The sequence below is a fragment of the Astyanax mexicanus genome, chromosome 7 (genome assembly GCF_023375975.1).
Source record: "Astyanax mexicanus isolate ESR-SI-001 chromosome 7, AstMex3_surface, whole genome shotgun sequence".
Lineage (NCBI taxonomy): Eukaryota > Metazoa > Chordata > Actinopteri > Characiformes > Acestrorhamphidae > Astyanax > Astyanax mexicanus.
The window spans coordinates 36,991,692-37,063,780 of NC_064414.1; positions in this window are offsets into that span (position 1 = coordinate 36,991,692).

Here is a 72,089-nt window from a genome sequence, read left to right on the forward strand (position 1 = left end):
ATAAATACTACTACCCCCACCCTATAATACTTGTAAATGTATCTTTAAATGTAACAAAAAATGTTATATATTGGTATAATATTAAGAGGTTATTGTTCAGTCATTGCACAATAGGTTAATGCTCAAAAAGCTGAAAACATGACTGATTATTCGAGAGATGATTGGCTAAACACAGAGCTAATGCTGAATAGAAATATGTTTATAAACAAGAGATGATATTATAGAAAATGTGATTGAGTTAAAAGAACAGAAAAAAGAATTGCCAGTTCTCATATGGTGGAAAAAAAATCAAACAATGTCATTGGTTACTAAAGAGCAAGTGATCATTTGAAATGGCGTTGGTTTAAAATAGCTAGTAAGCAAATTAGATTAGATTGGTTAAAAAAGTTAGTAATCTGTTGAAAAATTGTAAAGGCTGGTGCCCGATTGAGGCATCCTCCGGGGCGCGCCAGGCCAGCGCTGAGGGTTAATTTGGCTAATTACTAACACCTGTTATCAACACTTTTTAAGCAAGGCCAACCAGCCACTCTGTGCTGGATCATTGGAGCGAATCAATGCCGGCTTTTCCTCTGAACTCCGGCTCTCTTTTCCTCCCTGCTCTATCCACAGCAAAGTGCCGTTTTCCTGCCTGTGTTTGGAGCAAGTCTGGACGGCATAGCTGACTTTCTCCTCCTTTCTTAAGTTTCCACCTCTCTCTCTCTCTCTCTCTCTCTCTCTTTCATTCTCTCTCTCTCTCTCCAGTCTGTGGGAGCCAGGGCTGAGCGTCTCTCTGCTCTGCTCCCCCCTCCCTCGTGCCCCCTTGCTCTATCTAACCTGCAGGCGTGTGTGTGTGTGTGTGTGTGTGTGAGCAGCGCGAGGTTCGCAGCCGTTCTCCTTTTTTTACCTTTAGTTTGTCGACCCCGGTTCCTCCTTTTCTCCCGGCGGAACCACAGTCCAGTCCACAACCACCTTAAACACTCCCCTTTCAGTTCTGGAAAGCTATTTGTTTCATTTTCGCTCTCTTCTCCGTTTTATGAGGGGCGGCCAAGCTTCTCTGGCCAGCTTTATTTACTCTGCCTCTTGCTCGCACTCGGCACAAGTTTTGCGCCTCTTCTCGGGTCTTCTACCGCTTTCAGAATTTAGTTTTCCGCCCGTTTTCGAGTCTTTGTTTTTAGCCCATTTTCAGGTTTTTGTTTTCCATCTGTGTTAAGGGGTTTAATTGTTATTATTATTATTATTATTATTATTATTATTATTATTATTATTATTATTATTATTATTATTATTATACTGCACATAATAATATTATTAGCATTATTATTATTATTTCCCTTTTATGTCGGGTTTATCTGCTTTGAGATCTACTGATCTGGGTTCAACAACTCTCTGGGCTGGAGGGCAACCTATCTGTAGCACTCCAACCTATTTAAAATATTATTACATAGTAGAGCTAATCATCAATTGTTGTGATTGATTGGTTAAATAAAGATAAATATTTCTTAATTTATTTAAAAAAGAGGGAATACCCAGTCAACAGTGTCATTGTCAGAAAGGCTGAATAAAAGCCTAATTACTCATGAACATGAAAATGGACATTGGTGTTTTTATTCTACAAAATACGGACATTTCTCCCAAATTCCAAATAAAAATATTGTTATTTAGAGCATTTATTTGCAGAAAATGAGAAATGACTAAAATAACAAAAAAGATGCAGAGCTTTCAGACCAAGACAAGTTCATATTCAATTTTAAGTGAAGTTTTAAGAGTTCAGAAATCAATATTTGGTGGGATAACCCTGTTTTTTAATCACAGTTTTTTATGCATCTTGGCATGTTCTCCTCCACCAGTCTTACACACTGCTTTTGGATAACTTTATGACACTCCTGGTGCATAAATTCAAACAATTCAGCTTAGTTTGATGGCTTGTGATCACCCATCTTCCTCTTGATTGTATTCCAGATGTTTTCAATTTGGTAAAATCAAAGAAACTCATCATTTTTAAATAGTTTTTTTTTTTCCAGAGCTGTATTGTTGTAGGTTGTAAACGTCTACATCCAGTTTAGGACATGTACATCAGTGCTAGCTCAAATTTATTCCAGATTACATTACAGGACCTCTTCTGGTAGCAAACCCAACTCGACTGGTGCTATTAAACTGTATGTTTAATGATTCGGGGGTTGGCTTTAAACTCAGTGGGAGTCATATTTCATAATTTAGCTGACCTACGCATTGTTTAAGGTCGACTCAAGATCTTAGAGCCCAGAACTTTCATTTTCTGTCTTCTCTGACTATGTGGTCACTTTATTTGCCATTTTTTAATGTCGTGTGACCATTTAACTGCCTTCTACATTAAACACGTCCTCCGTCTCCATATTGACACGTCTGAAATCGGTCGTGTGAAGCTGCATGCACTCGGTCCTGGTGTACATTTGGCTCATTGATACATAATTAACACTCCCTGCAACTGCTCCAGCAAACACACAGATGTCTCCCCTGTGGGGTTGCTGTGCAAGTGTGTGCATGCGTGTGTGTGTGTGTGTGTGTGTGTGTGTGTGTGTGTGTGTGTGTGTGTGTGTGTGTGTGTGTGTGCATCACCAGAGTGGGTCGCTCTGCTGGGCTAGTGGCCTAACCGTGTACAATGCTGGCCACATCTTGCATTGCCTTCAGCAACAGCGGGGCCTTCTACCTGACTGACCCACAGGCCTGCTGTGAAGTCCTGCAGAGCAACGATAATGAAGCCAAATGAACAGCAGAACCTGTGCAGTGCTTCTTAGGCTAATTCAAGGACAAAATCATGGTAGCAGTAGCAAGGAAAATATGAATAGTAGGGACTCATTAGATCACACAGTCTCTATATGGAATTAAAGTGGTGCATGAACAGTTTTGTATTGTAGTCATGTTTTTTTTGTGATGTCCCAATTGAGAATGCTTCTACACTCACTGAAAAAAAAAAAAATAAATACAGCTCTGTAAAAAAAAAAAAAGAGACCACTCCAGATCCTGAATTAGTTTCTCTGATTTTGCTCTTTATAGGTATATGTTTGAGTAAAATGTAAAATTGTTGTTTTATTCTATAAACTACAGACAACATTTCTCCTAAATTCAAAATAAAAATTGGAAATGGCTGAAAAGAAAATTGGAAATGGCTGAAATAACAAAAAAGATGCAGAACATTCAGACCTCAAATAATGCAAAGAAAATAAGTTCATATTTACATAGTTTTAGGAGTTCAGAATTTAATAATTGGTGGAATAACCCTGTTTTTTAATCCCAGTTTTCATGCATCTTGGCATGTTCTCCTCCACCAGTCTTACACACTGCTTTTGGATAACTTTAATGTCACTCCTGGTGCAGAAATTTAAGGAGCTCAGCTTGGTTTGATGACTTGTGATCATCAGTCTTCCTCTTGATTATATTCCAGAGATTTTCAATTTGGTAAAATCAAAGAAACTCATCATTTTTAAGTGGTTTCTTATTTTTTTAGAAAAAAAAAAACAAACAAACTGACCTTTACTTACAAATGCTTTAACATGGTCAAGGTCACACATTTACTTTTAAACTGGAATTTTGACTTAGAAATTGTGCAGATTAAAACAAAAAAAAATGTAAATACATTTATGCAAAAAGAAAAAACTGATGAATGGTAGAGCGAGAGCAGAAGAATGCAGGCTAAATTTCAGTAAACTTTGGTTTCTCCTCCTTCGGCTGGCCTCGCAGAGAGAGAACACCGTGTCCAGAGGGGAGCTGTCCAACGGTGCGGCAGCAGCTCCAGCTGGACCACCAACAGGCAGGCCAATTAGTGGCCATTGTCTAGGGCAGCGGTGTGCTCTCAGCACAGAGACCACCAAGATGGACCCTCCAACCTGCCCACCGTCCTCAGCCCCCCTCCTCACATCTGCTCGGCTTTCCGTGCCCACGCTGCTCGCTCCCACTCCAGCCTTCCTCCTCCTCCTCCTCCTCCCACTGCTCTTCCTCCTTCGGTTCAGTGCTTCTAAAGACCTGCCTCTAAAGACTACCTAGAGCAGGGGTGGGCCGTTCTGGTCCTGGAGGGCCGGATAAATGCACAGTTTTTTGTGCTTTTCCAGCTCAGGCACACCTGATTCAGCTCACCTGTTAACTGCCAGGTTTAGAAGACCAGTCTGTTATTGGAGGGATATCATTAAACTGTGTAGTAGATCTTTTTGTCTAGAGTTTCTAAATGAAAAAAAAAAAACATATTACGTATAATTAAGTGCAACAGTTTTTTTTATTAATGTTTATTTATGTCAATTAAGTTTTTTTTATGTAGGTAATTTTGGACTTGGGTATATGGTATATATCTTGTCTCAGTGTCTCAGCTCTGGTCCTAGAGGCACTTTGTCTTTTTGAACTTCAAACATATGGATTATTGAGAAATTGAACTTATATACAGCTATGGAGAAAATAGAGACCATTTAATTTTCTGAATCAGTTTCTCTTATTTTGCTTTTTAAATGTATATGTTTGAGTAAAATGAACATTGTTGTTTTATTCTATAAACTACAGACAACATTTCTCTCAAATTCCAAATACAAATATTGTCATTTAGAGCATTTATTTGCAGAAAATAAGAAATAGCTGAAAAAAAGATGCAGAGCTTTCAGACCTCAAATAATGTAAGAAAAACTGAAGGAAACGCAATGAAAAGTTCATATTCAAAAAGTTTTAGAAGTTCAGAAATCAATATTTGGTGGAATAACCCTGGTTTTTACTCACAGTTTTCATGCATCTTGGCATGTTCTCCTCCACCAGTCTTACACACTGCTTTTGGATAACTTTATGCCACTCCTGGTGCAAAGCAGTTTTAAACAGTTCAGCTTGGTTTGATGGCTTGTGATCATCCATCTTTCTCTTGATTATATTCCAGAGGTTTTCAATTTGGTAAAATCAAAGAGACTCATCATTTTTAAGTGGTCTCTTATTCATTTCCAGAGCTATTGTTAACAAAAATAAGAAAATTAAGAAAATACCAGGGAATGAATAAAGCTTGCCCGAGAACACCTTGACAGAAACCAGGACTTGTGGAACAGTGTTCCTTTGGAAAGATTAATCCAAAGCTCACTTTTTCTGGGCACAATAACAGAAGATATGTTTGGTTTAAACTAAACGCAGCTTTTGACCACTAGAATCCATGTCCACTGAGAAGCATGGAGGTAAATATGGTTGTGGTTTGGGCCTGCTTTGCTACATGGGGGCCTGGCAAAGCTCTCCATTATAGAGTCTCTCCACTAGATAATCTTCACTGTAGATGTGGGGGGGGGTTATAACAGTTAATAAAGTGCAGTTTTACCCTGGTTTGACAACATTTACCCTCTTTTTTTCTTTATTAAGGGGATTGTGAAAAGATCCCAGGAGTCCTTGGGGTTTTAGAGCACATGTGCTAGCCTACTGTTATTACTAGTAGCACATTAGTAAGTAATAGTTTGGTGTTACTATGAGTGAATGAGATACTGAGGTCTGAGTTTCCTCTTCTGAAGTCTCCATTGCTCCACCAGCTGCTTGCATTCAGTATAACTAAGCCGGACCTTCTTTTAGAGGCTGTATGTGTACATGACGAATGTATATAAAGACGTGTGACGTGGGCAGAAGAACTCCCACGAAAAGCGACCAGACACCCCAGTTTTAGAATGAATATATTAGGCTTAGCAGGGATGGTGGTTCCAACAAACTGGTACCATTAAACACAATATTTTGTCTCTTCTCCACTCAGAAATGCTTCTGCTTTCAGTTTTTAATTAATTTCATTTTTAAGTAATATGGAATGCCACTGTAACAAACAGTACTCTCTTATTTAAAATGCATACACTCCTTTACTACTTATACTACCAGGGTGCAGCCCTATCCTGTCTTCAGATTAGCAAGTTATACTTTTCTTTATACCCTAAATGAGATTTCTCTGTAATCTCTGGAATCACAGCTCTATCCTGTGCTGCAGGGGTGAGCGATATGACCCTAAAAATAATATCACGATATTTTAGAATTTTTTTTGCAATAACAATATCTTTGGTGATTTGACAAAACATTTTTTTTTCGAAATAAATTTATAAAATATAGTACTCCAACAAAATAAATAATTTTAGTAAATATATGTTTTAGAATAAACGTAGCCGTTTCATAAATGATTCAACAGAAACACCTTTCTCTGTTTTATTGTCTACTAAACAGTAACTCACCAATACCCTGATTTCGTAAAAAAATAATAATAGTGTAATAAAATATAAAAAACAAAATAAAATAAGTAACAAAATTAAAATCATGTGACAACAAAAATCTACCACAAAATTTAAGTGCAGCATATAAAATCCAAACAAATTATTAAAAGTAAATACAATAAATTACAAAAAAACAAATATGAAATGGACTTCTTTCAAGAATATCCCGAATATCACAAGTTATTTTTTTCTTTTTTTTTATTTTTTATTGTGTAACATTTTTTGCCCATATTATTGAGTACGATATGATATGGCACATCCCTCCTGTGCTGCTCAGGTGACTACGGTTTGGACGAAATCTGCTATGTCATGAGATGTGGGCTGGTGTGGGTGCAGTAAAAAAAATTGGCCATTCTGCTGTGGACCCCTTTTTAATGCAGTGGACCCCTTCCATGCTCTGCTCCAATGGGAAGAGTGGAGGGACAGGAACATTATATCAGCTCTAAAACCATTGTATTCAAACACACACACATGCGCGCACACACACACACACTTTCTCTCTCTTTCTCTCTCTCTCTACTTCACTGTCCCTGTACTATTTTTTAGAGTTGTTTTGCTATCTCAGCATTTTTTCTCCCCCTTCCACTTTACCCCCCCCTCCCTCCCTGTAACACACACACACCGACACACACACACACACACACAAAGCCACCACTTTCTCCACTCCCCCCTGTCCTGCTCCTTTTTTTTTTCTGTGCCTGCTCCTGTGTGTCCTGTTCTTCTTTCGGCCTCTTCTCTTTCTTTCTCTTTCCTCCATCCTTTTCCAGGTTAAGAGCCCAGTGGCTTAGAGGCACAGTAGATTAGTGGCCTTTCATTCTCTGCTTGTAGTTGCCAAGAGAACCGCAAACACACACAAACATGCACCTGCTCAAACCGTCCACCGTCCATTGTTTCAGTCCAACAGATGTCTCTGTTAGAGATGTGTTTTTTTTCTTTACTCTTCTACTTGTCAGCAGTGAAATGATGAGCATTTCATTCGTTTTGATGACCTGGACGCTGCACTGTTCAGCGGCAAAGGTCGCGGTGGCTTTCAGTGGTGGTCACCAGCAGCCCTCTGATCCATTTATATCTTTTGGTCAGCCTTTTTTTTTTTCCTCCCTCCTTCTCCCTCCACCTCCATATCCAGGGCCATTAGAGGGAGAGGGTCTGCAAAGTGCACGCCATCCGTTGCGTGCTACGCGAGACACTGGCCTGGCGAGTGAAAATAAATGTTCAAAAGGTTGTACTTTATATTTAGCCAAGGAGGTGACCTCGAAGTGGCTTAAAAGGGCTCACATACTTAAAGGTGCATTACAGGTCTTACACTAATTCACTGTGATAGCTAAAGTGCTCGGCACCGGCCGCGGGAGAGAGCGGGCCCTGGAGGATCCGGCCGAGGCCAGGATGTGGCCAGTTCACATTATTCAGCATAAATGTTGTATTCAGCGCAGCCCTTAAGTCGAATCATGTGAGACGGGGGGTAGACCATTTGCATACCATATTAATCAAGGCTTCAGAAAGACAGCAGGAAGACCCGGCTCTGGAGTCGCACATTGCATGTACATTGCATGTTCTTTACTATTCCTGCCTCACTATTTTTACTATTATTATGGTCTGGAGACCCCCGAGCAAACAAGAGAGGCACTGGAGAGGCATCTTCTTAAAAAAAAAAAAGAAATAAAATAAAATAAAAGAAGAAGAATAATATAAAGAAGCTGTTTGTGTACATATCCTCCCTGCGCTGGAGCAGCGGCAGAGGTCTCGAGCCTGGTTTGGTGGAGACCTATTTTAATTCTTAACTAGACTCAGCATGATTTATTAATTCACATTTGAAATAACAATTACAGTGTCAGGAGGGATCAAGCCCAAACCTTAATTGCAACGGAAAACACACTTAATATGGGACTCGACCCCAACCAAAGCATGCCGAGAGCCTCGTGCTTCCTGCAGGCCAGAGGAGCATCAGGGGGCAGCAGCTGAACTCAAACCGCCTCCATCCAGCTCATCTTTAATGCTCCTCTATATCCACTAGACTGAAGCAGGAGAGGCACTCACACTGGGCGAGGAAACCTGCAGATTCTTCATCTCTTCCTCTTCCTTTTCCTCTTCCTCTAGCTCTGCTTCACCCTCTTTCTTTCCTAAAAAACGAATCATGTGAGGCTTTCCAGGACTGGGATTCCTAATTGATGCTTTCTCAAGTTCTGGAAAAGCATGAACAGATTGTATATCATTCTGGCATGTCAAAAGTCATGGGACATGGATGTAATATGGAACTCGATTGTCACAATCATGTCACAATTCATTATCGCCAATTACTGTGCTGTCCACTGTGGGTGGTAATGATTTGACTGCTATAACACTCCGGGTTGAGGAATGTTTCATCCAAATCCACTATTTAATTACAGCCACTTTTAGGACTCTGATAATTACACTACCTGTCAAAAGTTTTAGAACACCCCTATGTTTTAGTTTTTTTAGTCTATTAGCAGGGCTGTTGGACCTAGACATGTTTTTTTGTGTGTGTGTCTTTTATCTTAGCAGTGACTTTGTTACTATGCTTCTCCTGTCTCTTCACTGCTGAAACTGAGACTTAGCTCAAAGTTAAGCTAAACTAAAGACATTGCCATGTGGGTCAGCCAGACGTTTCCCTGTAACAGATTTCTCCAGGTTCTAAGAGTCTATTGAAGGTGTAGAAAACTGTACTCACTGCTGTCTGGCTTAATTTCTCTGTAATTAAAATTTTTTTTTTCACTTTTAATACTGTTACTTTTAATAGTTAAAGAGTTCTCTATGTTTCTGTGTCTTTTATTATGATGAAAATGTGAATGTGCTGTTTAAATGCTGCAATCTGTTCCAGCACTGCTTTAGCACAGTCTAAAGCTTTGTAAATTGTAATTTCTTTGGATCCATTTTCAAATCTGACTTGTATACTTTTTGACTTCTTATTTTTTATCTTTTTTTTTTCGTCAAAAGATCTGACCAGCTCTTGGGATTAGCCGAGTTTTAGCCGATACCCAGCTGATCGATCCTTCAGTCTCTTCAATTTTCTTTTTGGTTTTAAATCAGTTGGAGAATGTATGTGAACTTGAGCCTATTACAAAATGTGCTTCACAAATTGTTAAAAAAAAAATATTTAATAGACTTACTTACATATATGGCTGCTGACCCAGACATACTGTTACCTGTTCAACTGCACAAACCACACAGCTCAGACAAAAAAGAGCTGTATAGTAAAAAGCTTAAAACCTGAATTTTATTTTTAGCTTTTGTTCATTTTTAGGAACCCTGACTTTAAACGATCAAACTATCTGATTGTCGTCCATTTTTACTTTAGTGGCCTTGATTTGTGAGGTGCATCTAGCTCAGAGTTTTAGTTTTACTTTTTCTTGACTTCTCCAAGTTTATTATCTTTCCCTTCAGTGTTCTACAGTATATAGTGTGCAGAGCTCGAGTGGAAATAACACTGTTAGCTTAGACTGAGGAGATGAGATGCATGGGAAATATGGGAAATGTGCAAGGGCTCATATATCACGTTCATGATTTTTTATTCTTCTGTTTCTCGCTGAAAAGTTATAGAAATGAGATGCATGATTTCCAATGTGTGTGTCTCTTTCTTTCTCTCTCTCACACACTATGTCCCCTCTCTCTCTCTCTGACACACACACACACACACACATACTCATAACAACACTCTCCCTCTCATAATTCCCTCTACATTGAACATCTGAGAGAATTCTCCATATTCCTAATTCCCTCCCTGGTTCTTTTATATTGAGGCTAGCTCCTCTCATATTTCATGTCAAAGGCTTACTCTTTTATTGAACATCAAATCCTCAGTGTCTCAGCTGATGCTCTTTTCTTTTTCCAGAGCATACATATTCAGGAGCCGGGTGGCTATATGGCTTCCCACACCAAATCCATGCTTGTGCGCATTAGCGTTGCAATAACACTACATGAATGGAGCTCACTCTCTATATTTAGGAGTTAAGTCGACTGTGCGAGCCCTCAGACGCAGGCGGCCGGGGAAGCGCTCTTTTTTTCCTCTCTCTCTCTCTCTCTCTCTCTGGATCTTGGCACTCTGACCATCTGCTGCGGCCAAAACTTGCGCGGGGCCGAGGAAGAATAGCACGCCGTGACACTCCACACGCTGCCTTCAGCTTTACAGCACATACACAGCATTTCAACAGCTAAACGCACAACACACCGCACTTCAGCTGCTGACTGTACGCCTGAGCCACACTGACACACTTACAGCACAGAGAGAAAACATATACACCCTATCTCTCTCTCTCTCTCTCTCTCTCTCTCTCTCTCACACACACATACTCTATCTATCTATCTATCTATCTATCTATCTATCTATCTATCTATCTATCTATCTATCTATCTATCTATCTATCTATCTATCTATCTATCTATCTGTCTTCCTGTCTGTCTGTCCCAAATAGAATCTAGAACACTTTCACCCCTTTTTTCTTGTCTCTCTCTTCTTTCTTTTCATCTTTTGTTTCTTCTGTTTACACTTTCTATCTATCTATCTATCTATCTATCTATCTATCTATCTATCTATCTATCTATCTATCTATCTATCTATCTATCTATCTATCTATCTATCTATCTATCTACACAAATCTAATAAATAGAATCTCTCTTACCATATTTCTCTTTCCCTCCCTCTCTCTCATTCTCTCTCTCTTTTTTCTCTCTATTAAACACTTAAAGCCTCTCTCCTCATTTTCCTGTCTCTTGTCTATCTCTCTTCCTTTCACCCACTTCCTTACTGTCACACACATGAAACCTTTTACCTTTTTTGTGTTTATTTTGTTTATTCTTTTTCGCTATCTATCTATCTATCTATCTATCTATCTATCTATCTATCTATCTATCTATCTATCTATCTATCTATCTATCTATCTATCTATCTATCTATCTATCTATCTATCTATCTATCTATCTATCTATCTATCTATCTATCTACACAAATCCCACAAATAGAATCTCTCTTACCATATTTCTTTATTATCTATCTATCCCACAAATAAAATATCACTTACCATATTTCTCTCTCATTCTCTCGCTCTGTTTCTCTTTAAACACTTTAGACTCTTTCCCTATTTTTCTCATGTCTCTTTCTTTTCATTCCCTCTTTTTCTCACCCTCTTTCTATCTTTTACACATATGAAACCTTTCACACATCTTTTGTTTTTCTCTTTTCCACTTTTTTTCCTGTCTCTCCCTCTTTCTCTATTTCTCTCTCTCTCTCTCTCTCTCTCTCTCTCTCTCTCTCTCTCTCTCTCTCTCTCTCTCTCACGCTCCCCAATTCTATGACTGTAGCTTGTCAAAATATTGTTCCAGTATATCCACACTGTTTCTGGCCTGAAGTCAACTTCCATCTCTTCTAATGAAAAATGCAGAGTGTTCAGGAGGGATTAACTGGGAAGGCTTCTGCAAAAAGGATGAGGGAAGGCGTGGGGCTGCTTTATGGCAACACAAGTCAATCATTTAGTACCTCCAGCTGACCGTTTGACCTGCTGCTTAGAGTTTTATTTCTCCCAAATAGCAGGGCAGGGGGAGAGGGAAGTGCTTGAGTTTGCGTTTTTCCTCTCGTCCTGATAAATATCTCCTGCACCTCAGCATGTGTTCCCATTTATCTGAGTGGGAGCCCACGCTGTAGATACATTATTAAGTGTGATTAAACACATGCACAGGAACCTGCGAACACGGAAACACTTCTGGCGCGTGCCGTCGTTTTTCATCCCCAACCTCTACCACTGAATGCACAAGTTCCTGTACACTCACACGTGCATACACACACACATGCGTGTCCACATAGGCAGCGTGCAAAAGTGTGCGTGTGCTGAACATCCATTAAGTGTCACTTAGACTGGCATCAGAGAGGAAAAGAGTAGATATGGGCAACAGAGAAGATGAAATATGTAGAAATATGATTTGTAAAATGTACTGGCAACATTCTGCAAATACCAGCTTACATCCAAATTATTGTTAAACATTTATATTTGACCTTTTATCATAACATTCTTAAACAATGTAAAGAAAATCTGCTAGTTTTAATACTAGAAATGAATGATCAATGTGTTTTGGGTCATTAGCAGTCTTTGTTATCACTGCTGTGTTCTGATACTCTCGAGAGGGTTATCTGGTTAGTGGTGTTAACAATCTTTACTCTGCTTCCTCAACAGTGTGCTTTACTTTTTCAAATATTCTGCACATATTACACAGATGTATGAGAAATGCATAAAAACCTTAAATATTAGAAATATATCTGTTTGAGTCATATATGGTAAAAAAAAAAATCAAACAAAACTGCTGACACTTTATCAACACATAAAGCAAAATTTAGCACCAGCTTTAACGGCATTCTGCAGCTATGATCGAGGGCCATATTGCCCTCTAGATGCTAAATGAGGAACTACAGGAGCTTCTGTGATTGGGATGCTTTGTACAATGCTGCAGAAACTCATAAAATATGGAACATATGATCTGACTTGCTCTCAGGATTGGCTAGAAACATTGGCCAATCGGCAGTTACTAATACATAGAGGAGGGATCTTTTCATCTCTAAAATTTACAGCTCTGGAAAAAATGAAGAGACCACTTCAGTGTCTGAATCAGTTCCTCTGATTTTGCTCTTTATAGGTATAAGTTTGAGTAAAATGAACATTGTTGTTTTATTCCATAAACTACAGGCAACATTTTATTTAGAGCATTAAGAGTCATTATGAGTTCAGAAATATATATTCACAGTTTTCATGCATCTTGGCATGTTCTCCTCCACCAGTCTTACACACTGCTTTTGGATAACCTTATTTCACCCCTGGTGCAACAAGTCAAGCATTTTTTTTTCTTTTTACACATTTTGGAGCAAATCTATTGATCCTTTAATCACAGACTTTTGACATAATGCAAAGTCTGAAATGCAAAACTGAAATATAACAAAACAACAACCATATGAATAGTCATCTCACAATGTACTGTGATTTCTTTATAAAAATAGATGCATTGTTCTAGTCATTTTTTCTGATTTTGTGACTTCAGTTTTGTAAAACAGCATTTCTTTTTAATTTCCCTCAATAAATAATGCACACGGAGCAGTGTATAATTTATGTAAGTGGACATGAAATCAGTTCAAATGGAAGTGCATGAGGGGAGGTCAGCCTAAGTGCCACACGTGTGTGTGTGTGTGTGTGTGTGTGTGTGTGTGTTTGGCGTGCGTGTATTTGCGCTGGAACAGGAATGAAAGGGACGGAGGGAAGGCAGGTCAGGGTGCCAGTAGCCCCGCCTCCTCCACTCCTGCTGCCTCCTCTCCTAAACGCACTGGTTGCTGGTACTTTAGCTCAGGTTTAGCCCACGTGGCTCAGCAGCGACTGAGACGCACAAAAGCAGGAGGCATTAAGACATCAATAATTAATTAAACCAACAGGCTCTCATAGATACCTATAGAGGAGGACATCTGGCTGAAAGCACAGTCAGTCTCATTAAAACTGGGCTCCAAACGGGAGCTGATTAATCCTTTCCAAATGTTAATTGGCGGGGTGAAGTCTGGACGCCTGTCAGCGGAGACGCTGAGCCTTCGCTGGGCCGCGGCGCAGAGCAGTGCTGATGGAACAGGCCTGGATCAGGGCTCAGGCTGCTCTCCTGCTGCGCTGGCCCAGGAACAGCTCAGCCGCTCTGCTATCAGCCTGCAGTGGCTATCGTTCGCTGTAGGGCATTCCTCTTAACCAGTGGCTTCCAGACCTGATCCTCTATAGTACTTTTGGTACTGTGCTTTGAAGTACTTTTTGGGTGTAGTTAAACCGTAGCGGCAGCCTTTAAATCTCTTTTTTCTGTATAAATTCAGATGGAATTAGTTTTATGCGTGGAGCTGTAATAGTTAAGCGATAATCTAGATGTGTTATAAATGCGTAGCTGCTAATTTTCAGACTAAATGTCATTATTACATTATTACTATAAGTGGGCTGGGTTGTTAATCTGGTTATCGTCACGTTTTTAGAGATGACAGCAGTGTGCAAATCAAGTAGCCAATTCCATCTCAGTTATGTTTTGTATTGTTTTTTTTTTTGTTTTTTTTCCCAGTGCAAAAATATATATAAAAAAAATCACTTTGTGAATTTAATATCAAAGACATTAAAGCTTTGCAGCAACGCATGCAGAATTATTCCATATGTTTTTGTCAGTCCTGGCATTGTCTGTCTGCCTGCCACAGACTCTAGTTCACTCACTAAAGACTCCACGTCCCAGGATGCACCTGCATCTAACCTCCCGGACATGTCTAATCACGTGACGTTTCGGCGTTCTAACTCACCGGCCTTCTAATCATTTTCACCTGGTTCTCCTTGTACAAATAGCCCTCTGTTTCTGTTCCTAGTTGACTGGTATTGTATCTAATTTCTTAGCCCTTCTACCCCGCGTTTCCTTTGCTTTTGTCTTTTTGTTTGTATATTTGCTACTTGTCGACCTATTTCATATTTTTTACTATCCTTTTCTCTTGCCCTACTACTCTTATTTCAATATCCTGTGTATGACCTCCTTCCCTGCTTACACTGGTATGTTGCTTGTCTCTGTTGCTCTTTTGTTACTGGCCCTGCCTGTCCCTGACCATTCCTGCAAGTTTAGCCCTGTCTTTACTTTAGATTCTTATAAGTTTCCACATTTAGCTTTGAGGGCAGATCTGCACACTTTTGGTATTTTAATCTGTGTCTTCATGAGGGAGAGTCACCTGCAATAGTTTTCTCAGCGTCTTGAAGGAAGGAGTTCCTGGAGGTTCTGAACAATAGTTGCTGCTTTTCCTTAAAGCTGTGAAGCTCCAGCTCATCCCAAATCAACATCTCAGTTGATCAGGTTTAGGTCAGGGACCTGTGGAGGACAAACACTGTTTTTACTGTTTACTAGATAATTTTATTTGTGTCACTTAATTGTTTTAATGCCTTTTATAATAATATACGTTGGAAATTAAATAAAGAAAAAAAAGCATTGGGTGAGAAGGTCTTAAGCCTTTAAATACGAGACTTCTAGTAGAAATACGACATTACTTCACCTCCCCAGGTATAACTAGTCTAAACTGAATATTGCACCAAGCTTTACACACAAATTCTTCGTGTTAATAAACAAAGTAAAAGGAAACCCCAAAAAAGGCACACTGTTTCCTATGTAGTGTATTATGTAAGTCATAAAATAATTTTTATGGGATTCTAAGTCATAACAAGTGCGAAAGCATAACTGATGATTTGTTACAGAACAGTGTTTGTGTTTATTTCTATGTTGAAGTCTGAAATCTGCTGCTGTCTGAGCATGTAGTGGACAGTGTAGTTTTATGATTTACTGTATTTAGGTCACTATTTTTATAGTGAGTAAAGAATCATTTGAAATTGATCCAGAAAAATGCAGTTTCATTATAAAGCTTACATTTCTCCATGCACACAGCAATGCTGAAAACTGAAATCCTGACTTTCCTCCACCTTGAAACCTTTTATTTCTTTTTTGTAAGTGATCAAAAAAGTTAAATTTGTATGGACAGTGGGCCTAAATGTGGAAAAAAGTCTGATAGATCCATATGCTATGTGTGGATGTGGCCTAAATTGTGCAGGCTGCTCCCAAACCAGAACCATTGCTCTACGCTCAGCATGGTTTTTCCCAGAACTAGGTTGGAGATGTAGTAAATTATGTTAGGCTGAGTTTGACTGATTTATGTCTGCTCTGTCTGGATGGAATAGTTTTTATTGCTATTGGTACCAATAACATAATCATAGCCATCCTTCATAACAGAGGACAGCAGTGGTTACCGAGTGCACGCGCTCAGACGTCTGTGGCACTGGTCCAGTCCCAGGCGTGACGCGTGAGTGCGAGGGCTTCCTCTGGAGCTGTGGAGTCACAGCGCTGTCCACCAGCTCAGTCCATTAACTGACAAACTCTCCTGCTTGTCATACGAGGCACTGACCTAAAACACAGCAGAGTTCACTGTTTACTGCTCTCTTTCTCTCTCTCTCTTTTTTTTTCTCTCTCTCTCCCTTATACACACAAGCACACTCACACACACACAATACTCTTCCACTCTAAATCACTTCTTATTGCAAAGAAACTAGAAAACAAAAGAAAAAAAACAACAACATAAGCAAAGATTTATGGCATGTTGCATTTACACATGCATGCTTTTGTGTTTTATATATACTGCACACACACACACATAATTTATCTTTTCCAAGGTGTATCACAAAAACACACCTTGATAAATGTAATATATGCATTAACACTGCATAACACTGTGTGCAGTCACATGCATTATTGCAGGGCATAATGATGCATTTATGCATAACTGAGAAATGCACTCATTTACAGGAACCAGGGGTGGCTCATTCATTTAAGCCACGTAAGCAGTGCAGCATATTAATAATAATAATAATAATAATAATAATAATAATAATAATAATAATAATAATAATCTAGGTATTAAATTAGTTATTCTGTTTTATTTATTTATTTTTGCTTTTTTACTTATTTTAGATGGATCATCACAATATCACAACTCCTGTATTAAACTGGTATTTCACAGGTTGTGTGTGTGTGTGTGTGTGTTTAATCCAAATAAAAAAGTGGACCAAAAAACTAAAAAAAACATCGAAAACTGATAGATCTGTCTAACCAGTTCCAAATAAGAAGAATCTTCTCATTCAATTTTTCCTGATTTCTTTATATTATTTATTTTCTACATTGTAGATTAATATTAAAGACATAAAAAACAATTTAATAAGGGACACATATGGAGTTATGTAGTAAAACAATAATAAAATAAAAAAAAAATATATATATATATATATGTGTGTTTTTTGGTTCCATGTGCTTCCTAGCCATGTGCTTTTTGAGCATGTAGCCCTGTTTTCTTGTTGTCTTGTCTCCGCCCCAGCCCCACCCTGTCATCATTGTTCCCACCTGTCTCATTTGTAACCCCACCCACTCGTTACTTCCCCAGGTGTTCCTTGTCTGTGTATATATACCCCATGTGTTCCTTTGTTCCCTGATCTGCTTTTTTGTTTGCCTCTCTTGTGTTACCCTTCTTATATGTTAACTGCTGTTAGTTTGAGTCTCAGTTCTGCCATGTTGGTGTTAGTTTCTGGTTAGTTTTTCTTTTAGTTTTCTTATTTTTGCTCGTTTGTTTACTAGTCTTTGTTTATTTATTCATACCGTTTGTTTTACTGCTTTAGTTTCTGTTCTTTGCTGCTGTTTTTTTTTTCTCCAACATGTTACAAAAAAGTGTTTGTCCTCCACAATCTTCTGACCTAAACCCAACAGAGATTAGTGATTCACATCGAATGAGAAGAAGTGTGTCCAAACTTTTGACTGGTACTGTACATACACACATGTACACATGCTCTTATATTGTGTATAGGTAAATTGGTATACCTTTAAAATAAGGCTCCTTTTTTTTAGAGGGTTTATAAATAGTTTATAAAGGAGTTCATAAATGTTGTGTTATTAATTAGGTTGTAAATACTTTATAAACCTTTAATAAACAGTTACAACACATCAATAGGAAGGACAACAGTGGCCTGTTTGCCAAATAGGGATTCCACATTTATTTATACTGATAAACCTCAGATTGTTCTGAAAGTTTATGTTACTTTGCCTGTCTGTCTTTCAGTCAGCATTAATATATCTGTTAATAACATGTAATGTGGCATATATATTCACAGAAAATAACATTAAAAAACTAAACTGACTTTTTATAGTATTTTATTAGATATGTAAGTGCTGATAAACAAAGTAGGATACGTTTTATGTGTTGTAACTACTTATTAATGGTTTATAAAGTATTTACAACCTAATTATTAACTATTTATAAACTCCTTCATAGCCTTTTTATAAACCCTTTATAAAGGAGCCTCATTTTAAAGTGGTACCGGCAATTTGCAAGAATATGAGTATACTAACATTAAAATATACAGTATGTACATACAAAAATGTTATATTCATGCCACAATTTAAAACCACAGTTTAGAAAATGCCTCATGTCTTTTAATATATAGTATACAGGGCACCCTGCATCACCATGCATAATGTGTCATAATTTGCACGTATCGTACAGTCGTACAGTGTGCATTGTTCGGCACGGTTTCTATTTATAGCGTATATGAAGCGCTCTCCAGCTGAAGACCTGTGAGGGTGTGCAGGGATCAGGAGGTTATGATGTTTAGCTCGTGTGGTCCTATGTGTGTTCCTAAAGTCAAAATGTCGTTTTATTTAAAGCCTGGCCCAGGGCCTGTGCTCAGAGCCGTGCCTCTGCAGCCTCCTACTACTAATCTTCTCCCGTCCGCAGTGACCGGCTCCGTACATCGCATTATAGAATAAATACTGCATGTTTGAGTGTGTGTGTGTATGTACAGTGCATGTGCAGTGCATATGTATGTGCGAGAGTGTAATAGTTCACGTGCGTGGGAGTGGGGTTACGACTCGTGTACACAAGGCCACGGTTTTGCACAAACAGCCTGCTTAATTACCGTGAAGAGAAATACATGAGAGGACATCATTAACTAAGCACACGTATGAAACAATGCTTCTAAAGATAACACGTAATTGAGAGTGCGAGAGTGAGCTGTTGCACGGTGGTGTCAGCCACGTTGGCTGTTGGCACCCCCCGCGAGCCTCCATAACGTCCACCTCCCCCGCCGTGCCCTCTCGCCCGCGGCGCGGCGCACAGGTGTGCGCCGGCAAAAACCGGCACTCCACAATCTGCACTCCAGCAACACATGGTGAAAACACGCAAGCAGGAATGTGTCTGCGACACCTTTACCTGTGAAACTTTAGCTACTGTTCTAATATAACCTGCTACATTTCATAACTGCCCTACATGGAGAGAGGTGTGTAGAAAGAAGCTGCTACTGAAGAAGCTCCTCGGAACAATGCCTCGAGTTTATAAAAGAAAAAATCACTATAAATATATATTAGTGATTAATCACGAATAATCAAACTTTTTAATCCTTAAGACTTTTGGTAAGGCTTTGGATAATGGGTATTAAAAGATTGAAAGATTTGTTCAAGCTGCCGGCGCTCAGAGGGAGCACAATTGTCAATTCTCCCTCTGGGTGGGTAGATGGCGCTCTCTCCCCACATCACCCCTAGGGTGATGTCCACAGCACAGGGCGTCTGTGAGCTGATGTATCGGAACCGAGTCGCTGCACTTTCCTCCAAGCACGCTGTGATGCTACTCAGCAATGCTACATCAGCAGCAGCTCGAAAAGAAGCGGTGGCTGACTTCACACGTATCAGAGGAAGCATGTGTTAGTCTTCACCCTCCTGGTGTGTTGGGGCATTACTAGTAATAGGGGGAGTCCTAGTGAGTGGGTTGGGTAATTGGCTGTGCTAAATTGGGGAGAAAATAGGAAGAAATTAGAAATAAAATTATATAAAAGATAGATTTGTGTTATTTGTGCCAGCCCCTTTAAAAAGAATTGGGTAGCAGTTTTCATGAAATTATTTACCATGAACAAGGTAACATAAGGTAATACATTAACAATGCTTAGGTAATGTTAATTAAACATGGAACGACAGCATTAATTAATGTTCTTTCACAAGAAATTTGCTAACATTACAAATTAAGCATATGTTAAGATGAATAATAAATCATACACTTCATTAATTAACTAATGTTAACTAATGTTAGGTAAACAACTACAGTAACAACTGCATTAGTTAATCTTCTTTTCATTTGCATATGAACTGCAGTTATGCATACGATAATTATTAAATATTTATTGACTAAATATTAGTTACAAATATAATTGGCTGGGATAACATTTGCGCAGTAGTAGTGGTAGGTTTTTTTTTTTTTTACATTTTTACTTGTATTATTTATTATTCTTTTTTTAAGTTAATGTAGCAAGATTTTATTTGAAGCAATTGTGCATAATTTCTACTGACTATACTCTTCTATTTTTAAACTGTGTATACAATATATACATACATATATAATACATATTTACTTGTATTAATAAATGTATTAATCACATCAATTTTCTGTGACTACTTAGTGGATAAAATAAGGCTATTTTTTTAATTCTGGTATTTCACTTCATTTTTGGAAAGGGGAAGAGAGAGCATAAATAAAATTGGTGGAATGTGTTTTTACATATTAATTAGCTTTTTTAATAGTGTTTATTGTGCTTATTTATTTTTTTTATTTTTTATTTTTTGGGGGGGGGGGTCATAAACAAATTATATTGATCCGATTGAAATGGATTCACCAAATACTAAAACAAACACAATATATCTTAAAAAATACATCTTAAAAAAAAAAAACCTTTTCCCACTGAGAAACGTAATACCCATTCATTATGACACTGCCACACTGCCATTTATTTCATTGTCAACTGAGGAATGGACAGTATTAGGTATTTTATTCTTGGGTTTAATCCCCACAGTGCACACAGGGTTAATCACTTATGCAAACTTATACACAATTTTTTTGTCAGAGAATATTTTTTTAAAAATAAAAAAGGCATCACTTTAAAAGTTACCTTCTCCACATCATTTATCATATAGTAGCTGTGTATATATGATACAGCTTGTGGGGTTCAGTAAAAATATATCTCATCAACAGCAGCAGTCAGTGTGTGGTAAGTCTCTGCACTGCCATTCGAGCTCATCAAATAGCAGGTCTGTTGAAAGTGAGTGACGCTCCTCTGTGTTCCGTATAGAGCCTCACTTGGGGGTCCGCCTGAGTCTCTAAACCCCCATACCTCGTGCTCAAACTCATTATACGCACACCCTGGGACATGCTTTTAATACATCAAAAATCTCAATTACAGCCTCTAATTGATATCCTTATTTGCTTAATTGGTCAATTTCCTTTTTTCTTCTTTCAATTTCTTCTCGAAAAAGGAATGCTGGAGCTGGAGTGAGTGAAGACCCACCGTACGCTTTTCTGCTTCAGCTCCGGCACTTTGACAGAACGCTGAACGGTTCTCTCGGATTCGGTTCTTTAGTCGCGGGGTTATTTTCGTGCAGATTGAAAAAGATAATAAATACATTCTCTTCAAGTTAGTTTCAGACTGACTGTGAAATTAAACCAATCAGCAAAGCAATTACAGCAGATAGGAAAGGGCCCGATCGATAGCAGCCCATTATGAATAGCTGATAAAGAGGCTGAGAACACCCAGGGTTCGGGGATTCCCTGAGCACATGATTGGGTGGTTTCTACGAATGTGATTTTGCTCTAATATGGGAAGCCGGGATGACATCTTTAAAATAATATGATGCACAGTGTATGATGTAAGTAGATTTCAGCTAAAATGTAATATAATGGAGGCATTTATCAGAGACACATATCAGTTTCATGGTGTTTTCTTGTAAGTTGGACTGTAAGATGCTTATTTGTGGTAAATATTGGTATCGTTTTAGCTTTTTTTCCAAGTACAATTAGCACAGTTTGCACAATTTGGACAATTTGTTGCATGTTTGCATCTTTATGTTGTCTGTATTGTACTATATTATTCCATGTTGCATCATGGTTACAGAGGAACGTGATTTTATTGCACTTTGTACGTGTACTTCAATGGTATGACAATAAAAGCCTCTTGCCTTGATCATTCATAACAATTACATGGTTATAACCCTTACCGTTCTATATGATGACTTGACAGTTTCCTAAAAGCTCCTATAAGTGTCTTTATCAAACATTTACTGTATCCAACAACATAAAATGAAACACAGTAACAACAGAAAAGTCACCAGTAATAGGTGTTCTTTACATGCCTGGTCTCAATCCTCCAAGTCTACATCTAAGACTGCATTATTGGATGAAAGACTATTGAATAAAACAAAAAATTGACTGGATTTATGTAAAACAAAGAATATAAACAATTTAGAGTGAGATTATCTACTGTAAAGACTCCCACAGATCTACATAACATAGCCTAACTAAAAGGAGAGAGCCAGAAGGTAACATAGACATGAAGGCACCTTGATACACTGGAATCCACCGACACCGACCATCCATCCACAAAACATGTGACCACCTGCAGTGGGAAAAAACAACTGCACCAGCATCTCAGTTTACCCACAATTCCCTATGTCCATGAACCCCTGAAACCTCTGCAGCCTTATCTAAAGAGAAAAAAACCCCATTAATTCCTAAAACAAAAAGCTAAACTAAACAAAAAGCTAAAGTTTTTAGTCTAGACATGAGACTTTAAGTCCAGAACACAGAGTTCACACTAGTGAATACACTCTTATCTGACTGACAGCTGTTCTAACCAATCAAAGCTTTTTAAAATGGTTTCTGCCCCCTTGTGTCTGCTCGTGGACCCTTCTACTGATTTTGTGAAGGGTGTAGTAACGAGTCTGTTAGCAAAGTCATAGGACAATCTAACCAATCAGATTCATGATTTTCACTCCGGGGGCGGGGCCATGGCTGTGTAACCCCTTCTCAGCGCTGAGCTGAAGGAGCTACTCGTCGATTAGTCGTAAAACAGTGCGCATTGCTGGATTAATACAGTAGTTAGCTAACTATCACGGAACTGCTACTGCGAATAAGACAGATATTGTGTCACATCATATTAAAAAGCCCTTTTAAAGGCTGTCCTTCAATGTAAAACTAATTCACAATAATAGGCTGCCTGACTGCTGAGTTTTTTGTGTACTTAATGGTTTGGTTGCCCTGGCGTACTGTCGTCATACAAATTAGTGATCTTTGGTAATAGGCTGTACTTGTAGTCAAATTAATCACTGATTTTTGGGTCTATTGTATACTTTTGTAGATTACATTACGTTACATTAAATTTGGCAGACACTTTTGTCCAAAGCGACTTACAATAGTCAAGTACAGAAGTAAAAAAAGTTAAAGGTAAAACATCTTTGGATAGGGATTAAAGGAGGTTGAAGGGAAATAATGGGATAGAGGAGTGAAGGAGGGGAAGAAGGAAATGGGGTTAGAAGTAGTTAGTGTGTTAGAGGTGTTAGGAGAGTAAGTGCTCTTTGAAGAGCTCTGTCTTCAGGAGTTTATTAAAGATAGTGAGAGATTCTCCTGATCTGGTAGTAGAAGGTAGTGTGTTAGAGGTGTTAGGAGAGTAAGTGCTCCTTGAAGAGCTCTGTCTTCAGGAGTTTCTTAAAGATAGCGAGAGATTCTCCTGATCTGGTAGTAGAAGGTAGTTTGTTCCACCATTGGGGAACTCTGTATGAGAACAGTCTGGATTGCTTTGTGTGAATGTTTGTTTGGTAAAGCGAGGCAACGTTTATTGGAGGAGCGCAGCGGCCGGGAGGTAGCGAAAGCCTTCAGGAGTGAGTGCAGGTAGGAAGGAGCTGTTCTGTTCTGTCATCACCTTGTAGGCGATTGTAAGAGCTTTGAATTTGATGCGAGCATCAACTGGTAGCCAGTGGAGCTCAATGAGCAGTGGGGTGACATGTGCCCGTTTAGGTTGGTTGAAGACCAGACGTGCTGCTGCATTCTGGATCATTTGGAGTGGTTTTACTACACAGGCCGGGAGGCCAGTTAGCAGGGCATTGCAGTAGTCGAGGCATGAGATGACGACCGCTTGTACCAGGAGTTGGGTGGCCTGTTGCGTCAGGAACGGTCTAATTTTTCGGATGTTATAGAGCGCAAAGCGGCAGGATCGAGCAACTGAGCCATAACACCCAGGTTCCTAGCAACCTTTGTCGGTGAGATTGTAGCTGTTGTATTTGTGGGCTGTTTGTGGGCTGTTTATAACTCAGTTAAGACAGAGAATATGTAGTTATTGTGATTTTTATCAACGTGTCGCTTGGCGAGGGGGGGTCGGTGTGGTGGGGGGGTTGTTGCACAAGGGGTACCCACTATATTCACTGCACGCCACTGCATTACACTATAGTCGTCTTCGTCTCAACGCGGTTGATTTAGCATCACGGTCTAAAGTGGGACGGGCATGGTCCAAAAATATATTCGGGATTTGCGTTAATAATTCATGCATGAAGGGGTTAAGTGATGTACAGTTTGCCATGAAGTGTTACAGAATAACCTGAGCATCCCTTTTCCTCTGCAGCGAGAGCCGGCAAACAATGGCCCAGGCCAAGGCCCTCTCCACAGCCTTTCATCTCCTCTGTGTAGATTCACCCACCACTATTGATTTCTTATTGACCTGAGATGTCCTCGGCTTCAATGTGCTCTCTCTTTGCTCGCCACAAACCCTCGAACTGAATGTAAGAAAGACGAGTCTGCGGCATTGATTTTCTTCTCTCTCTCTCTCTCTCTCTCTCTCTCTCTCTCTCTCTCTCTCTCTCTTTCTTTTCCCTCTCACTCTCTCTCTCTCTCTCTCACTCTCTTTTTCTTTCTCTCTCTCGCTCCCTTTCCTCTTCTGTCTTCTCTCTCTCTCTCTCTCTCGAGATGAAGATTTAAAAAAAAAAATGCATTATTTGTCTTCAATTATTTCCCGCTCATTAAATGAATGCAGAGGCTGTTTTGAATACCGGATTCTTTTCATCGGAGGAGAGTATAATTTTACCTTGGATCTCGGTGAGCGCCGATAAATGTGGGCCGCACAAAGAGGGAGTAAAGTGTGCGGAGAGAGAGGTTGAGTTGTCTTAGCCTCTGCAGTTGAGCTTTCAATGCAGGGCGGCACATTCCTCGGAAACGCGTTCTTAAAAAAGTCTCTCTTGTTTATGCACAGGTATCAAACCGAGCAAAGCGCGTGCGTTCTGACGCTATTTTTTTATTTATTTTTTTTGTCTCTTGAAAATGCAGATTGATTTAATGCTTCATTGAAGAAAGCCCGGCGCAGATTGCTTTGCCACTCCGTGTCCCAGCACTTTGGATAAGTAGCTACGGCAAGACCTTCAGGATTCAATCTGAGCCTTATTTGCGCTTGAGATCCAAACATTCCGTGTACAGTTATAATTCTCGCTTTTAATATTCATACGTTTAGAGAAACCCGGAGGGTTAGTTGTGTTTGGGTCAGCGGAGCTCTGAAATGACGAGAGCAGGTGGCTAGCTCTGCTTTCCATGCTTCATTACAGTGTGTGTGGTGTGTGTATGTATATGTGTGTGTGTGTGTGCGTACGTGATCTATGGGCCGCGAAGGTGCAGCGAAGGAAAAACAAAAGCGTCGGGCTTCCTGGGATTAAGTGCAAACGGAGGCCTCTTATAACACACACACACACACACCGGCTTGGGCAATTGAAATAAGATGATTATTCATCCCTCTCAGCTAATTAGCCCCTCCCTCCCCCCCACCTTAAACCCAACAGAAGAGCAGAAGAGCCGAGCGAGAGAGAAACAGCTTCTGCCTGAGAACTCTTTAATTGAATCTGCCCTGTTGAGTTAAAAGACACGAAGAGAAGGAAAAAGGCAGAGGAAAAGGAAAAGGAAAATAGGAATAGGAAGCTCTCTTACGATCATTGAGCCTTCCTTGTGTTTGTACTCTTGTACTCTTTATTTACTTCTTTAAAAAAAAAAAAATCTGTTCGTTTGTTTGTTGCTTTATCTGGTCGTTTCATTACGATTCTCTCGCTTTTTTTCTTTTTTTTTCAAGATCCAATATTGTTTGAAATGGTTTTAACCATCCCGTTTTGATCTCATTTGAATGAAGAATTAATAATAATAATCAAAGAATCCTTTCAAGGAAACCTTGAAGTTTGCTCAATAACAATGCTTTTCTTTTTTTTTTTCTTACTGTGAAGTTGGATTCTAGCTATTGGTTCTTCTCCACTGCATGTTAGTCTACGTGACTGTATTTGCGGTTTGATACCTGATTAATTTTCCTTGACTACAGCTCCGAATAGAGTTAATGAAGTCACAGATCACACTAGCTTTTTTTACTTCCATTCCCTTTAAGAGCCAGACACTCTCTGACTTGGGTGCATTGCTATTACAATGGTGCAGCTACCAGGCTATGTTCAACGGGCAATACAGTGGCTTAAAGGTTAGCACTGGGGTCTTGGGTTAAATATATGGGTTATATATATAAGTATATATATATAAGTGTATATGTTTTCCCTGTGTCTGCATGGGTTTCCTCAACATAGGACCCCATGTTTTTGCTACTGTATGTTGCAGATTTTTAGAAAATGGCTGGGCTGTGGTTGTATGGAGTCATAATTCTCTCTGGCCAATTAGTCTACATGTCACATTTTAGTGCCTAGTCTGCTTACTTGTGACCACAATCAAACAGGTACTGAAAAATAACACCTAGTTGTTGGTACCAAATACCACATTTTTGTAATAGAAAAGCATAATTCCATGTAATTGTGTCAAGAATTGTTGGTGCCATGTAGTGGACAAACACCATGTGACTGCATATGACTAGAAAGTAGTTTTGTAGTACTTTAGTCTGTTCTTGGTATTGAGACTTGGTTTATTTTTGGCTATATAGTATTTAATGTAATGGTTTCCACAGATACAGATATAGGATTGAATGTAATAAAATGATAAACAAAAAAAATCACATTTATCCCAGCCTTATGTTGACCTTACACCAAATGATTTTTAAGCGATTTCACTGTTGCAGACAAATCTCCAGCGTAGGGATAAAATCATTAAAAAAAGTCTTGCTAAAGTGGAGTTGCAGTCGCATCATCTCGATCGTTCAGTGTAAAGTGATTAGGATTGAAAATTTAAGTCAGTATTTTTCACGTCGTGCATTCAGATAAAATCAACCAGGTTTAATATTATTCTAAGTCCTGAGACTTGGCTCACGCAAATAGTGACATGAACAATGCCAACAACCAATTGGAGAGCTATAGGAAGCCGCAAGGCAGGCGCAGGAGCGTTCGCGGAACTCCACCAAAAGCATGATGGGAAATAATCTCATGATGGGAAATAATCAGAGATGGAAAGTAATAAATTACATTTACTCAAGTTACTGTAATTGAGTAGATTTTATGAGTAATTTGTAATTTTTAAAGTAGTTTTTAAAATAGGTAATTTTACTTTTACTCAAGTACATTTTGACACAAGTAATTTACTTTGCTACATTGAAAAACTCCCCATTACTGAGTAAAAAATTACATGCTGGAAAAAAAAAAACAATTGTCTGAATTAAAGAAAAAAATGGCACCATATGCTTACGCGTGGAATAACGAGACAATAACGTCCCCATGCAATGCAAAATGTGCCCCGCCGGACAGAGCTGTCAGCTTTCAAAACTTCCACATCAAACCTGAGAAAGCATGTGGTCTAAGTACTTTTATCATTAAACAATCTGCTTAAATGTTAAAAAATAATAATGAACTGTAAAACTATAAAATTATAGTTTATAGTCACCTATATTACTATAACTTTTTAATAGTAAAGAAAAAAATGGATCATAGAAACCTATGCCACTTGTTTTATGGGGTGTTCTGAACAAATACTGCCTGAAAGGTCCAAATTATTATGTGGAATAATAGTTCATTAAAAAACAATTGAATTTCTGATTTGTTTTTACTTTTTTACATCAAATAATTAAAAGTAACTATGTAACTTTTACTCAAAGTACAATTGAGTACTTTTTACTTTTACTTGAGTAGATTTTTAGATGGGTACTTTTACTTTTACTTGAGTAGAATTTTAGCAAAGTAAAGGTACTTTTACTTAATTAAAATTTTTCAGTACTTTTTCCACCTCTGGAAATAATCTAGTAAAGACTTGCAAATAGGGACCCTGCAAGGTCCCTGCAGACTTCAAATACTAAAAAAATCTTGGTGTTGACTCAAACTTAATGTGTCCTAGTCTTGGTCTTGACTAGGAATGACTCTTGTGATCTTGAACACAACAGTAGTAGAAGTAGAAGTGAGGGAATCGTTCACTTCTGCTTGTTCTACTGTTGTCCTCTTATTTATGGTGAAAAGCGTTTGTTTACTTAATGTATGCGTGGAAGAATCACACTGTACACAATACAAATAACTCAAACGACTGAATGCGCGCGTGACTCTCGCTTGCGTTGTTCCGTGTTTTGATGCGGCCCTCGAAATAGAATATGTCATTTCATTTTTTTCTGCCTTAATGAAGACGTGCCATTCAGCAGGGCTAAATGGGTTTTGACCGTCTTGGTAATCATTTCCATTGAGTGCGGAGTGCTTTAGATAAATAGCTCCTAATTTGTGCGAGGTGTGTAGGCTGATCTGACAGAGGCTGCCAGTGTGCATTACCGGCTCTGCTCTGCGTGTCAGAGAGGACAGCCGTCTGGCTGATCCCTGCCATGCGCTTCACCCGCCGCTGCAACTGCTGACCCCCAATCAGACCCGTCCGCATGCACAGCGCAGTCAATCCCACACAGAAAAGCTTCCAGGCAAGCTGCTTCTACTGACCCCGGAACAGCCCGCCTATATACACATGGCTCCCACACACACACACGCACGCATGCAGAGGCTGCAGGCAACAGGAACATGCCCCGGGATGCTCTCCTATAGCTCATCCTCTAACCTGTTATCTTCTCTTTCATTCCTTCATGCATGTATATCACATGGGTTAACTAACCAGATATACACAGCTTATTGTTCGGATTTATACGTAGTGATAAATACTTAACTGAGCTTAATCAGGGCTAGTCCCTTTAGCTAAGCTATTTATGGACACTGAACTGCAAATGCATTAATATTTATTACTGACGATATGTTTAAGCGCAGTTGACCTATGTATGCTCCTCTCACAGATGTGTTTTTTTTCTCTCTAGCAAGCTTGAACAAGATTTACAGTTTAGCACTTCAGATTTGCGCTGAAACATTTGACTTTAAAATGTTATTCTAACAAGCTGGCTTAGTGTATATGGTTGTCGCTGATGTTTTTTTTGTTGTTGTTTTTTTAATTATCTACATTTGAAGCAAGTTAATTTGGTTCCATGCTAAGGTTTTAGTCTAATTACACAACAACAAAATAAATAAATAAAAAATAAAATAGACTAGGCCCTATTTGAATGATCTGTAGGTGAGCCAGCAACCAAGCAGATTGATTTAGGGTGTACCAGTGTGTCTTTGCTGTCAGAACGATGGGAAAAGTATGCCTTGCACGTCTCAAAATGCCCAAGAAGGCATGTACTAAGTATTTTAATAATCGTGGGTGTGTTTTGGGCATCACTGGCTATTCATTTTAAGAAGCAGGTGTGCTCTGACTTTGGCAGATTGTTATTTAAACAGCACAGAGTTTTTACGTGTCACACTCTGAAGATCATTTATAAGAACAGCAATGTTCATTTTTTATATCTGTTTATTGTTGATGTAAAAGTTGGGTTTGTTCACTGCTGCGTGTCAATGTATGTGTACACATAATGAGAACACATAGCAGGCCTGTGTTGCCAAGATAGCAATGAACGTGCAATGAACTAATCTCTGATTGTTGGCTAGGGTTTTCTCGGTCAGTGGTGCACCTGTGTTTTCCATTGCCAGGATAGCAATTTGCCAGAAATTTACCTGAACGCACCTCACTTCCAGACCACCACACCCATTAGCGTAGATATTTTTGCAAGCTCCAGCACTGTTTAAACAATGCAGGTGCAAGGCGTGAAAATAGATGTTGGCTGGGGGAAAGATAGCAATGAGCCCCACGATGTGCCGTGCACAGAGTGTAAGATAGGTCCCTATATCTTTTAAACAGGGTAAGCTTTCCCATTTACTCTCAGTTCAAAGTTTTAGAACACCTCCAAATCTTTTACAATTTGATTTCATATTAAAATAGTTTCATTGAAGTCAATGAAATCGATTTAAATGGCATACAAGTCAAAGAGAACAAAGGTAAGCAGTACATTTGCAGAGCTTTGGAAAAAAAAAAAAAGTTTTGTACCAATGAAAGTAAAATAAATCTAGTGTATAAAAGAATTTTTGGATAAACTCTATTATTGTATTCTTTTCTTTACAACATTGAATATCTGGATAGGTACCATAATATATAACAAAGACATATGTAGACATAGAAAGACAGACCATTTTAACAGTAAAAAGCAAATTTCTCTAAAGGAAAGACCTAAACTTTGGATGAGTGAGCTGAGCTTCATTTTGAGACTTTTGATAGTGTAGAAAATGTTATAACATTCTGCTAGTGTTTGTTCAGTATACTCTATACTGCATTTTGCTGCTGTTCAATGAAAGCCACATATCTCTGTTTATGTTTTTGTCTGTATTTAGTTTTTTTTACCATCAGTCAAGCTTTATAGCTGCTCTGTATCCTGTATGTAAATAACTGGATGAATAGACCAATAGAAATGCTCTACAATTATGTGGAAAACCTCTAATTTTACATTAGTTTTCTTGTACAGTTTAGAGCCTTTTTGCAGTTCTGCTGCAAAGTCATAAATTTAGAGATACTTGTTTTCCATTGGACGACTGCTATTTGTAGTGTGTGCTAAGTACAGTACCTTAGAAATTGGGGTGCTCTAAAATGTTTGACTTGTACTGTACATATATAAAAAACATAGTGTAGAAAGTATGAAGTATTTGATGCATATTGACAGAGGGCAGCAATGAGAGGAAATTCACTCAGACAGGTTTTCAAGAAGCAGCGTTCAGTAAGGCATTTATTTAACTTTTTTTTCTGATTTATTATTTTTTTTTTTCATTTTAGAGATGCAAATATTCACAGTGCATAAAAGCAAACAAGAAAAGACAACACAAACAAAACGTTAAAATATACAAAGGAAAAAAAAGTTGCCTTTACAGGCCTGCTAGAAAAACAAGCTAAACATCAGTGCCTCCTGCTTCTATCAGCCTCTAGGCTGAAAACCATCAGAGGTGGAAAGTAATGAATTACATTTACTCACATTACTGTAATTTAGTAGATTTTATGAGTAATTTGTCATTTTTAAAGTAGTTTTTAAAATCAGTAATTTTACTTTTACTCAAGTACATTTTTACAAGTAATTTACTTCACTACATTGGAAAACTCCCCATTACTGAGTAAAAATAAAATGCTGGGAAAAAACAATTGTCTGAATTTAAAAAAAAAAAATGGTGCGGATGCTCCAGCGCACGTATGCTCGAGCGTGAAATAAGAAGTCAATAATAATAAAATAATAAAAATAATAATGAACAGTAAAACTATAAGAATACGGTTTATAGTCACCTATATGACCATAACCTTTTAACAGTAAAGAAATAAAAACAGATCATAGAAACCTATGCCACTTGTTTTTGAAAATGTTTTATGGGGTGGTCTGAACAAATACTGCCTGAAAGGTCCAAATTATTATGTGTAATAATAGTTCATTAAAAACTATTTATTTATGATTTGATTTACTCAAAGTACATTTTAAATTGAGTACTTTTTTACTTTTACTTGAGTAGATTTTTAGATGGGTACTTTTACTTGAGTAGAATTTTAGCAAAGTACAGGTACTTTTACTTAATTACATTTTTTTTGTACTTTTCTACAAACCATAAAACTGCCCTGGCTTTAGGAGCTTCTTTTTTAAGCATTAGCCCCTCCTCTAGGTCAGTCCAACTAAACAAGACCGATTAACTCAATATCCAATCATAATCAACTTGTAGACTCTTCCCCAAATAATATAGAAACACTCTAGACGCACAATATACATACTGAAGCATAAACAAAAGACTTAGCTAACAAAATCTTTGCAAAAACAAACAAATTACCACTATAATACCCCCCTGCTCTAGCTTCAAGAGTGGTATCTCCCACTCCAAAGGCGGGAAACTCCCCTATATAAGGGCTCATTGGGGCAGTGGCTTCTGTTTGAAAGACTCTGTTGCTGCTACATGTAAGTATTAACAATGTTCAGCTTCCAAGTAAAAGCTAAATAAATGCTAAATTCTCTCTCAGTAGTGTTTTTTTTTCAGTTACAGAGCAGGTTAACATATAATTAAGCTAAAATATAGACCATGTTTTTGGTAAGAAAAAAAGGGTCTAACAATATTCAACAAACTAATTCAGGTATTGCAAACAGGAAGTGCATTTAACAGATAAGACATTTCTGCCAGTGTGTCTGTACTCAGAATTCCCCTTTTACACGCCTCAGATCCATGACAAAAAACAGAGGTGGAAAAAGTGCTGAAAAAATGTAATTAAGTAGAATTACCTTTACTTTGCTAAAATTCGACTCAAGTAACTGCCTTAACTGCTATTTACATGTTTTTTTTTAACGTTCACGCAGATTGTTTAATATTCCCAATAAAAACTTAAGGAATTATCATTAAAAACTTAAAATCATAAAAATGCACAGTGCTGTAAAGAAGCACATATTGATGGGTAACATAACTCTTCAGAACACCGGTTCCCCCAAGCCGCGCACAAAGACCCCAGCCTGCACAGCTGATTTGCACAGCGTCTCTCCCGCTAACCGTAATAAAAACTGCTGGGAAAAGTTCAGCTGCGCTGCCATGGAGAAAAAAAATCAATTTTCTTTTTGTTCAATCTTTTTTTTTTCTCCAGCATTTCATTTTTTACTCAGTAATGGTGAGTTTTCCAAAGTAGTGAAGTAAATTACTTGTGTCAAAATGAACTTGAGTAAAAGTAAAATTACCTATTTTAAAAACTACTTTAAAAATGACAAATTACTTATAAAATCTACTCAATTACAGTAATGTGAGTAAATGTAATTAGTTATTTTCTTCCTCTGCAAAATATAGTTTTTTTTTCCCCTCAATCATGGAATAATAAAAAAAATCCCCCTCATGCATATGCGTGTATGAAGAGACTACAAAAAAATTAGAATATTAGATTCAACTGAAAGTATGTGAATTTGCCTTCACCCTTTAAAAAAACAGGGTTGAAAAAGGAGTAAAGGTCTCCAAATAAAGCAAGCTAGCAAGCATGAGCTTCAAACATGAGCTTCAAAAATGTGCTGAAGGAATATTTACCCACAGAATAACACTGTTTAGAGTCTGAGAGCAGATGTACATATGTGAGAAAACACTTTGCACAATATGCCGTGATGCAGCTGCAGCGTGCGCTCACAGATTGCTTCCCAAACAAGCTGGAGTACAATTACACCCCTGTTGGAATGTTCAGGTGGGAAATAACTTCATTTATTAAGACTGGTATCTCTTCGGAAAAAAAAGTTTCATTTTCTGTTTAGCCTCGAGCTTGTGTTAGACTCCACTCCATGCCCTTCAAAACCTGTATCTCACAAGAATACAGTTAAAAAAGCAGGATTATACACAGTCACACACTGTAGATCCCCAGTAGTCGTGCCCATATACTCTGTGTTTAACAGCACCACATTATCTGGAGTGCTGTTCACTTGTATTTATGAGGCTGTGGTGACTTTAATGAACTTATCCTGGGTAACGGAGGTAACTCTAATGCCAGGCACAGACTACACGACATTTTTGTCCCTCGCAATGTTCACTATGTCAGATTAAGCAGTTATCTTCGTTTTGAGTCATTCTCGGGGGACTGGCAACACTACACATTAGTCACCGACCAATCGTCGTCCGCGTCCTTGCATGAGTTCGTAGGTCATCGCGGGGGAGAAGCAAATAATCTGATAATCACGGCTACAGAAGCGCTTTGCGTGATGGTAGTGCTTTTGTGCAGAAGAAACTAAAAAAAGGGGGAAAAGCGACTGTGGGCTCGTTCCTGGGTGACCCAAGTGGACATTACATGTTTTTTGTACTCCAGAGAGAACTTAAGGTATGGTAAAGATGTAACTACTTAGGTTTCAGTGCCTGTAAACAGAATATTTCATGGATGAAGTAGATTATTAAATGATTATTAGATTATTCTTCTGTTTCTCTGGTCCAGAGAACATTCTAGTCTTTCCGTCGGACGCTCCGACAGCGTCGCTCACATCAAATTACTAATCTTTGACTGTGTCACACTACTCTTTGACAGTACTCACTACTCATTACTCTTGGTCTTCCTTTCCTGGGCGGTCCTGATGAGAGCCAGTTTCATCATACATTTTTTTAAATGATTTTCATTGACTTTCATTCTTAAAGTAATTACATTTTTTCTTTACTTTAGTTAAGTAGTTCTTTGCCATAATATGGATGAAAACATTATTTAAGTAGAGCTATTCACTGTATACCAACTTTACCTCTTCACAACTTTACAACCGATGTTCTCAAACACATTAAGAGACAAGGAATTTAAGTGATTAACTCTCGACAAGTTCAGCACAGCTGTTAACTGAAAACCAAACTTAACTGAGTTCCAGGTGACAATACCTCATGAAGCTGACTGAGAAAATCCAGCCAAGATGTGCAAATCTGTCCTCTAAGCGAGAGGTGCTACTTTGAAGAATCTCAAATATAAAACATTCTGGTTTGATTAAAACTTTTTTGCATTATTTACAATATTCAAACATTGGAGGAAAACATTGGTCAAAATCAGTTGGATAAATTAAGGTCTGCAAAAAATTTTGAAGCTGTATCTGCAGCTCTGGAAAAAATAAGAGACCACTTAAAAATTATGAGTTTCTTCAATTTTATCAATTTTAACAAACCTCTGGAATATAATCAAGAGGAAGATGGATGATCACAAGCCATCAAACCAAGCTGAACTGCTTGAATACTTGCACCAGGAGTGACAAAGTTATCCAAAAGCAGTGTGTAAGACTGGTGGAGGAGAACATGTCAAGATGCATAAAAACTGTGATAAAAAAACAGGGTTATTCCACCAAATATTGTTTTCTGAACTCTTAAATCTTTATGAATATGAACTTGTTTCATTTGCATTATTTGAGGTATGAAAGCTCTGCATCTTTTTTGTTATTTTAGTCGTTTCTCATTTTCTGCAAATAAATGCTGTAAATGATGAATATTTTTATTTGGATTTTGGGAGGAATGGTGTCTGTAGTTTATAGAATAAAACAACAAAGTTTGTTTTACTCAAACATATACCTATACATAACAAAATGTGGATTCAATAAAGTTATAATCCTGACAGGCCTTTGCATATGTGCAAATGTACATGCAAACAGCGAATATGAGCGTCTCTATATTTAGCATCACAATGTTGAGAATAGGAACAAAATGCTGATAGAAAACAAAAATTCAGAGAGCGGAGGTCTTTTAAGGACAGGTGGAAGCTGGTGATCAAGGTAAGGTGATGTAGAATTAGAGTTTCCTGGCTTAACTCACGCTGTGCTTTCATTTTCTATTAACTACCGTACTTGTAGGTAAATTAACCATTTAAAGACAATAATATAATATGCAAACTTGTTCAGGCTAACACCTGAATTTCAGTGTCATCTCTAAATTCTGGATGTTCTTGTCCTAACAGCTCAGCTTTGGTTAAGAAATAGAAAAATTAGAGTATATCATTAAGATAAGATCAATTAAAAGAGTGGGAATGAATTAATTCCCTACATTTTCTTTCCATTTAGTCAGTTAATCCATGTCCTATAGGCAGTAATTAAAGTGTACGTTTGTGGAGCTCTTTAGCTGAGCGAGGCAGTGTTACACTCTGACCTTTAGAGATTGGGATCTGCGTTCTCTGTGTTCTCTGGGTCTGAATGTGCACATTTCAAGTGGTGCTTCAGGTGTCCAAATTGATTTCTCCTTAGTTTAGATATGAGCAATGTTTACAGATAGTCATGAACCCGTCTTTAAATGCTGTGGGGGTGGATTAAGCATATATGCTGGCATGCCAAAGTCATGGGACAGTGATATGTACAGATGACTGTGAAGTGTTACCTCAGGGGATGGCTTGGAAATACCTATACCTACTACCACAAGTTGTGTGGTATTATCTTGTGATAGTGTGGATAGATAGCATGCTCATGGCAAGAGCAAAGCCTGGTAATTGGTGCAAGATGGATGGATTATCCCATTAAGTTATTAAGCATTACTCAAAATTACTCTGTGTTTTTTTAGAATATTTAGACATTGAAGGAAAACACTGGTTATATTGTGAATTGAACTATTTTATAAACAGTCATATGACATTTTATTTCATTTACATTCTCCTCACTAAGTAAAAACAGTTGAAAATATTATGGTCTACAGCTCTGGAAAAAAGAGACCACCTAAAAATGATAAGTTTCTTTGATTTTACCAAATTGAAAACTCAATTCAAGAGGAAGACGGATGATCACAAGCCATCAAACCAATCTGAACTGCTTGAATTTTTGCACCAGGAGTGGCATAAAGTTATCCAAAAGCAGTGTGTAAGACTGGTGGAGGAGAACATGCTAATATGCATGAAAACTGTGATTAAAAACCAGGATTATTCCACCAAACATTGATTTCTAAACTCTTAAACCTCCTCCAACTATGAATATTAAGCATTACTCAATCCACAGTCTCACGTTTCTTCTGAAAATATGTAGGAGAAAGCATTACTACCCACAGTGGACCGTGCATTGGGTGGTAATGATCATGATTGGTGGTGTCTGGATAGAATTGTCCACGCAAACAGAAGAGTGACCCAACTCACACCACATCCACATTCAATGCAGTAGGCCCACACACATATCCCATAGACCCCAAATGGCAAGTTCGCACATTAGCTGTAGTTTTAGTTTTAAATGTAAAGTTTTCACATTGAAGTTGCAGAATTGCAGAATTGCTTAAATAAAATATGGCAGTTCAAGTTTACATGATTCTGCAGGTTTATTCACAGAACTCTGTTGGTTTACAGTACATGTCCAAGTTATTAAACATTACAGCCTTACATAAAGTCTTTAAAATGAAAAATGATGTTGGAAATCATGCTGGAATGCAGCTGGCTACTGTTAGAATTGCACCATAACCGTCCGCAGTGTGGAAAAGCCGCTTGGCCAACTTTTGCAATGTGATCCGAAATTACGAATTTTTGAAGAGAGAAAAGATGAACAAAAGAGTGGGACAAAGAGAAAAAGAGGGAATGCTTTTGATTGACAATCACAACATGCAATTAGCAGTGTGTGTGCGTGTGTGTGCGTGTAAGCGAGTGTGTGCGAGGGTGGGGGCAATGATGAGCAGCCGTGCTCCAGTGGTTTTGGACTGCAGCAGAGAGAGAACGCTGAGTGGAGACTCATAGCCCCTGCCATATGGTAGAAAATCTTCTCCATCCCTATGCCCATGCCACAGTGCTTCTGATGCTTTCTTTTCTTTCTTTCTCTTTTTCTCACTCTCTCTCTATCTCTATCTCTGATACACACACACTCAGGTACAGGTACACCACAACACTCAAACATACACTTTGTATGAAATGTGTGAGAACAGAACACTGTGCTTTAGAGATTATCTTCTTCTCTAAGGAACCTTTCAGTAAACATAGAATTATTAGAAGGAATGTAATTATATGCATACACTATATGGGCAAATAAAAGGAGCTTATGCTGTTTTTTTAATGGACCAAACGTCTCTTCTGTCCAGAAAAGGCTTCGTATAGGATTTGATTCCATTAAGCAACATAAGTGTTAATGACAGACAAACCAAGTCTCCCTGAAGCTGCGGGAGTCTCCTGCATTTCGGTAGTGGCTCCCTGATGCCCGCGAGTCACATATAATCTCCCGGAATTCAGAACGAGTGCCCCAAACGTGCACACAGGAGACTTTTTTTCTCTAATCGCGTGTGGGAAGGAGATGGCCTGTTCTCTGCAAAGAGTCTGTGAGACAGCCAATCAGTTTTTAGTGTGGGCGGGCACTGTTTTTCCCCCCTCCCGGGCGGGATTTGTTCAGTGAGTGAGAGAAAGCAGATCATGGCGGAGGCAATATTAATAATTATTGTGATATGATATGAATTGTTTTCGAAGTTGTGCAATTTTTTGTGATATTGTAACTGTCAATTCCCCCCCCCCCCCCCCAAAAAAAAGGAAAGCAGAGGCAGGGCCTTCCAAAAAGAAAAAAGATAAAACTAATTTCACCTCTGAATACTCTAAATTTAATAAAAAAACAAAACTAAAATTAATTAAAATAAAAGTAAAGTTTCGTTATCCTTTGGTGTGTGTGCATTTTTTTTTTTAGGCGGGGGTGGGGTGGGGGTGGTAGGGTAACCTCCCTGAAATCAACTTTTGCAACTTGGGATGTCTGTAATGAGTTCAGGATGTTAGATGATCACCACCCCTCCTCACTCCAGGACTCATCCCAGACTCCATGACTCATCCCAGAAGTGATAAATGGGGCACAACCATTTATAATTATTCCAGAGAACCCAGTTCCACTGCTCCACAGTTTAAGGCATGGGGGTTTCATACTCATACTTTTTTTTTTTAGCATATGCTTGGCATTAGATATGGTTCGAGTAGGTGTATGAATGTTTATTTGCCTCAAAGTCAATATATCTTTATATAGGGACCAGACAAGTCGTGCAAATTTGTGCAAATATGTTCACATCTCTGTCAGCAATGGAGACAACTTTGTACAAGGCATTTTCTCATTGCGTTTATTAGGTTTGGGAGTCCACAAGCGTTTGGACATATAGGGGTGGATTTCGGGACAGGGATTAAGCCTAGTCTTGGACTAAACAGCGTTTTAAATGAATATCTGATATTGACAGAAAAATATAGTCTAAGACTAGGCTTTACTCCTGTCTGTAAAAAAAAAACTGACCCACAGTGTACAGTCACTTCAGTAACAGTATCCTCCCTGAAATCAACTTCTGCAACTTGGGATGTCTGTGTAAGTACATAAAAATAGACGCTGAATATAGATATAAAAAATAAATAAATAAATGCCAAGTGCATTACACGTTCGGCGCATAATTAAACAAACACACAAATCAAAGGCTTCCGTGCACAAACGCGTCATCCGAGATAGAAAACAGCGACTGAAAAATTAGTTTAAACACTGGCATCGCTGACACGTTGTTGAATCCACTCTCAGCAAGCTTATTTACCTCAGATCACGGCTGTTATTAATGACAAAAGAGGACTTGATTAAACAGTAGGCCCGAGTGTAAATAAATGCAGAGCTGTAAGCGTGCGCTGTTGTGGGCTCGCTAAAGGTCAGTCAGGCGGGTCGGGTCCTGCAGCAGTGCTGCGTTGTGTGTGTTAGTATAGTTGTGGAAACGCCTGGATGGCCTGCTGGCAGTGGGTCCGCCCTCCTCCCTCCCGTAGACCCTGACTGTAAGGCCTGTATGCCAGTGATGGATGGCTAGTTAGCCCAGAGCCAGGGGCCGAAGCTGGGCAGGGCCGGCTCTCGACAGGGGCTTTTACCCCCACCCCAGCCCTCAGCCCTCACACACCCACTCTCATTAACACACAGCCAGGGTCTGGCCTACTTCCTGATACTGCTCCCTCTCTAGCGACTTTCTGTGGACAACAATGCTGCGGGTAGAAGCTGTTATCATTCGTTTAAAGCTGTAGATGTGTACAGAAATACGGCGGACTGGAATACCCCAGTATTTTCCACTTTGATACGCTGCTAATTTGTAGCAGTGATGACCAATGATCTTTCATTTTCTAGTACTAAAATAAAGAGAGAAAGACAGTTGACTCAAATGGTACTCCTAAAGTACGACATAGACAAGTGGGCCTGGAAGAGTGTAGAGGCACACAGTCCAAGCTGCATGAGGTCTAGTGTGAAGTTTGTAGAGACATGTCATCTGCTGGTGTTGATCCACTGTGTTTTAAATCAAGTCCAAAATCAGTGCAGTTTTTTTTTTCTCCACAAAACTTCATGCTTCCCTCTGCTGACAACTTTTATGGAGATGCGGATTTCATTTTCCAGCAGGATTTGGCAAACTGCCCACACTGCCAAAAGTACCAATTGGTCTTAAATAATATTAAAATTCAGTTTTTATTGTTTTTTTATTGGCTGTAATATCAACCATAATATAAGCCATAATCATCAACAATAAAAGAAATAAACACTTCAAATAGATCACTGTATCACTCTGTAATACATCTATATAATATATGAGTTACTGAAATAAAGTAACTTTTGAATTATATTCTAATTTTTAAGATTAAGATTTTTAAGAATCTCTAAAACACTAATACATAGAGGGGCTTTTATATATTAACTCCATCCAGAACTACACTATGTGGACAGAAGTATTGGGACACCTGCTTATTAATTGTTTTTTCTAAAATATTTTATGACAGAATGAACGCACGCCACTATAAACAAACAATGTAAATGGTCCGTACTATATATTAAGCAGCTCGAGTCTGCCCTTGCAATCAATGGGCAATTGTTGTTTAAAAAGTTTTAAAGTTTTAAAAGTGTTTTTCATTTTTGTCTGACTGGGGACGTTTTGTGAGAAATGTTACTGTCATTGTGGGTCAAATGATTATTATGGTTACCCTATTTCAGTATAATTCTATAATATTATTTTTTTAACGTTCTAGGCTAACTTTTCTCGAATGTTTCTCTAAGTTTGGTAATTTCTCCAAAATGACAACTTTATAGGACCAGCAAAAAAAACTTAACTTCAAGAGGAAGTCAGTGTAAAAGTATTTTTTCCCCAAGTCAGTTTTTATTAGTCCATTCATAATCAACTTTAGACACAATATAAAGCACAACATGCTTATAGAGTCACATTATGTCAGAAAGCCAAAACCGGCAAAACTTTAGATTTTGAGTGACAACAACATTATTATGCTACAGACCAGAGTTTACATTCTCTGCTCGACCTGATGCCCGACACAAAGCTATGGAGTGATAGCACTTAGGCTATATGCTTAAAATAAACAAATGTGTTTGTTCAGAAGGAATTTTATATTCTTAAACATTGTTAAATATATTAAAGTATATTATTAAATATATTAAAGTTCTTACAATCGCCTACAAGGTGATGACAGAACAGGCTCCTTCCTACCTGCACTGAAGGCTTACGCTACCTCCCGGCCGCTGCGCTCCTCCAATGAACGTCGCCTCGCTTTGCCAAACATTCACACAAAGCAATCCAGACTGTTCTCATACAGAGTTCTTCCCCAATGGTGGAACAAACTACCTTCCACTACCAGATCAGGAGAATCTCTCGCTATCTTTAAGAAACTCCTGAAGACAGAGCTCTTCAAAGAGCACTTACTCTCCTAACACCTCTAACACACTACCTTCTACTACCAGATCAGGAGAATCTCTCGCTATCTTTAAGAAACTCCTGAAGACAGAGCTCTTCAAAGAGCACTTACTCTCTTAACACCTCTAACAAACTAACTAATTCTAACCTCATCTCCTTCTTCCCCTCCTTCACTCCTCTATCCTATTATTCCCCTTGACCTCCTTTTATCCCTATCCAAAGATGTTTTACCTTTAAACTTATTTTACATTGTACTTGACTATTGTAAGTCGCTTTGGACAAAAGCGTCTGCCAAATGTAATGTAATGTAATGTAAAAAAGTAGCCAAAAGAAAGTAGGATCTGTTCTTTTAATAAACGGTTTTATTAAATAATATGTCTATACTTCTTTAGTGTTGCAATGTTAATACATCATTCTGAACAGACTTTGCTCATTTAAACAGCCTGAAAATGTTTTTAAAAAGCATTTTTATTTTTAATACTCTACTTACTAAAAAAAAATGTCATACTTAAATCAGGCTCAGGCTAGGGCTCATAATGACAGTTGGGGTGTCAGATCAGGTCAGGCTGAATTTTTTTGGGCCTGATCTAAACTCTTCTACAGTCACACCAAAGGTTATACTGAAATCTAAACCCAACCCACTCTATTCTTAAATAAAATGATGCAGATTTTATATCAGTGTTTTTTTTTTTTTTTTGCTGTTTTTGCATTAGTTTTTGTTCATGCGATAAAAAAAAAAACGTCGAACAGAAATTGTCCTTTAAGAGTGAACTATTAACGTCTGAAATCGCATAAATGCTCAATTTATATCTGACGGAACGGGTTCCGTGCGACAGGACTTGACAGCTGCTCCGCGTGCGCCGCCCGGTATATTATAAAGAGCACCAAATAGTGGATCTGAAATCGGTGCTGGCTGTGGTGTTGCTAAGGTTACTCACTCGGAGGGCATGCAATATGGAAGATGGGGCTGGTGATTGGGTCGTGTCCGTCTCGTGCCCTGATGTCACTTCATTTAGATTTACATCAGGTACTAAATTAAAATAGTCACTCAGCAAACACTCTCATCTCTCATTTCTCTCACTTTCTCTCTCTCTCTCTCTCTCTCTCTCTCTCTCACACACACACACACACACACACACACACACACACACACACACGCGCACACACACACACACACACACAGGAGTTGCGTGCAGTGCGAGCATTGAAGCAGAAAATATTGCTGTCTAGATATTTGTCCTGGGGCTGATAGAGGAGGCATTGTCTTGGGACTCTGTCGGGCCTCTGAGCTGATAGTTGTGCATGGCAGCTGCAAAGTGTGCTTTGTTATGTGTCTAAGGATTAGGGTTCAGGACCTCGTTTTTTTTCTTCAAATTCTAGGCAGATCAGAGACGCATGTGTTCGGAGGAGAACAGGGGTCAACTCTTCTCTGTCCAATATTGCTTTCTTTTTTTGTAATTATTTATTTATTTATTTATTTGTATTTATATATATATATATATATATATTTTTTTTTTTTATTATTTTTTTTTCTTTCTGTGTTTTGTGGTTGTTTCGTTCCTACACGCATTATTTCCAGGCAGCCTCTGAGAATGCCCGGCAGCGGCGGAGAACCCCAAGGGGTTTCCATTTTCGTATTGTTCCCATTATCCAAAACACAGTACTTAACCTACAGGCATTTAAAGCAAAACTGAGAACAGCTGTCACATTAGAGGCAGACAATGCTGGCAGTAATAGCCAAAATACTGTAATTGAAGCCGTGATGTAATGCGAGCGCGGGCAGAATAAACAATAAAGTCATTCTTTTGTTTGTTTTTCTAAACACTTGAACAGTAGTGGCTTTTCCCTATAGGTAAACCAGCAGAGTTAGGCTATTGCACCACTCCGTACACTGGGTTCTTCAGCGGAGTCTACTCATAATGAATTTGCTGGATTTGAACTGGCAGCATGGGTGTACTCTCTCTCTTTCTCTCTCTTCCTGCAGTCTTTAAACTGTAGCAGAGGGTAGGTGTCGTATCCTATTGTGTGCGCGGCTGTGTAAAAGAGGAGGGGTGTCAGTTTCGGGGGGGGGGGGGGTGTTTCTCTATAGGGGCCGTGCAGCAGCTGAAAGCAGCGGGGGGGGGGACACTGCTCTCAGTAACGAGGACCCACTGCTCACTCATCTCTTCCCACCACCTTCTACCTTCTTCCTAACGGAGCTCCACCACTTCCTGGGTGCTGCTTCTGTCCGTGTCCAAAAAAAAACAGACCACCGTGCATTGTTAGTAACTATTGTATTGCAGTAAAGCGCCTAATTTAATCAAGACTGAAAATATAGTCTATATACCAACATAAAAAAACATCAAAGAGAAGAAGCCAAGAAATACAAGAGCATGGATGTACCATATGTCAACTCACAAGCAAATATGGCTATAGAAGAAGCGAGAAATGAAATGAGGTTTTCATGGAGAGAATCATAGAATTAAGTCATAAAAACAGATTTCAGATATAAAGTAAAATGGAAAAGTGTGAAATTAGAATAAAAAAAAACATGTATTATCAAAAGCTTAATTAATTACAGTATTTTAGCACCTGTGCTTTAATTAATAGTACTCTGCAAAAGTTTAAATCTTTAAAACTTTAAAATTTATCTCAGCAATATGAGTGTTATACCTGAAAAAAGCACCACATATGATTTGTACAGATGCAAATAAGCATACACACAGTAAAACGTAACAAGGAATTCTCTTTTTTAACTATAAGTATGTTATATCCTGTGAGCCAAGCTGAAGAACAAAGTGTAGAGATTCCAGATTTGTCCTGGATACTCCTCATCCTCAGCCAGCATGTGTATATGTTCAGTTCTATCAGCAGCTCACCTGACTTAACATCAGTAAGATTTTTTGATTAACCAAACTAGGTGTTGATAAATATGAGAACTAGAAATAACTCTATTAAACTCAGAAGAGGAGAGATTAGGAGCTGTTTTACATAAAACAGGGCTGTAAAAGCTCTGCTTTTTATAAAATTGCTGTTTGTATTTATTGTAATACTATTTTTTTTTACTGAGCTAGTAAACAAAAAGCTTTTTCTTAACTGAAATTCCCACAGGTGCCTAAAACATTTGCACAGTACTGTACATTTTTGCAGAATTATGCTTTAATTTGATGGAGTATTTGTTCATTTATAACAGGTGTATTTCGCTTATTTTTAAATAGTGCGCACAAAGATGCATTCTATTAAATAAGAAATAAAATAAAAAAATGTGTATAAACATCTTAAGTTTATTTTTTTATTTTTATGTTTTTCTATAATAAATGCATGGCTATTTGTGACTGTTTTTCTATTTTCTAATAGTAGCTGACGATTTAGCAAAAAATAAAAATAAAAGAAAATTTGTCAAGAGATTAAATTATGATTTAATTTCATATATCCCTACTATAGACTCATAGAATGTCAATAATTTGACCTTATTAAGCCAATTGGAACATAATTGCAGTGTAAAAATAATTGTCATTTAGATTTATTAGCAAAAATAAGAAAAAAAAAACAATGAAATGAGAACGTTTTATTAATTACATCTATTCTAAGGCTGCTCAATACATAATACTCCACTTAACATATTCTATCCAAATATCATAGCTCTATTATATGTTATATGTTATGCGTTATTGTTCTGTGTGGGTGGGCAGTTGTCAAAGCATTTTACTGCTATAAGTGTGCGCTGTTTGACTCTGTACATATAAACTCAGCTGCAATTTAATTAGCAACAAATCAGACAATTAGAATCTTTATAGTAGTATAGTATAGTAAACACACACACACACACACACACACACACATGCACAGACACACATATACTCCATAACACTACAGATGTTTGACTTCCATGTCACTGTCATAGAAGCTGAAGCTTCAGAGGCTTCCTTGATATACCAGCGTACGTTGTGGCTTTTACCTGTAATAACATTGTAATTGAGAGCTAAAGCATTTTTATTGCGCTGTTATTACACACGGCGAGAGAAGAAGCGCTGAGCACAACTCGGCGCAATCAATTCACCGCAGCCTTCGCTGGGTGTGTTGACACTGTCCATTTAGAGTAGCGGGCTGCAGAAATATGGCCTATTAATTGGTGAATCATGGCTCGTTGCAGTAGCCATGATTGCCACCAAAGTGAAAAACAGTGAGATTATTAGCCACCCTGCAATGAATTTTATTATGATGTACAGGGCCGCGCGTCTGCCGAGACCATTCCACCTCAGCGGGAAAAGCAGCAACACCGGACTTATTAGTCATACTTCACTAGCTGTCAACAGGCACAAAGCCGACTCGTGATTAAAAATGAACATCCCGCGCGCTCTCAGGATCCCTCTCGTGTTGGGTGTCAGAAGTGAAATGTTGGGTTATTTGTGTGCTTTATTGATGGAGTTGCTCGGAGGTGAAGGAGATGTTTTTGGAGATTGTCTGTTAATTCTCCGAACGCGGCGGAGACGGCGAGCAGAGAGAGGAGAGGGAAGAGAGAGCGGGAGGAAGGGAAGCGGCTAAGGGAAATAAATCAGTGAATCAGGAATTCTCAGTTTCATAATTCTGTGGAAAATATGGGGAATAAAAATCCCATTACAGAGGAAATTGAAGTCCTTTGTTCTTAAGTATTTCACTTCTTCTGATATTTCCCTGGATGGAGCTGGGGATTCGGCGGGCCGGAGTTACCCAGTCGAGACAAACAGGAATTAAAACGCCATATGCTCTGAAACGCTACCTCGCCGCGGCTCAAATGCTTCTGCAATTTCTCCCACTACAAAGAGAGGCCTTCGCTTTCACTGCTACTTCATTTATTTATATATTTCCAGCCTTATTTGTGTGCTTATGTGCATCCCCCTTTTGTCAGAGCTGCGGAGATAATGCCCGCATTGTTTTACAGAATGCTAATTGGAGGAATCGTTCGGCTGATGGAAAAGGAAGGGAAATGTAATGTAATCGAGTTCTATGTAACATTGAGGAGAAGTGAGGTGTCTGTGCAAAAAAATTTTTTTTCGTTGTCTACCAACCAAGCTGTATGTGTGTGTGTCTGTCTGTCTGTCCGGCAGGAGTGTGTACATATGTGTGTGCATGTGTGTTATGTATGTGTGTGTGTGTGTGTGTGTGTGTGTGTGTGTGTTCTTGCAGGTAGCCCTGGGACCAAGAGCCAGGGACACTCAAGCTTTGATTTGTTAGGCCAATGAGAAGATTCTGTTTCGGGAGTTCAGCTCAATCTCAATCTAGCAGCGCATTAGAGGTCCTGTTCCCCTACGCCCCACCTAGCTCAGTTAATTGTGTGTTTTCAACCCGCCGTCGGAGGCTAATTTAGCTATAGATTGAAATGAAACAGCCCTGGCCTCACATTTTCTGGCAATCAAGACTCCAATTTGACTGTGTTTTCTCAGCAGACATTAATGATTCCAAAGCTAATACTCATTGTTTGAAGTGACATAGCAGCCCTGGCATTTACTTAACCTTTTGTCTTATGTACAAGTCTGAGTCAATGCAGAATTTACTCTTAATTAATATCTTTTCTTCCCCTTTTCCGCCAACATTCATTTTCTCGAATATTCAGGGACGGTCAGACCAGACAAAGGCTCATAGTTCACAGATAAAGAACGTTCTTATTCAATCAAAAAGTGTTTTTTTTTGTTTTTTTTTGTTCTTCGAATTAAATTTGTCAGTCAGTAATTAACATGCGAAGAAGTCATTTATTTCTACTTTAATAATTAGATAAGGGCGATAAATAATAGCACATGTCAACTTGATTCTTAAAGTGCTCTTAAGAGGCTGATCACCAAAGCCAAGTGTGATTCTTTGTGTGTTGCTTGTTAAGTTATTAACGCATTAGTAACCTTGATTATGCACTAAAATTAGAAGTCAAGAGGATAATTTAATTGATTTGAGCACTTCTTGCATTCATATATATATATATATATATATATATATATATATATATATATATATATATATATATATATATATATATATATATATATATATAGTTTCCAGTAATCTGAAACTCTAATAAGTGTGTTTCTATTGTTTTTAATTAGAGAGCTGAGGAGCTGAAGCTGGAGTTCCTGGCTGTACATGATGGATGGGAAGTAAGTGGTGAGTCATGTACAAAAAAAAACTATATATCCATTCATTTACTCATTCATTCATTTATCAATTTATCAATTCATGCATTTATTTTTTGATGTTGTAATTAATTTGTAAATAATTCTTGCTGTGGTCTTTGAGCTTTTAATATTAACAGGAGATTGTTTCAGACTCATAGGGCCTTAAATATCTGTTGTAAGACAAGGTGAGTTGGGAGATGTGATCCCCATGGTACTATGTATGCTTGTTTGTGAGCTGCTTGTAACCTAAGTGAAAGAAATATATAGAATTTGTTCCATTTAGTACCAGTGGGTCATTTACATTCAGTTCTATTTAGTACCAGTGGATCATTTTCTTTTAGTTTCATTTAGTACCAGTGAACAATTTACATTCAGTTGTATATAGTACCAGTGTACCATTTACATTCAGTTGTATATAGTACCAGTGTACCATTTACATTCAGTTCTATAAAGTACCAGATGTCCAATTACATTCAGTTCCATTTAGTACCAGATATCCATTTACATTCAGTTGTATAGAGTACCAGATGTCCAATTACATTCAGTTCCATTTAGTACCAGATATCCATTTACATTCAGTTCTATAGAGTACCAGATATCCATTTACATTTAGTTCCATTTAGTACCAGATATCCATTTACATTCAGTTCTATAGAGTACCAGATGTCCATTTACATTTAGTTTCATAGAGTACCAGATATCCATTTACATTCAGTTCTATAGAGTACCAGTGTACCATTTACATTCAGTTCCATAGAGTACCAGTGTACCATTTACATTCAGTTTAATTTAGTACCAGTGTACCATTTACATTCAGTTCCATTTAGTACCAGATATCCATTTACATTCAGTTCTATAGAGTACAAGATGTCCATTTACATTCAGTTTCATAGAGTACCAGTGTACCATTTACATTCAGTTCCATAGAGTACCAGTGTACCATTTACATTCAGTTTAATTAAGTACCAGTGTACCATTTACATTCAGTTCCATTTAGTACCAGATGTCCATTTGCATTCAGTAACATTTAGTACCAGATATCCATTTACATTGAATTCCATTTAGTACCAGTTGGCCGTTTACTTTTAGTTCCATAGACTACAGTTATTCAAATGAAGAAAAGTTTGTGCTCCTCTTTTTTAAAGCTTTTTTTTTTTTTTTTTAACAATCAAAACAAACCATAAACAGTGACGACCCCTAAACTTCTAGTACTGTCTGTGTCCGGAAAAGTCCAGCGATCGTTTCATCCTCTTATCCTCTCTTTTTCTTTTAGAAAGGAAGGAATAACACCCCCACAACCCCCCCCACCCCACCCCGGTTTCCACTTTAGAAAGGCCTCTTTGTGTACATTACCCAGCGTACACACCGTGTGTTGAAGTGGCACGCGTGTTTAAAAACGTGTGACAGAGTTCATTTATTATGCAGCCATACGCTGAACAAATGAGGGCGTGAGGCGAGCGCAGGTCACACTTCTGACACTGCATTCTGCCTCCCTCTTTTTCTTTTTTTCTCTTTCTCTCTCTCTCTCTCTCTCTCTCTCTCTTTATATCTCACTCTTACACTCTGTCTCTGAGGAGTCCCACCTGGACGAGGCTGAGGTCAAAGTCTGGTCAAACAGCAGCAGGCCTGTGTGCGGCTGTGTGAGAGCGGATGAAGTGGTCAGCGGTGTGACAGGTAGTGGGGGATTCTGACAGGCCGGGCTACAGTGTGGATTAAAGGGATGGGGAAGGGGGTGGGCAGCGACCCAGCGGTACAGAAAGACACGCCGAGAAAGAGAGAGAGAGAGAAATAGAGAGAGTGAGAGAGAGAGAGAGAGAGAGAGAGAGAGGCTAGCAGCCCATGCTATGCTATGCTATGCTGTGCTGTGCTGTGCTGTGGAGCATGGAAATAACAAAGCCTCAGAGACAGCCCCAGCAGTCCTGCATGAACGTGGTCATTCTGAGCGGCCGCTTCCAGTTCCGGCGTGTGTAATCTTACATGAGGCTGGCAGAGATTAAAATGGCAGCATAATTACGGCGGTGCGGGAGATTCCTGCTGTGTTTGCATACACGCGCGGGATTTGTAAGCTGTGCATTAGCCGCACGGAGAGAGGGCCACCACGGAGAAGGTAATTTAAGGAGAAAATTCCACCGGATTCTCTCTCTCTCTCTTTCTTTCTCTCTCTCTCTCTAATATTCCAGCTCTCGTCCCGATATCATTACGGCCCATATATGCGCTATCACGTTCCCGCCTAGCTCACCCCACACTGTAGATGAACACCATGGCAATTAATTGTTCTGGGTTTTGGTTTTATAGCTTGTTCGTTGACCAAAGCTCAGGGAATGGTTTGTTCTAGCCACTGGTATCTAAATTAAATTGTCTTTATCTCCTGCTGGAAAAAAGGGAGAGGGGAGGGGAAAAAAAATTAATTTGTTAGATCAAAAAAATATTTAATTTTTGCGCACATCAAACAAACTTTTATTCAGGGTGTGCCGAGGCAGTCCCTCTTTCCTTCCTTCTCTTCTCTTCTCTTCTCTCTCTTTTTTTTTTTTTCTTAATTAAGAAAGCATTCTATTATTAAACCAGATGAAAAGGAAACATCAATTCGAACAGTACAGTCGTGTTCGACTACTACTAATCTTTTGGTAATTATTTTTTAATTGAATCTTTTGAACACAAAAAACCCTGAGCAGATGCTTGTATTACTCGAGTCCCTCATCACACTCGCTGCGCGCTCTGTGTGTGTGTGTGTGTGAGCGTGTGTGTGTGTGTGCGCGTGAGCGAGATGATGCTCCTGCCTCTGCGAGCGAAAGGGGAAGGCGTGGAAGAAGTTGAAGAAGAAAAAAAAAGAAAGGGGGAATTAAAGAAGTGTAGGAAAGAGAGAGAGAAAAGGAGAAAGAGAGAAAGAGAGAGAGAGAGAGAGAATGGGGAGAGGGGGGCCAGCAGAGAGACCCGGTGGTGCTCCGAGGAGACAGAAACTTCTGCATAAATGAACAGCTCAGCAGCGAAACTTCTTCTTTAGATGATAACACATACACACACACACACACACTCATGCTTATGTACACACACACACACACACATGCACACACAATAGTGTTCACACAGGTCTGCGTCAGGATTCTGCTGATACGCACAATATATATATATATTTTTTTCTTTTCCGAACGGAGAGGTCGAGTGGTTTGAATTGAAACAGAGATCTTCGCTACTCGCTACTTTACCTCGCGTTCCTCCCAACCTAGAAAAAGGCTGGACGAGCGTAGCCTCTAAACTTCTCAGCAGCGGAGTGCTGATTTGCGGAAGTTCATATGATTAGTCTTTAAGGGGAACCTTACGCTTTAAAAAAGTGTATTAGCAGAAACCAGTGCAAAGTTGGAAGGCGAAAAAACGAAAAACGAAAAAAAAATAAAAAAACAGACTGTGGAATGAGAAACTTGATTTTTTTTTTTTTTTTTTTTTTTTTTTTTTTTTTTGACACTTGATATGCTCCCTTAAGTGGAAATTTGTGAAGTGCGCTCTCAGGCTCTTCAAAGTACTTAAGGCGGTTGGTGGAGATGCAAAGAGGGGCTTACGAAACAGGGCTGTAAGAATGGTCAGTAATAAAGAGGCATCTTTAACTTTGCGCGGCGGCGCACAGGCCATAATCAGGCGCAGCCCGGCCCAGATAAACCTGGGCGAATCACATTAAACACGCATTATGCATGTGGCTACGTAACGCCGCGCCACAAAGTGGCTCCTCGGCCGGCTCAGACGCACTCAGCATCTGAAGCCGTCAGCATCATTTCCGACAAACGTGATTTGTTGTATTACATCCCCTTTTCAGGCCTTTCCATCCACCAAACGGCAAAACGTACACCAGCACCTCCCTCATGTAATCTCTGACACGGCACTGCTTTAAGCCAGTGTTGCAGGCAGCCGTACAGAATGTAGACAAAAGTATCGGGACACCTGCTCTGTTCATTCTGTGAGTCTCTGCATTATCTGTCTCTGTCTACTGGCGGCTTCTCTCATCCCAAACTACTTAACTCATCCTAAAAGTACTGTATTTTGTATTACTGTATTAACTATTATTTCATTCAACATTAGCATTTCATGTTACTTCTACTTGTACTACAGGTACAAGCTGCTGCTTGAAATAATCAGTTGTCTCTTTTTTAAAATTGCTCTTTATTTGTAATTATGTTTTAAAGGGACAGTACATACAAAAACACACACACTGAACCAAGTATTAATAGAGTTTAATATAAAAGTATATTATAGATACAAAAATCAGATTTAAAGCAAACAAATGATAATCAATGTGTGCAAAATTAATTAAATTAAACTTCTTGTTAAGAGGTTTCTGATAATCAGCTTTGGAAAAATTAAGAGATCACTTCAGTTTCTGAATCAGTTTCTCTGATTTTGCTATTTATAGGTATATGTTTGATTAAAATAAACATTGTTGTTTTATTCTATAAACTACAAACACAATTTCTTCCAAATTCTACATAAAAATATTGTCGTTTAGAGCATTTACTTTTCCAGAAGATGAGAAATGGCTGAAATAACAAAAAAAGTTAATATTCATAAAGTTTTAAGAGTTCAGAAATCAATATTATGGGAAATAACCCTGGTTTGTAATCATAGTTTTCATGCATCTTGGCATGTTCTCCTCCACCAGTCTTACACACTGCTTTTGGATAACTTTGTCACTCCTGGTGCATACATTCAAGCAGTTCAGCTTGGTTTGATGGCTTGTTATCATCCATCCACTTGATCAAATTCCAGAGGTTTTAAATTTAGTAAAATCTAAGAAACTCATAATTTTTAAGTGGTCACTCATTTTTTTTTTTCAGAGGCCTGTGTTTATCTGTTTCAGATAAAGAGTCCTATACCATTGGCAATGCTTCTCTACAGGGACTAGATGAGCTGAGGGATCTGTGTCAGCAATAATGGCAACTTACAGTAGCTGAATAGCATTAAAATAACAATAGAAATACATTTTTGGCTAATTTGATAAAAAAAAAGGATGAGGAAAATGCAGGTTCCATTGCTGTTTTAAACATCTATCAGCATCATAATTTACTCTTTATTGTCTTTATTATGTTCCATTCCATATGTTTGGTTGTCTGGTACATGCAATTCAGCTATGTAGCTTTTTTCTATTTATTCAGTAAAATATTGGAATCCATAAAATATAAAATGGTAAAATACTACACAAAAAATAGTAATAGTCAAAAAATAAGTAAGAAATGTAAAAAATAAAAACGTAATATGAGGAACAGTTTATTTGTAAGTTCTTAGAAAAATACAGTACTCTGGTTGGCTGCTGCAGTAGCACCTAATGAAGAAACAGGTTCATTAAAAGTCAAGGCTACAAGAAGAGACCTTACCCAACAAAGAGGTTTAGTGAGAGAGAGAGAGAGAGAGTGAGACAGAGAGGGGGGGGGGGGACGAAAAAAGATGGAGAGATTGAGGGGGTGGTCTGCATGCAAAGAGGAAGAGATAAATAAACAATTACGCAAATAACCTTCAGAAAAGTCACCTGTCCTCCATAAGGAGGCTGTCGACAGCTCGTCAAGGGAAATTAAAGGTTTGCCACCGTGATCTATCCGTAGAGCCTGGCTTCTTTGAAAATGGTAGTGCTTTTGAGGACGGAAAAGGATTTTTATGCCAGATATGTACGGGTAGTGCAGGCAGTGATTTTGCAGGCAGTCTGTCAAAAGAGCACAGGAGGACTGGAGTAACACACACACAGACACACACACACACACACACACACACAAAGCCTCAGCACTATCAGAGATATCCCTGCAGCATTACATAGTGGTGTACAGCAGTTGGAGTGTTTCAGCGTATTCGGCGTGATGTATCTACACTGAATATCCAGGGAGTTTTAGTATTCACCCGGAGAACAGAGGACAGAGGCACAGGTTGAACATGCAGGTGTTGGAGCTTTGTTTAGACTCCAGGTGAGTGTGGTGAAGTCAGCCTCACAATATGTACTGTACAGAAGCCTTCAAGATACTGAATTACCCTTCACTTCACTGAGTCCAGCAAAATACAATAGCAGCAATAAAGCTCTCTCTCTCTTTCTGTGTGTGTGTGTGTGTGTTCAGTTCAACTATAACTTTCCCAGGCTCTGCACAATTCTTTACTAAAAGTGTATTTTCCACTTGTCTAAACTGTTCCACTGAAAACAGTTCATTTAATTTAATTCATTTTAACAAATAAAAAAAAACATCAACAGCACTAAACATCTCTTTAGAAGGCTTATTCTTTCTTCTTATAATTCTGAAAATTATAGCAAAACTCAGCAAAAAAAATATTTCAGGCACAGGAGTGATTTATCTATTTATTTATTTGTTTATTACAGTTGCTTCTACAGTGGGGTTTAGTGCCAAGTGGTCCAGCGATACAAAGCGCTGCCACTTTGATCGTGAGAATTCCCGGTTCGAATTGATGGTTCGAATCCCGGTCATGCATCTTGTCATCTCATCAGCTGCCAGAGCCCTGAGAGAGCACAATTGGTCTTTGTCTCTCTGGGTGGGAAGATGGCATTCTTTCCCCTCATCACTTCAGTGGGTGTTGTCGATCAGCACAGGGCATCTGTGAGCTGATGTATCGGAACTGTGTCGCTGCGCTTTCCTCCGAGCGCACTGTGATGCAGTAGTTGACTTCACATGTATCGGACGAGGCATGTGCTAGTCTTCACCATCCCGGTGTTCAGTGGCATCACCAGTGATGGGAGATATACAGCTGAGTAGCAGCTGAATAAGAAAAAAGGAAACAATTACTTATTTTTGGACTTTATATTATGTCAGAAATTATTTCAATAAATGGTATCAGTGTCAATTTGCCATTTAATTCTAGTGATATAACGGTTATATAATTGCATAATAATTAGAGGTGTCAATTGATGTGTGTGTGAGAAAGAGAGAGGGCCTACATTTTAGCATAAAAACATAGTAATATACCTATAACTAATTAGTAGTATAGTAATATACCTATAACTAATTAATAGTATTGTATATAGATGTATTAATATTGCTAAATAAAACTGCTAATATGTTACCAGGTTTTGTCATGTTATTAATTTTGGTTAAAAAAAAAAACATATTAAAATGTTAAGATTAATCGTGTGTTAATGTTTTTAAGTGTGTTAGCACTAATAATAATGCAATTGCAACCTTTTAAAGGCAATGAACTTTTACATATTGTTAGTTTGGGAGACGTTTACTTAACTGTAATTTTTTTTTTTTACGTGTATAAATGAAGACACTGTTAATGTTGGTCAATTTACTTCATATGTGAACAAACATGTAAGTATATAAATACAAATAACAATATCAAAGTCAGTTAAAACTATAGAGGTGATGTTAAAATATATTTTCCGGTAAATTGATAGTGTAATTGTTAATTATTATGGCAGACCTAACTACAGATAGGTCTTTTATAGGCCTATTAGGAATAGTGCAAGATTTAACTCTGTAAAAATGGGAACGCAAATTTTTAAGCAGTTTTGCTGGATAGACATTACAGTCTCTCCCGCCTTTCCTGTGTCACCTCTTCAGAATAGAAAAAAGCGCCATTTATTTTAGTAACACGACCACTTACATTTGAAATTGATTCTAAATGCAAACAGGCGTAACTCTGGATGCTGCCGTCGCTTCTTTCTTTCTTTCTTTTCTGTGGCAAAAAACCTCTTTCTTCAGATTTCACACTGTGTGTTATAGTAGGATAAAAATGGAGTGAAATAGAAAGAGAGAAAGAGAGAGAGAGAGAGAGAGAGAGAGAGAGAGAGAGAGAGAAATCAATAGGGAAGACATTGCTGGAGGCTTACATATTACATTTTGCATAAAAGTCAGACTTAATTTGGCTTTGATCATCATTCCCAGAGATGACTCACTGGAGCCACTGTCATTAGTGAATCCTGGGAAAAGCAGACACTGACGGAGAGCAGAAAGTCGCCGGATTGTTCCCTCTCTCTTTTAGCTCGGAGTTTTATTTTAAGTACAGAGGTTTTCAGGATCTGATACATCAGGGGTGTTCAAACTTTTTTTGTTGGGGGCCAGAAGGAAAAATATATTTGAAGTCACGGGCCACACTCTGTAATAAAACAAATAATGAAATATACCACTTTAAATAATACTTTTTTCCTGATTACTTTCATTTACACAGCATTTTACTTGACTTCCTATCTTTATCTTTGACAGTGTTGTGTAAACTAAGATTTTTCAAATTGATGTTTAATTTCATGATGTCTCTTAATATTAAACTCCTTAATTACGGCAACTTTTAGACTCTTTTGCCCCGTTTTTCTGCGCTAGAAATGCGCACTCTCTCCGCTTTTAGACTCTTTTGTCCCGTTTTTCTGCGCTAGAAATGCGCACCCTCTCCGACTCTTTGGCCCGTTTCTGACACCTAGCATTCAAACTTTGAATCTCACATTATAAAAACCTGCTTAACAGCGGGCCAACTTTCATTCTATTTCTAAAATACCTCGCGGACCGTAGTTTGGACACCCCTGTGATACATAAAAAAAAATGTATTTTAAAGTTTTTCTAAGCACTTTTTAAGACACCTTCTGTAAATGTAACAGCGAATTAATTTACAGTCATCTCAGAAACTCTCAAAAACAGAAATGAAACTGATGTGAAATGGTCTTGCATTAATTTTATTAATGCTTAATCCCTTTATGCCTAATTTATTACAATTAATACACTCATTTTGCTCTAACAAAGAAAACTCCGGTTCCATCTGCCTCACAGCTATGTTCCACGCATTTCCACTTCTGATTTCCTCATGTCGAAGTTGTAGGAAGATAGCTAGCTTAGAAACTTCTGATCCAGTTTAGCTTGGCCTTGATTGTTATCGTCCTTGTTTTACAACATATTTTTAGCAATCAGTCCACGTCAGATCAAAAGAGTTTTTGTTCACAATTATAAAAGCTTTATTTAATATTCAGGATTAGATTGCGGAGCTCCAGTCTCTGATTAAAAATCACATTAGCTGTAAAAAAAAAAAAAAGAAGAAAAAAACGGAAAGAAAAAAAAAATCCTGGAGAAATACAATAAAATAATGAATGAAGATATGAATGTAATTAATAGATAGAAGAGTTTCACAGAAAGAATAAAGTAGAAATTTGTCTTCTCTTCCAAACACAATGCCATTGTTCTTGGGACATTCAGAAGTCCCTTCATTATTAATGATACCGGGTTTGATAATGGTCTTTTTTTTCCCTGCAGTTTCACTGTTTCAACATATTCAAACTCTCACTTTCTCTCCCAAGCTTTTGATACTCGTCTGCAGCAGTGCCGGTTATTAGAACCGCAGCCGGATGGTGAGCGTGTTTCTGAGTGTTCTTCTTCTTGACTTCTTGTATTTTGACATGTCTCCTCACATGCCATGGTATCATATTCGAACTAAACAGCAGTTGCAAGATTAAGACCCTATGATATCAGATCTCTATGAAACCCCCATGTTTCATTATTGGTATAAAAACACATTTATTCTTTCGGCACCTGAGCTTATTACACGCACTGATATGTTTCTATCTTTGTGCACATGCATACTACTGCATCTCAGAAATTTAAATATTATTGAAAAGTTACTTTATTTCAGTAATTCAGTTCAAAATATAGAAATCATATAATGATCTATTTTAAGCATTATTTTCTTTTAAAACACCCAATAATTATACAGCAAATTCTGTTTTTGGAATAAACTCCTTGAGAGTTAAAATCAACTAATTTTAAGTGTATATGTGTGACCATCGAATACACTCTAAAACATAGTTAAAGTAACTCTTTTCTGGGGGTTGGCATTTAACTCTGTTCAGGCTGTGGGAATTAAAATATTTATCCCATCTAAAATAAAATACAGCTCTCAGCTGGAGTTAATTTTAACATAAACTCCTTCACAGCGTCAACAAATACTGCAAAAATTAGTGTTGTTAAACTAATATTATATTTAAAAAACGTTGTAATATTTTAAAACGCTGGAACATTTAGGAGTAAAAATGACAACAAAAAGCATCATTACTGATTACTGATAATAATTTTATACTCAACAAGTGTAGGCCAGTGTATTTTTTTCATTGCATGGCAACTTTAATTCTGCATTGCAGTTCTTAGTGCATTGCCAACACTTGTCACTATTAGCAGTGCAGAAGATGGTAACTTGCTCTTATAGCCAACAACACGTTGGCTAGACAAACAACCATTTGGTTGGACCTATTGGTACTTTTGGCAGTGTGGGCAGTGTGCCAAGTCCTGCTGGAAAATGAAAGCTGTAAGATTTTCTGGGGGAAACAAATCACTGCACTGACTTTGGACTTGATACAACACAGTGGACCAACACCAGCAGATGACATGACTCTCCAAACCATCACTGATCATCAGTAAATTTTGCATTTCATTTTGCATGGAAATCAAGGGATCTGAGTCTGGAGGAAGAGTGAAGAGACACACAGTCCAAACTGCTTGAGGTCTAGCGTGAAGTTTCCACAATCAGTGACGGTTTGAAGAGACATGAAAACTAAAATGAGGATTAAAATAAATAAATAAAAAAAACGTATTATATTGTATTCGCAGGGCTTTACAAGATAAGCTCAGGAGATTCAGAGCAGTCTCTGAACACAGTTCTCTGTGTTGTTACACAGATGTACACGTGAACATTATTGGTGGTTTAAGGTGGTTGCCAGAGACTGGGCAGCACTCGTGGAGGACTGGATGCAAACGCTGTCTTTCCATGTGCTTTTTATCTTCTTCTTCTTCTTTTGGCAGTGTCAAAAATGAAAAAGGTTGAGAAAAAAGTTCATGTGCTTATTTAAAGCGCTTATTTCTGGGTGTCTGCGGCAAAAAAAGAGAGAGAAAAAAAAAAAGCGCTGTGTGATGGGGAGCTTAGTTTTAATAGTCTAGACTGGGCACGTTACACAAAGCCTGGTGTGGTGTTGGAGTGTAACATAATAGGAAAACATGTGAAGCGGTCTTAAACCTCCAATCCCGGTTCTTTTGGTCCCGTGGCCGTAAAGATGAAAGCAGCATCAGTCGCCGTCGTATGGGAAGGCTAATTATTATTAGAACCAGACAGGCCCCAGTGTTTTTGCTGGCGATCGAATCAAACGCGTGGATGTAATGGCATATAATCTTCAATGATCTGGAGTGTTCTGCGAAGTATGATGGAAACAGAAATAGCCTTAACTCGTATTTCACCTCCGTACTTCACAATGCAGTAGGCGCAGCCGGCCAACATGGCAACCGGGAGTCGCGCGAAGCAGCAGCACTTTTGGACACTTTGCACTTCAAGCTCTGTTGTTTATGGCTGTTAAACAGCAGATGCTGATAGAACGTACATCATCTCCACGCCAGAAGACATTCGTTTTTCATTTTCTCCATTTTCCAGAGTTGTCGGCTTTCCCTCCCAAAGTGCGCTGATTGAATTAGCATGCGTCCGCGCTCTCTCTCTCTCTCTGCCTCCTAATGAAGAAATGAATTACACCGTCTTCCGTCAAAGTACTTTAATCTTATTAGAGTTAACCACAATGACCAAGTATTGTTCACAGACATGACAAAGAAGAAGAATAACATTTGAACTACAATGGACCCTGGATCTTACTTAGCCAATTGCATTAATATCAAATAACGTTACATCACGCTCTCTGTCAGACGAGACGAGGGACGAAAAAAAAAAAGAAAAAGAAGGACATTTTCATTTCAGGTCTATCAACAGCTTCATCAAAAGCTAATGTGGTAAAAATGAATGCTCTCTTCGAGTTATTTTTCACTCTTTTACACGTCTGGGGGGTGTTACAGGCAGGGTCGTAGCCCGCCGGATCGTGCCGCTTCTTAGCGCGGCTGTGGAAAAGGCCTCTCAGTTTTAATTACTTCTAGACTTGTAGACAGCTCTTTGGTGAGCAACTCCATTACAAGTTCAGGTGCAAAGTGACACTCTGTAGATGTACTACAGTGTAGTGACAACTCAGGCCTGCAAATGTTGAAAAGTACAGGCTTGGCACATGCAGTGCATTTGGAAAAAAGAAAAAAAAAAAAAACGTGAGAAAAGAAAAAGTGTCAAAAGTTTGGACACGTCTGATTTTTCATAGCCTTACAGTCTGGTCTGAAGAAAAATTCATACACACAAACACACAGATTAAGTGATTTGAAGACTATTTCTGGGTTTGTACAGTGTTTACTACATGCAGTTTGACATGGGAGATAAAAACTGGACAGACAAGCATGGATACAAATATATATATATATATATATATATATACGTATATATATATATATATATATATATATATATATATATATATATATATATACTATATATATATATGTATATATATATATATACATATATATATATATATATGTATATATATATATATATATATATATATATATATATATATATATATGTATATATATATATATATTTGTATATATATATATATATATATATATATATATACAGAGGTGGAAAGTAACTAACTACAATTACTCACATTACTGTAATTAAGTAGATTTTATGAGTAATTTGTAATTTTTAAAGTAGTTTTTAAAATAGGTAATTTTACTTTTACTCAAATTCATTTTGACACAAGTAATTTACTTCACTACTTTGAAAACTCCCCATTACTAAGTAAAAAATTAAATGCAAAGTTTTGTTCTCCATGGCAGCACAGCTGAACTTTTCCATGCAGTGTTTATTACGGTTATGCTGTGTGAATCAGCTGTGCTCGGGGGAACAGGTGTTCTGTCGAGTTATGCTACCCATCGATATGTGCTTCTTTACAGCATGCACCGAAACAGTATTTTTTGTATGATTTCATGTTTTTAATGATAATTCCTTAAGTTTTAATTAGGAACATTAAACAATCTGCTTAAATGGGAAAAAAAACATGTAAATAGCAGTTAAAGCAGAGCAATGGCAAGTTAAAAAATTATAATGAACTGTAAAACTATAAAAATACGGTTTATAGTCACCTATATGACCAAACCTTTTAACTATTTTAACAGTAAAGAAAAAAATGGATGATAGAAACCATTCATTTATTAAATACAGGATCAGGCTTAAAAGAATGGTCAGGGACAAGCAAGGTCAATAACAAAATGACACAATAAACAAACAACATACAAAAGAGTAGTCCAGGTAGCAAAAAGGCTCTGAAACAAATAGTCAGAACACAAAGGAAACCCAAAGTAGAAGAGTTACGTAAAATAGATTCGATACCGGGCAAGGAGGAAGTGAATACAGGGAAATACAGATGAGTCCAAGTGTGAGCAATCTCAATAGCACGGCGAGCGCAGGTGCATCTTGGGAAATGGAGTCTCTATCAGGAGAACTAGAGTCAGTGGCAGACAGACAGTGACAGTTGGATTCTTGTGCATATGCAATCCTTAATCTAACCAGAACAATCCTGTACCACTTTAAAATAAGAATTCTTTATAAAGGATTTATAAATGGTTTGTAAATGAGTCTATAAATGGTTAATAATTATGTTGAAAATACTTTAAAACCGCTAATAAGCAGTTATAACAAAAAAAACGGAAACAGTGGCATGTCGTTTGCAAAATAGTGATTCCACATTAATTTATACTGTTAATCTTTGTCATTTCCATCAGTCAGCAGTAATTTATATGTTAAAATAAGATAAGAATGCAGGCCACTGTTGCCTGTTGTCCTTTCTATTGTGCATTTTGTTGTAACTGCTTATTAATGCTTTTACAACAGAGTTAATAGTTAATTACTTAATTAGTTAGTTAATTAATTAATTAATCATTAATAGTTAATGAACTCTTTATAAAGGAGCCTTATTTTGAAGTGGTACCAACAAATCTAACATTAACCCTAAACTTAACAATAGCCGAATGTGAAAGACTAGAATAGGAAATAGTTTTTGTCCATTCATTCCTTCTTTTAGAAGCTACACAATGGAGAATGTCAACATGAATGTAGCTGTGTCGACACTGTTTAAGTAATTCTTCTTCGAGTTCATGGCCTACACAGCATTTTCATTGGACAGAGGTGGAGAGTAGTGTGAATTCTAAACTCTGTTCAAAATATCAAATATTACTCATTTTTTGAGTCAAGCTCTTGAGGGTATAAATGTATTGAAATCGTATTGACTTATAGAAGATCATATGATGATATGTGGTTTTAAAAAGTTAATTTGTTAAAAAAAATTAATAAATACATAGCCTATCACCTAATAGCCTATGGAACCTCATCAAGCCTATTTAAAGAGCATTTTACGTAACTACTCATGAAGATGTTTGAGAAAATACTAAAACTCTAAAATAAATGTTAAATAAAATGTTTTCTGGTACGTTTTTTGTACATATTTTGACTAGACACATCCAAAGCTTTGTCTGGTGCTACATGTAGAGTGTTCTATACGTTCCTCTGCTGTATGTGCATCTGCACTGCACACAAGCTAATATGTCTAAATGTGTCATGAAGCCGCTAACAAGAGCTACCGAGTTAGCATGTGAAGCCAACTGCCACATATTGTCAGATATCTACCCACACATTATAGGACAGCTCAGCATTCTTGGAGGAGCGAGCTAACTTTAACTTGTCACTTCTGTCTGCATGACCTTCAGGCATCACTCTTGATTGGTTAGCATAGCCGTATGTTGTCTGAGAGAGAGAGAGAGAGAGAGAGAGAGAGAGAGAGAGAGAGAGAGAGAGAGAGAGAGAGCACTGCTTCCCAACTAGCGGGATGCGAATAAAACACATCATACTGTATGTATATATGGGCAAACATATTGAGACTGTTGCTCTTTCATTTTTTCTTCTCAAATTAAGGGTTTTAACAATGAGTGCTTTTGTTGGAGTAACTGTCTCGGTCCTTATCCAGGGATGATCACCATTAAACCTTATCTCCAGCTCCTCAGCTCATCTAAAATGTACTGGATGAAGCACCATCATTCCAAAGAACACTTCCACTGCTCCACAGCTCAGTATCTGCTGTAAAGAGTCTTATTCCTGACAAGCCTTGTGTCAGATCTTGAGGGTATGAATGTCTTCAAATCTTGGTATCACTTTATAATAAGACTACCTTAATAAAGGGTTTATAAATGGTTTACAATTAGTGTATTAATGGTTACTAATTAGGTTGTAAATGCCTTAAAAATCACTAATAATCCGTTATAACACATAAATAGAAAGGGCAACAATATAGATGGCTATGGGTTCACTATTTGACAAACAAGAGGTCATTGTTGCCCTTTCTACATATGTGTTATAACTGATTATTAATGTTTTTTAAGGCATTTACAACCTAGCTAGTAACCATTGTAAACCATTTATAAACCCTTTATAAAGGTAGTCTTATTTTAAATGGGTACCGAAATGTTATTGAGTCTTAATATTATGAAAATTATTTTAAGAGCCAAAAGTTCTTGCAAAAAATGTGGAAAATAAATCAATAAATAAATAAATAAATAGCCTATATGGAACCTCATCAAGCCTATTTAAAAATCATTAAGCATTATTTAGTATAGTATAGTAATATAGTAGCAAGTATAGTATAGTAGCTGACCTCATTCATTATTAGGGGTGTCCACAAACGTTTAGACATAGAGTACCAGTCAAAAGTTTGGACACACCTTCAATACTGAGTTTTTCATCAGTTTCAAATTCTCTGCATTGTAGATTAATATTAAAATCATTCTATGAAGAAAAACATACAGAATTGTCAATTTAAAAAAAAATATGTTAAGCAAACCAGAATATATTTTAGATTTTAGATTCTACAAAATATGACAGCATTTTCTCAGTCAGCTTTATGAAGTAGAGTCACCTGGAATTCAGGCTTTCAGTTAACAGCTGGGCTGAACTTGTCAAGAGTTAATTACTTGAATTGAATTACTTGTCCTTTAAATGTGTTTGAGAGCATCAATTGCGCCCTAATTGAGTAATGTTCTTCTAATCCATATTATGGCAAGAACTACTCAACTAAGTAAGGAAAAAAAATATTTTAAAATTTAAAGGTCATTCAATCTAGAAAAAAAAAATCAAGAACGTTGGAAGTATTCTCAAGTACAGTCGCAAAGAACATCAAAAACATTATGATGATTATGATGAAACTGGCCCTCATCAGGGCCAACCCCAGAAAAGGGAGATCAAGAATTACCACTCTTATACAGGATAAGCTCATCACCTCGAGTTACCACCGCCTCAGAAACCGTTAAAAAAAAGTGAACAAACAGCACCCCAGATATAAGAGCCCAACTGGATGCTTTATAGTCTGGATGACTTCAGTATTCATTTACAATATAACATTACAGTTAATACATAAATACAGTGAATACAGAGCAGGTGGGTCCAAAATTTTGAACCATTGGTGGGTTGCATAAAGCATAAGGCTCTGAATCCCCCCCCAAAAAAAAAAAAACTGCTAACATCTCCAATAGATGCTTCACATTTTGATGTATATATATTTTTATTTTTCATATATTTCCCAACATATAAGCAGAAATGTGGACTGGAACTCGGAGGACTGGCTTGAGAACCTCTGCTTTAAAGATTTTTTTTTTTTTTCAGTGGAGGATTCCACTTCAAAAACTCTATAAAAGATTCCATTGAAGAACCTCTCTTAAAAGCTCAGCCCAAACCACTGGAGTTGGAGCTTATTTAAGGAACCAGAAGTGTCTTTTTTTTTTTTTTTTTTTCTATGGCAGTGAATCAGGGATGAAACTTATAGAACTTTTTTTTCTCTCTCTTTTTTTAAAACCCCCTACTGTGCAGTCTAGTAGTCTAGTAATACAGTAAGTGACAGACCTGGATGTTGGGAACGACCTGTAAGAAAAGGGGAGATGAAGAGATGAGTGAATGGGATTAAAGTTGTGAATCAGGGATCCTGAGCCAGCGCTCGGCTGCGTACGCTGGTGTACGCTGATATATATACACTGTAAAAACTCAAACGATTTGAGGAAACCCATTGCCTTAAACCATTTAAGAATAATAACTTAAACTCAAATTTTAGCATATATATATATTTTTTTTTTTAAGAAGTGTGAATAGTGCACATAATCATTGTTGTATAGAATTGAGTAAATCAAGTGACCTGTACTAATCCCGGTTCACCTTGTAATTAGTTAGTTAGTAAGTTAAGTCTACTAAAAAATGAATTAATTTTTTTTACACCTCATTTTCCTTGTTAATTTTAAATGGTGTTCATTCTCAAAATCAATAATTCACATAAATTAGCTATGGAGTGAACAGTATTGAGAGCACAGCCAACACAGAGTTACTACAGCTCAGAAAATGATGCTTGTTCTTACAGCCAACAACACAGAGGCTAAACAGCTAATCATAATATATGAGCTACAAGTTTACTATAGAAGGTAGCCCAGGGGGGATACACTACACACTGATGGTGAGAGTCAGAAAATGGGGGACACACCCAGTATGCAAATAGATTTTGCCAGAAGCCAATGGAAAAGAAGCTGCCAATGGCAACAGACTAAACTTACTATACGTTGGTTCAACTCATAGATCTCCATTTAAATGTATATAATAGTTGTGCCAACTCAATAAAAGTAAGTATGTCTGCCTTAACAGACATGCATTACACCTTAATGCAACTTAAATTCACTGTTGATTCCAGCAAATCAAGTTGAGCAAACTCATTTTTACCTATTAAAGTAAAATAAATAGGCTGCAGTTATAAGAACATCCTATCAAACAGCATCAACTTATTTCATTTTAAGGAAACCGATTGCCTTAAAATATTTAATCAAACACTAAAAACAAACACTTTTTAAAGAGCAGCTATAAATGCAAGAAGCCAACAAAATATTTTTGAGTTAGTTTGACTTTATCAGCATAAGTGATGCCAAGTGTCTGTAATATTTAAGTTATGTTAGCTTAATTAGTTCAGTAAGAAATGCAGTTAGGTTCTACAGTGTATATACAGGGGTTGGACAATGAAACTGAAACACCTGTCATTTTAGTGTTTTAGTGTGGGAGGTTTCATGGCTAAATTGGAGCAGTCTGGTGGCCAATCTTCACTAATTGCATATTATTGTACCAGTAAGAGCAGAGTGTGATGGTTCAATTAGCAGGGTAAGAGCAGAGTTTTACTCAAAATATTGCAATGCATACAACATTATGGGTGACATACCAGAGTTCAAAAGAGCACAAATTGTTGGTGCACGTCTTGCTGGCGCACCAAGTCTGCGGATGCATCAAGAGCCACGGTATCCAGGGTAATGTCAGCATACCACCGAAAAGGACAAACCACATCCAACAGGATTAACTGTGGACGCAAGAAGGAAGGAAGCTGTCTGAAAGGGATGTTTGGGTGCTAACCCGGATTGTATCCAAAAAACTTAAAGCCATGGCTGCCCAAATCATGTCAGAATTCAATGTGCACCTCGACTCTCCTGTTTCCACCAGAACTGTCCGTCGGGACAATAAATTATCGTGGTCTAAAACCAGGTGTTTCAGTTTCATTGTCCAACCCCTGTATCTGTATATATATATATAGTGTGTGTGCTGTGTTGTGTGATCAGTGCTTAAGAGGCGCAGGCAGTATATGTGGGAATTCAGTGGGGAGTAGCGTGCATCTTCTCGCTAATTCTCAGCCTGTAGGGAGGTGGCTTTTACAGTGGCTCGGTGGACGGCGGAGTGCGAGGCTACACTGCTTTACATGATTACTCCAGGTTCCTCAAGCACAGGCTTAAGAAAGAGCCTTCTCACACACCGCAGCTCAGGGAATTGTTAAATGATTGGCCTAGCACTTAATTCAATAATTTCTTTCTCTCTCTCTCTTTCTCCCGCACCTTCTTTCTCTCCTTCCCTCTCTCTCTCTCTCTCTCTCTCTCTCCCTCTCTCCCTCTCTCCGTCCTCTCCTCATTGATCACGCTGGTTAGGGAAATGTGATATTTTGCATATCTGGCTAAGTGCTCTTAACAACCCCAGCCTGTGCTGTGTTAAAAATTAATAAATAAAAAAGGGGGAGGGGTGATCTTGTCAGGGAAGTAATTTGCTTCTCTTGAACCAATGATGGCTTGCACTTTATGCAAATTGGTGTCTGGGGACAACAAAATCCCTCTTAATACATATGCAGACTTCATAAAAACACTGTGAAAAGAAGGGAGGGAGGAAGAGAGGGAGGGAGGGAGAGAAAGAGAGAGAGAGAGATGATAAATAGCAAGTCAGCGCAATGCTCCGTGTGAATTTCACTGTCTGCAACAACTGACACTATCAAAGACTGCGGCTACACTTCAAATTAGAAATGCAAGCGTCACGCTATTCCATCCTAACAAGCGTCGGTTTAAGGGATTAGCACCTGTATCCGTCTAAAAATTCAGAACAAATCCCAGGATGCAGTTTGAAAAAAAAAAAACAAAGAGCTCAGCTCTCGCGATCAGAGCGATGCAGTGTAAGTATAAATGCAGCTGTGAATAATTATTGTATTGTAGGGTATATGGTACATACAGCTCTGAAAAAAATTATTAATAATAGGAGATCACTTTAAAATGATGAGTTTCGTTGATTTTACCAAATTGAAAACCTCTGGAATGTAATCAAGAGGAATAAAGATGATCATAAGCAATCAAAACAAGATGAACTGCTTGAATTTTTGCACCAGGAGTGGCATAAAGTTATCCAAAAGCAGTGTGTAAGACTGGTGGAGGAGAACATGCCAAGATACATGAAAACTGTGATTTAAAAAAATAATAATAATTGTCAGTTATTCCACCAAATATTGATTTCTGAACTCTGGAATTTGGGAGAAATGTTGTCCGTAGTTTATAGAATAGAACAGCAATGTTCATTTTACTCAAACATATACCTATAAATAGCAAAATCAGAGAAACTGATTCAGAAACTGAAGTGGTCTTTTCATTCCTTTTTTCCCAGAGCTGTATACGTATTGATCATGTAGGGGTTTTTTTTTATGATACATTCATATAATTACATTAAGGTTAGAGTTAATATCACAAGATCATATAAAAGGCCTTTAATGTACACAGAATAGTTGTTTAAATTTCTTTAAAAAAAACACTGTTTAGCAATACATTTTCAAGATTCGCTCTGAATAAACTCATTGGGCCCTATATCTTGCACCCTGCGCAAGGTGTGTTCTAATGTTCATTGCTATCTTACACCCTGTCAGCAGTCGATTTTCATGCCTTGCACTCCTTAATTTCAAATCTCCACTTTGTGCCGTGTAGAGACAGTTACTTCACCAAAAGCAGGATAGACACTTTTTTTTTTAACATCCTTGATTCCAGGAAGAAACTGAAGTGTATGAGCAGATGTTAATAATATATAATGCAATATACACTGAACATATATTTCCTTGCAGGCAGAGAACCAGAACAGTAGTTCAGTCCACCTGCTTGTGATGATGAGAGGGCCGACAGCAGAGATCTGACTTGTGTTGATGGTCTGTATTTAGCGAGGTGTGTTCTTCAGTCAGAGGTCAGTTGCTGACCGTGTCCCCCGTGGTCATGTGTGTGTTGTGGGGGTGGGTTGAGGGGGGTTTGGGCAGGGATATGACTAGACGAGGCACAGCTCGCAGCAAATGAGTAAGCTAAGCCATCTGTTTGTGCCACAACACGGCCGTATCACACAGCGGCCGGCCCAGGGGGAGCATGTGTCAGGGTTAGGCTTTATCCCCATCGCAGCTGCCCCTGCCCCTGTCCCTGCCTCTGCCCCTGCTCCTAGCATGGCCAGAATTTGAGTTAAAGGAGAACTCCGGTGTAAAATGGTGTAGTAAAACATGATTAAAAGTGTTTACCCTTGATAAATAGCACACCTCCGTTCTCCCACAGCGTTCCAAGATCCAGAAATTTTAACCCATACGTTGTTTGAACTCAAATGATTTAAGTCTGTTTCACACAAAATTAGATATTTTTAAACAATACTCAACTATTTTGTGTTAGCATAACATTTGTGGGCATATATACATTTAAACAGAAATCTTTGAGTTGAACTTATAATAACTGAGTTATTCTGTTGTTATTGGCAGCTTCTTTTCCATTGGCTTCTGTCACAATCTATTTGCATACTGGGTGTGTCCAACAGTTTCTGACTAACACTCACCATCAGTGTGTAGTGTTTCCTCCTGGGCTACCTTAGAAATAAATCAACTTCCCCTTTAGTTGTAATAACTTGATGTTTTAATTTATGCTAACTCATGTTTTCATTCCCATTACTTAAAAAAAAATGAGCATACCAGCTGCCTTAAAAAAGTTAAGTAAACTCAACTTATCTGGTCTTACAGTCTTACAAAAATAAAAAAGATAAATCAACTTTCCCTTTAGTTGTAATAAATTGATGTTCTAAGTTATGCTAACTTCAACCGGTTTCCTCAAATTTTTAAAGTAAATTCAACTTATCCGGGCTTACAGTGTAGAATCCAGGGAGAGCCCTGACATTTAAAACGAAGCATTAATAACTTATAAATAAAGTACCGTATTAATAACTAATAAAGTGGACAAGAAGCCTAATAAAGCCACTGTTTACATCCCATAAGCTCCGTGCACTTCAGCTCCGTGCACCGCCATCATTGTACTGATAATGACAAACATTATTTCACATAAGCTCCTCCTGGTGCCGGCATCTACGCTAAGCAAGCTAGCTTGCTTTTTAAGTTATTAATGCCTCGTTTTAAATGTCAGGGCTCTCTGGATTCTACCAAACAGCTGTGGAGCTACATTGAGCTGCCTAGATAACAATGAAAAAACGATTTATCGGGGCAAATTATGCCCCAAGTCAACCAGTCTGAAGGGTGTTTGGACAAACTTTTAAAATTTCTGGATCTCGGAACTCTGCAGGAGAACGGAGGTGTGCTATTTATCAAAGGAAAGTACTTTTTATCATGCTTTACTACAACCTTTTACACCAGAGTTCTCCTTTAACTCAGATAAGGGTATATGAGTAATAAGAGGAAATTTGTGTTATCATTATAGATGAGGTTGGGGATGGGAATAGGAACGGGAGGAGGGGGTCGCCGGGCTTTCTATTTATCGTAGAGTATTCTGGCGCAGTATTTGGTGGAAGTTTGTAGCGAGTCGCGGCGCGCTTCCACCCCGCGAGAGCCTCCTCGCGCCTCCTTTCATGTGGCTCGGCAGACGGCCTCCTCCGCACTCCTCTCCTTTTGTATTGTTATATTATTTATGTATGGGAGCAGCCATAAGCAGGGTGTGCATTAAGACAGATGGGGGTACGGGGAGACATTCATATTCCGTTTCTGTGACATCTTAAGCAGGCGTCGAGTTCAAACACTTTTCCAGCCCTGTGCTGCATAAAAAAAAAGAGAGAAAGAGAGAGAGGGAGAGAGAGAGAGAGAGAGAGAGTTAGACTGCGAGAAACAGAAAGAGAGCGAGAAGGAGAAGGAGAGAGAGAGAAATGAAAGAAAAAAAAAATGACAAGACACTGGGGGTAGGTGCGGAGTGTGAGCATCCTGGAACAGATGGAGATGAAAAGAGCGCGAGAGAAGCAAATGAAAGAAAGCAAAGGGAGAAAACAGAGCGTGGAGCAGAAAAAGCAGACGAAGGAAAGAAGAAGAAGAAGAGAGGAAAAAAAAAAAAAAACAATGCACAGCCGAGCCAGCAGAGAGTTGGTAAAAGTTTTTGTTGTCCCTAACTCGAAGCCCATTAAATATAGATTTAACTTTTGGCAGCTTAAAGGGGAGGGATCCGGAGAGTTCTCGCCGGCGATGAGGTGATTGTTGTAGCACTCTCTCTCCGCCCATGAGAGAGAGAGAGAGAGAGAGAGAGAGAGAAATGAGCAGCCACCAGAAACGAACAGTAGTTTCTGTGCCATGCCAAGTGGATCAGAGCACAACCCTCCTCTGAGACACACACTCACATATATATATATACACACTCACACATAGCCAAACTCTCTCTCTCTCTCTCTCTCTCTCTCACACACACACAAACACATTTTGAGACCACATACAGTGATGCCTATTTCTGCATCTCCTATATACTGTAGCGTATATATGTGGGATCCAGTACTCAGTCTCGTCACTGGAGACCACAGCTCCACACATTACAGCGGAAAGCAGCATAATCAGCAGGTGGAGCGGAGCAGAGAAGGCAGTGCTAATGTGGAGGTTAGCTCGTGAGATGCTGGTGTTTTGAGGTAGCAGTAGGTTGTAAGGAGGCTAGAGAGCCAGAGGGCAGTTGTGTGAGGTCTAAAGCCCACAGAAAAGGGTCAGAACTCTGGAGGAATCTGCACAGTCCACACTCCACTTTTGGAGCTCCTCAATCAATAGGTGCAGGGTGTCCTCTGGGGTGGGGCTAGGACAATGCTGGAAGGATGCACACCCTGTGTTCTTTCTTCATTTTTTTTTTTTTTTTTTTTTCTTTGGTTTCAAAGAATGAAATATAGGCAGGTAGCTTCATGCATGTGTCCTGTGAAGTGAAGATTCTTTTTTTTTTTCTTTCTTTTTTTTTACTTTGCTTTGATGATCTATTGATCCTATCTATTATACATCAAATTTCACAGACTTCTAATAACATTCCTAATAAAAAAAAGTGTTACTAACATTCAGTCGCATTATAAGAGATTATTATAAGGCAAACTATCAATGAACGTCTGTTTTCTGGTCTATTTTCATACATAAGGCTCATTGGATTATAAGGCGCATTGTGCGACACTAGTAAGGAACAGGGGGGTCGCCATGTTTTCCTTCTAATTCAGCAGGTCTTGCGGCTGGGGGGTGGCGGTGGAGTAACTAGGTTAAGTAATTAAGTAAGTCAAGTAAACAAATACTGTAATTCTTTACAAAAAAAAAGAAAAACATTAGAAAAAACAGATGAAATGAGCACAGGATGTGAATCTACACAGATTTCTCTCCTGAAAACTCCTGTTTATTTGGGTGAGTAAAGAGCTTCTGTTTTTTTTACAGTGAGCTTAAATTTCCAAATTTCCACTAAGGCTAGGTGCAGCAGCATTAGCATTAGCAGTTAGCGCTGAGGAACCCTTAGTGTTCTGGAAAGCAGGGACTTTATTAGCTAGTGGTCTGTTCCACGTAGCTTGTTTTAATAAGGTAAACAAGCAAGATACAGGCCAATATACTCACCTCTGAATGGCAAAATAGCTAGTGTTTAGCACCATTAGCGGCTAATGCTAATACTGTTCCAGCCTCGGCGCTGGAGAACTGAACTGAGACTCCTGTATAACTCTGTACTTCAGTGGAGTGGCTTCACTGCTTCTTACAACCTGACTGGTAGAATTCGTACATAAGGCTCACTGCATTATAAGGCGTCCTGACAATTTTTGTCATAGTTTTGGTCAGAATTTTTAGGTACACCTTGTAGTGAGAAAAATACGATACATCATCTAAATAGAGAATCAATTAAATGTTAGCTTGTAACTATGTGACTTAGTGAATTCCCTGCTTTAGCAACTCTAAAATCGTACCTCACTAAGTTGATTAAAATATGTCTGAAGTACCAAGATTGAGAAACACTGCTATACATATACAGTAATTTACCCTTTGATAAGTGTACATCATGCTAAAAGGCAGCTGACACGCGAAACAGGGTTTCCTTTATTTGATTGGTTCAAATAAATCACACACAGAAGATTTTGGAGTTTTTGAGTATATAGTCAGTGTACAGTCAACACACATACTGCATGTGACATACAGTTCACAATATGGATAGTTTACCATTTAATATCTCTGGAATGTACATAAGAAACACTTATATAAAAATATAGCTTATTACACTTGATAACAGTTCATTTATAGACACAGTGTCACTAAATGTAGCTCTACATGTGTCATTTGTTGAAGTATAGCTTTCCTTTATTTGAATGGCTGTTGAGGAGTAGTTAACACTCAGCTGATTATCTGCATATGATATATGATATATGCAGTTGTTAACACTAACTAAATGTTGTTGAAAGCTGGGGCTGCTGGAACAGCTCTGTCACATTTGATTGATAGACAGTAAATACAGTAGTCAATGTCGATGTCTAGTCGATGTTTTTTTAGGGCTTTTTTATGTATTATATATATATATATATATAT